At 34.0% G+C, this 69,278-nt stretch overlaps 6 protein-coding genes and 1 pseudogene across 23 annotated transcripts; 5 read left to right on the plus strand and 2 right to left on the minus strand.

Moving 5' to 3' along the window:
• The first annotated feature begins 5,277 nt into the window (after window positions 1–5,277).
• LOC114179400 (protein SWOLLEN 1-like) lies at window positions 5,278–18,896 on the plus strand. 9 transcript variants are annotated; one of them, XM_028065731.2, is made up of 17 exons: window positions 5,278–5,440; window positions 5,560–5,654; window positions 7,051–8,858; window positions 8,953–9,705; window positions 12,227–12,612; window positions 12,786–13,097; window positions 13,191–13,252; window positions 13,619–13,671; window positions 13,756–13,863; window positions 13,941–15,703; window positions 15,891–15,999; window positions 16,182–16,362; window positions 17,035–17,099; window positions 17,195–17,310; window positions 17,384–18,253; window positions 18,398–18,495; window positions 18,592–18,896. In XM_028065731.2, the coding sequence occupies exons 3-17, from the start codon at window positions 7,061–7,063 to the stop codon at window positions 18,593–18,595; spliced, it is 6,678 nt and encodes a 2,225-aa protein (XP_027921532.1). In that variant the 5' UTR covers window positions 5,278–5,440; window positions 5,560–5,654; window positions 7,051–7,060; the 3' UTR covers window positions 18,596–18,896. The 9 variants fall into 9 exon arrangements, with proteins under 9 accessions (XP_027921532.1, XP_027921536.1, XP_027921535.1 ...); XM_028065735.2 differs by having other exon boundaries at window positions 13,756–13,812; window positions 13,956–15,703; XM_028065734.2 differs by having other exon boundaries at window positions 12,786–13,070.
• A 212-nt stretch (window positions 18,897–19,108) lies between these two features.
• LOC114179402 (O-fucosyltransferase 29-like) lies at window positions 19,109–23,332 on the minus strand. Its single transcript, XM_028065737.2, has 9 exons — window positions 22,853–23,332; window positions 22,677–22,767; window positions 21,737–21,813; window positions 21,375–21,463; window positions 21,095–21,284; window positions 20,735–20,916; window positions 20,259–20,361; window positions 19,773–20,101; window positions 19,109–19,684 (listed from the first exon to the last, which is right to left on the minus strand). Exons 1-9 carry the CDS (start codon window positions 23,051–23,053, stop codon window positions 19,369–19,371), a joined length of 1,578 nt encoding a protein of 525 aa, XP_027921538.1. The 5' UTR covers window positions 23,054–23,332; the 3' UTR covers window positions 19,109–19,368.
• Window positions 23,333–28,993: 5,661 nt separating this feature from the next.
• On the plus strand, window positions 28,994–31,756 carry LOC114175815 (protein NONRESPONDING TO OXYLIPINS 2, mitochondrial). Of its 10 annotated transcripts, none has more exons than XR_003602925.1 (5): window positions 28,994–29,210; window positions 29,301–29,481; window positions 30,162–30,221; window positions 31,255–31,297; window positions 31,571–31,756. XR_003602925.1 is itself a non-coding variant. In XM_085671297.1 (4 exons), exons 1-3 carry the CDS (start codon window positions 29,077–29,079, stop codon window positions 31,272–31,274), a joined length of 273 nt encoding a protein of 90 aa, XP_085527423.1. In that variant the 5' UTR covers window positions 28,994–29,076; the 3' UTR covers window positions 31,275–31,297; window positions 31,571–31,756. The 10 variants fall into 10 exon arrangements, 5 of the variants coding, with proteins under 5 accessions (XP_085527423.1, XP_027916429.1, XP_027916431.1 ...); XR_014993867.1 differs by having other exon boundaries at window positions 29,301–29,419; XR_003602924.1 differs by lacking the exon at window positions 31,255–31,297.
• Window positions 31,757–32,563: 807 nt separating this feature from the next.
• Window positions 32,564–33,928, minus strand: LOC114175507 (UPF0481 protein At3g47200-like). The gene has a single exon (XM_028060264.1). It carries the CDS (start codon window positions 33,926–33,928, stop codon window positions 32,564–32,566), a length of 1,365 nt encoding a protein of 454 aa, XP_027916065.1.
• Window positions 33,929–44,688: 10,760 nt separating this feature from the next.
• On the plus strand, window positions 44,689–47,723 carry LOC114179511 (WAT1-related protein At5g47470-like). Its single transcript, XM_028065870.2, has 7 exons — window positions 44,689–45,141; window positions 45,211–45,276; window positions 45,982–46,098; window positions 46,243–46,489; window positions 46,586–46,747; window positions 47,265–47,416; window positions 47,520–47,723. Exons 1-7 carry the CDS (start codon window positions 44,951–44,953, stop codon window positions 47,629–47,631), a joined length of 1,047 nt encoding a protein of 348 aa, XP_027921671.2. The 5' UTR covers window positions 44,689–44,950; the 3' UTR covers window positions 47,632–47,723.
• An 8,540-nt stretch (window positions 47,724–56,263) lies between these two features.
• Window positions 56,264–57,561, plus strand: LOC114176802 (zinc finger protein ZAT9-like). Its single transcript, XM_028061965.2, has one exon. It carries the CDS (start codon window positions 56,534–56,536, stop codon window positions 57,392–57,394), a length of 861 nt encoding a protein of 286 aa, XP_027917766.1. The 5' UTR covers window positions 56,264–56,533; the 3' UTR covers window positions 57,395–57,561.
• Window positions 57,562–61,822: 4,261 nt separating this feature from the next.
• Window positions 61,823–66,404, plus strand: LOC146887951 (uncharacterized; annotated as a pseudogene).
• The last annotated feature ends 2,874 nt before the right edge of the window (window positions 66,405–69,278 follow it).

Below are 69,278 nucleotides of genomic sequence, written 5' to 3' on the forward strand. Positions count from 1 at the left end.
ATAAGATTTATAAAAAAAAGTAAAAATTTAGTGTCAATTTAAGAAAGGACAAATATTACTTCATATCTACAAAAATTGGGACTAAATTGAAACTAAAAACAAATACAGAGACCAAATTGAGTCACTTTGACACGTAACACAACTATGAAGTGACATGTGTAAAAAATTAAAAAAATAAAAAAATTCAAAAAAACCATAAATTTACACGTGGGGTTGACTTTAACACCGTTTGGTCAAACTAACAATAAGGACCAAATTGAATCATTTTTTAGAAAATGAGGACCAAATTGAAAGAGCGAAAAATTTAAGGATCAAACTGAAATTTCTTGACAAACAGAGGGACCAAAAGAGTAATTTAACCTAAAAATAAATATAAAAAAATAATTGTTAAGATTTACACCTTATTTTAATCTTTATATTTCAAGATCTAAAAAGATTAAGTCAAATATCGATCATCTCTCAGACTTTTACCATTGTGAATTGTAGGGGTGTCAAAACGGGCCAGCCCGACCCGTTTTGACCCAGCCCATTTTTGGCCCGTTATAAATGGGCCGAGCCGGGCTGGCGCGTAAATGGAAACAAGTTCGTTAATTCAACCCGACCTGCGGGCTGGCCTGCGGGCCAACTTTGACTTTTTTCTTTTTCAAAAAAAAAATTGGAGGTCTAAAAATCTTTGTCTTATTTTTTATCAAATCAATTTTTTTCATCAATTTTTTTTGTTAACAATGTTGATTTTAATTAATGTAATGACAAAATTTGAGATAGTAATAAAGATAGACCTACATGCTTTTACATATGGAAATGTTTACCGCAAAAACAAAAAAAAAAAGACTTGAAAATAGTTCTACCCAATATTTAATGTAGGAAAAATATTACAATCATTTAATAAATATGTAAAACTTAAGAAGATTCATACTTGCAAAACAAAAAGCAACGCAAAACAAAATTTTGTTATGATTGTTGGTTAGTGTAGATAAAATACTAAAAAACTTATAATTGAACTGAATGTTGTAGTTATGTACATATATAACTCTAAATGAAATGTGTTCCTTAATTTAATTGGCGTAAATGAATATTTATGACATTTTTTGCACTTTAGCAGAGGGTGTTATTTCTCAGTTTGAACCACATGTTGCATGTGAACTTTTTTTTTTTTTTAACTTAGAAGGCCTGTGGATTAGCTCATTTTGGCCCACGGGTTGGCCCACAAGTTGGCCCGTCAGGTTGACGGGCTAAACGGGCTGGGTTGGTACGAGTTGACAAGTTCTGTTTTCTAACCCGACCCGCTTTTTTTTACGGGCTAACGGGCTGACCCATCGGACCTGACCCGTTTTAACAACCCTAGTGAATTGTATATCTCCTCCACTGATATATTTTATTAGTAGCAATTATTTCATTTCCCACCTGATTAGTTAACTTCAATTAATTAATTAATCTATAATAATATATAAAGAAGATTCCTTCATTTTTGTCCACATTTTATAATACCAATTATATCCTTTACAATATAATTATTTATTAAATTTTTTAAAATTAATGGTTACTTTTACCTATTTTTTATAAAATTGTTTATTTTTTTTTCCTTTTTTTTATTCATAAACAATTATTCTCTCTATTCATTTCATTTTATTTTTAATAAATATACATTTATTTTACATATTAACTTAATAACATTACACTATTATCACCTACTACTATAGTATCGTTCATATTTAAAAAATGTATACACACAGGCGCGATAACGCATATATTTACGCTAGTTAATAATAATTAGACCACATATCAATGATTCTTTGCTTACTTATTTTATATATCGTTTAAATAGTATCTTTATTATAATTTTAATTATATCACACCTCTCACTAATTTATCTTTCTACTTTGTTAATTGTCTTGGCTTGTTGAATTTAATTTTGGAGGAGGGAATAAAAAGGAAGATTAAAGGTTGGATTGCAAGACTATAAAGATTTTTTTTTTCTCTTTTTGTTATTCATATTTTCTATATTTCGTAGACATATCCGCCAATAGTAACTGAATAAAATGTCTAAAATTATTTATTTATTTAAGAAAATTTTATTATAGTAAGCTTTATAAAGTTGAAAAAAAAAGTAAAATATTTTGTCTCTATTTAAATGAAAGTATATTTTTAAGCAGAAAATATACTGTAACTATTAATTAAAAGTAAGGGTTAATGTTATAATTTAAGGGTCACTTGAGATTAGTGTAAAGTTTGCATATTATTAAACCATAAAGTATTTTGTAATATGATTTTAAGATAAGTATTATCAAACTTAATAAATTTATTGAATACAATAGTTTTTGATTCTCCAATCACCAAAGATGATGACGATGGCGAATATTAAGGAAATAATGTGATTGGATGATAGATTTTTTATATTATCGGTCTAACCAAGTTAACTTTCGCTATATATATATATATATATATATATGTGTGTGTGTGTAATTTTTTTAATGGTTTGAAATTTTGTAATCTATAAACTTTTATATTAAATAATAATTGTGACAACCTAAAACATAATATTTTAGAATTGATAAAGGGTTTAAAATAATAAATACTTGATTATTTTAATATTAAAATGTTAACTTATAAGTAGAAATTTTATAATCAAGTTTTTAAAAAAAAAATTATCTATAACTCTTTCCATTCTCTCTATATTTCTCATTTTGGGTGTTCATCTGTTTAAAAATTAGAGACCGTTAGGGTAATTTTTGTGGCAAGTTCTCTAATTTTGTTCGATAATTTTTTTAAATTGAGTAAGTTGATTTTCTACCATTTTCTCTTGTTTGGTTTTGATTTATTTGCATGTGGGTAATCTTGAATCACATGTGTAATATGAGTTTCCTTGGTAAATTTCAACTTATCAGTGGTTTTGATGATGTTCACCGATCATGATTATGTTGTTCCTAAGGTGAGTTGTGACCTTTATACTTTGAAAGAGGTTTTGATACTCTTTTGAGTTTTTTGAGTTGTCTCACATGTAACAGAAGCTAATTTCATTGTTTTTAAGTTATAAATATGTTAGAATTATAGATTGTATAGTTGTATTGTGATTGGTTGTTGTACTTGAGATGTAGAATGATTTGTAATATGTGAAAGTTATGGAATCTAAGTGTTTAAAATTTGTTTGTATATAAATGTTGATGTTAGTACTCTAATCGAGGTTAATTGGTATTAATGTTTATGATGAACTTGAGTTTGAGACGTGCTTACCATCTGTAAAAGTTGTTGGGTTGTATAGACGGGCTTCGAGAATGCAAAATTATGTAGAAACCAGATTCTGTAGAATTATGCAAACTCGCTAAGTGAATTCTAAGTCAGGAACTACTATCTTGGAAGTCGCTGGGCAAGCAATTACTCAATTACTCGTTGGGCGAATTCTAAGTCAAGGGCTCAGTGACTTGTGGCTCGTTAGGCGAGCAATTACTCGTTGGACGAATTATTGAAGGATGTTTTTCCTCTTAAGTCCTAGTGATACACTCGCTGGACGAGTAATCTCACTCTTGAAAATGTATTTTTCGCCTAGCAAGATGACGTGCTAACTAAGCGAGTGAATCATAACTTGAGCAAATGTTGACTGATTTACTTTAATAACTTGGTAACTTTTATGAATGATTGATAAGTAATTGATGAATTATGACATGCTGATGCGAATTCAAGGAGAATTAGTATTGGATTAAGTAATGTATGCATTGATGTACGAGTCCAGTTGAAAGTTATCTTCACGCTCTAATAACCATGTATGTGGTGAAATGAGCATGAGATCCTAGCCTAAGGGTTTTACCTTGACTAAATGTATTAATGGACTAACCTTGTATGTGGTAGAGTATAAGTCTTTATCTGCCGCTTTATAGAGCATGAGATACCACTGCAAGTGCACAACTTACCAGGATCCAATATCAATGCAATAATCGGTCATCAAGTCATATATTTAAGTCTTTATATGAAATTGAATAATAGATTATGTATGACTTGTGTAACTTGATTTATAAATGATTAATCTTTTATTTACATTAGCTTACCCTTCTTTTCTGTATCTTTCTGGTGTTTGTTTTCTTTTGCAATGATCATCTGATTGGTATGACCATTTGAAATTTTTATGGTTGGATTAATGCAAAGAGGAACAAATGCAATTGTTTAGTTTGTTATTTAGAATTTCCGAAATATAAACTTTTCTTTTTGAAAAACTTCTAGTTGGTCATGTAATTTCAGTTTATTTTATTTTGGGATGAGTGCAATATGATATTCATATGTTAGAATTTATATGTTTTGATTTCATCAGAAATGTTGTTTTGTTGAATGGTTTAGACGGTTAAATAAGATGTTATAATATTTACTTGGTATATATTTACATGGTCTAAATTTAACATAAATAAACTTTTCAAAATATACGGAAATATAAATAATTTGAAATTTTAATTTTAGTACTATAGGATTATAATAAATTTAATATGAGAATAGTTGTAATAATATAAATTTTTAATTTATAAATTATGGTTAAATATGTTTTTGGTCTCTTAACTTTCAATGAATTTTAGAATAAGTCTATTTCGAAACTTTAGACCAATTTAGTTTTTTATCTTTTGAAATACATGGATTTAGTCATTTTAATCAAATTTTGTTAGGTTTATATTGAAATTTAACGCTTGAAATGTCAAATAAACTTAATAAAATTCGATTAAAATGATTAAATCCATGTATTTCGAAAAATAAATGACTAAATTGATTTAAAGTTTTGAAATAGACTAATTCTAAAATTCATTGAGAGTTAAGAGACCACAAACATATTTAATCCTATAAATTATTATTTAAATTATCATTATACTAATTAATTATTTTTATCACTACAATTAATTATTTTTTTTAAAAAATTTGTTGTAGTATCAATAACATCTGAAAATAATGTACCAGTAATTAAGATGAATATATTAATAATATGTGATAATTTTATTTTTAATTTTTTAATTAATATTCGTCTAGAGTCACACTAGTTAACATTTATAACTAAATAAATAAATAAAAGGCCGGGTCTGCTTTTGACTTTAACACGTGTATTAGTAACTTTCTAATCCTTTTTAAGTAATTTTAAATCAATATATCAACTTTATTTGCTAATTCATTTAATGAAAAATTTATATATTAAAGAAAATCTTAATCTTAAAAAAAAAGTCATAATAAAATTAGTATTCAATACTATACACAAAGACAAATTGACAATGCACACTTCCTCTGTAAAATTTAATGCTAATGGGAAAGAATATAAGAAAGGAAAAGAAAAGAAAAACAAAAATAAAAAATCTGCTGGGAAAGTGTCACACACTTCGCGTGTTGGTGTCGTTTCTGCTTTTTCTCTCACTACTCTCTCTATCTTTCCGTCGTTCGCCGGAACCCTAATTCGATCCGTCGGAACTCGCACTCACCGGTGAGTCTCTGACTTTCAGCGAGGCATCGTGGACCTTGTCTGTGTTCTTAGTCTTTCTATTTTCGAAGTTCGTTCATTTGATTAAGGTTATAGTGACATAGCGTGAATTGTTGATGCAGTAAATGATTGTACGATTGAGGAATAGGTGAGATCAGAGGGGCTGGATTTCCTCGCCGAATGGAGGGAGGTAGCGTCTTTAGACTTTCTTCTTCTGGTACTTTTCATGTCCTGCTTTTTTTGTTTTTTTCTTCTTGTGATGTAGGGTTCTAACTATTTCTTATTAGGCTTGGATGGTGTATATTGCTCTTTTTTTTTTTTTCCAGTAAAGATATAGGTTTGTTTTTGTTTGGATTTTCTTTATGGGGCGAAGTGGAATTTTTTAATTTCTGATTGGGTTTGACTAATTTAATTGACGTGGAGACTGACTGCTTTTAATTCCTCAAACAAGGTGGCCAATCTCAGTAAATTAATTGGGAAGGTTTTTAAGGATATATTGTTAAGAAGTACTGTTTGTCAGTTCGTTGGAACGGTTGCTGCTGTGTGTTAAAGTCTAAACTGATCACACAATTGGCAAAGTGGATGATATAGGCCATGAAACAATTTTTGTGAGAAAGCTAATTATACAAGCCATTCATGAATGATTTCACGTGAAAGTCTCACGACGTATAACGGTGCTATTTTTATTCAGTAGATTTATGAATAGAGGCTAACTTGAGTGTTACTACGGCACTACGAAGAAGAAGCTTCCTTAGTCTTACTGCGTGATGCTTGTGTTAACCAATTTCTGTGGTGAATGAATGGAAACCACATGGATGTCTTCAATTAGCTGTTTTTATCATCCACACCCTTTTGCCACATTTTATACTCTTAAACAACATTCCCGACCACTTGACAGTCATTAAGCCGTTTGCCACTGCTCCCCTACCCTCAATGTTCAGTGGCTTTCTAAGTGTATTAGTTGTGTGGAATATATATTCATAAATATTAATCATTTAATCCAGATTAGTGACTAGATAATTTTTTAGTAAGACTTTTTTTTTTCTTTAATTATGATATTTTAGGGAATTCTTGAATTGGCATGATATGTTAACTTATGAAATTGCCAAATGTTTCATGATGAAGTTGTTTTCTGCTGTTGGGTAAATTGAGGCTATATGATACCTGCTTCATGGGAGTGGTTGTTCCTAAGTAATCAATAGCAGCTGGAGTGGGGCTAGTTGGGCGGAGTTTGCAGCTCCCAGATGCATGTGTCTCTGTTTTTAGTATATTGATGTGGTGCATCTCAGTTTTGGCACCTCAGAAACATGGGTGGTGGACATAAGCAGTTACTTTTGGGGTTTCTGTATTAGATCTGGTTGGACAAAGTTCACTTTAGTTTCTAGATCTAGATCAGGGAACCCATTGAGCATCCATAACCAAAAGTCCCATTTCTAGTATTTAATGTTGTGCTAATCTGGCTGTTCTGCTCTATTTTAATGGAAGCTGCTTAGGGAAGCATTCTTTTGTCTGTATGTGCATATTTTTTTATGAATGTTAGTATATCAAATTTAAGCGTGTATTTATAGTTATTTGAATTATTTCTCTTATTCTAATATGCTTATTTGTTTCAGGGATACATCCATGGATTATGATGACAATGATTTTCAAAGCCAGAATCTCCATATACCTGGTGAAGGGAGCACAAAATTTCCTCCTGTTTTAAGGCCTTATGCTCTTCCTAAGTTTGATCTGGACGAAAGCCTTCAAGGGCATTTAAGATTTGACAGTTTGGTTGAAACTGAAGTTTTCCTTGGTATTGAAAGTAACGAAGATAACCAGTGGATTGACGCCTACTCTCGTGGGAGTAGTGGAATAGAGTTTGGTTCAACTGCTGCTGAATCTTGCTCTATTTCTAGGCACAATAATGTTTGGTCTGAGGCCACTTCTTCAGAATCTGTTGAAATGCTATTAAAATCTGTTGGACAGGAGGAATTTATCCCTAGAGAAACTGATATACAGGAGTCTGATGCCTTTGATGAACTGGCATGCTTAGCTAAGCAAATGGAGCCTGATCCAAAGCCTGACGATACAAATGAATATAAAGATAACGTTACTGATTTACAGCCACCAGGGTTTATACATGAAAACTTGGTTGGATTAAAGGAAGAAGAAAGAGAGCAGTCTCTGGCTGTAGTTTCCCAAGGTGAACTGTCCATTGATGGGGGTTTAGGTAATCTGCAACCACATGATTTACTGGGAAATGTTGACTTGCCTGTGGCTAGGGGGATTCCCATTACCGATGACAACAGTGATGATGCAAATCAACAAAAAGTTGAAATTGTGGCTGATGGTTCTCTTGAAGAAAAAACTCAAGAGGACTCAGCTGCGTCCTGGCCAAAGAATAGTATTACTGTAACTTCTATACAAAATATCTCTTCTACTTGTGACGTATTAAAGATTCAAAATGTGCAGAATCATGTAGTTGACATGGATCACGAGGATCAAAGTTCTTTACAGATGCAATCTAATGAACAAGATTTGGATTCTTTGGCGATTAACAAAGATTCTGATGTTGACATTCGAACTTCGAATTTAAATGCAGTTGGGGGTGAAAAACATCATTCTGATAAACCTCTTTGTTCAATTCCTATGGAAGAAGCATTGGAAAGTGGCAATGTAGTTGAAGGCCTCGACACTTCTGATAGTAGTTTAGGGGGCTCCTTGGGCATGGTATCTGATGATATTTCTCGCTTGCAGAACACAGGAAGTTGCAATGAAGATGCATGTTTCAGAGATTTGTCTCCAGCCAATGCAAACGAAGATACAATTGTGGATAATCTATCTGCTGTAAATACATGTGATTCACCAATTGTTGCAATTAAAGATGATTCCAGTTCTGAGGGGCAAATAATTGGGGTCAGCAAATCTGACCATAGTACTTATCCTAATTTTCAGAAGAATAATACTGTTGCCCCTACACATAGCAAAAGCAGTGATTCTAAGGAAAATGAGTTAGCAAACATTGGTAACCAGATGGACGTGGAGCTTTCATTCAGTAAGTCAGAGGCATCTATTTTTGCGGTTGGGAATGATAACACTTCTACTATTAATAAAAGTGATGATGATATCAAAGCAGGTGGTTTCGCAAGTTTAAGTTCAGTGAATTCTACAACATCATGTATTTTGGTTCAGGAAACACAAGTATGTGAAAACAATGAGCCTGACAAGCAGGGTGACCATGGAAACTTTTGTCGAGATATTTCTGGTGTTGACCTGGCAAATAAAAATGCCACTACTGATTCCAGCGTAATGAATTGCAATGTTGACCAACCGCATCATGTTGATTGTGGAGTTAGTTCATCATCTCTTAGTACAGATAACATGGAAACTAAGTTGACTACTGCCACAGTATCAGATGTTGAGCCTGTCAATAATTCAGGTATACTAATAAAATAGAGTTGATTAAACACAAGGATATGACCAAAGCCATTATATGGTTTAACTACATGTTTTTCTTTTGTCTTATTTTTCAGACTCACAATATATATTAGAAAATATTAGTTTAACATCCTGTGAAATGGCAGATGTTACACTACCTAACAGAGTTATATCCACACATGGAGTTACAGATCACTTTGAAGTTCAAGGAGGGATGCTTGTTGGGTCTGCTTCTATTAATGAAAAGGACTACACAGAAGCTACCATAGCCAATGAAGCAAGCGCTGAAACTACCTTAGCCAATGAAGCAAGCGCTGAAGCCACAGTAACCAATGAAGCAAGCACTGAAGCCACTGTAACCAATGAAGCAAGCGCTGAAGCTAAAATATGCATTGAATTATGCTCTGAAGGTAAAAGAGCCAATGAATGTAGCTCTGAAGCTAAAATAGTTAATGACGTAAGCTCTGAAGCTAAAATAGTTAATGACGTAAGCTCTGAAGCTAAAATAGCATATGAAGCAAGTTCAGCTCTTCCTGTTGGGTCTTCTGAACAGGAAACTGCTTCTTGTCTTGATACTGGAACTGAAAAATTACATTTTTCTGATACATCAAGACAACCGTTGAACGAGACAATAAGCAGTTGTGTGACAACTGCTTCTGGAAAGATGGATAAACCTCAAGAGGCGCCAAGTGATAAGGCTGATCAGGAATGCGCAAAAGAGGCTGGTGTGGGTCTAGTTCTCCATGAATCGATAGAGAAGCAGGGTGATGAAGTTTCCCTATCTTTTACCAAAGATGACAAGGAGGCAATACAAGAGTTCCATGACAAGTCATCCTCAAAAATAACAGGTATTCTTTAAAATCCTGTTGCATGAGATTCATGTGATCATCCTAATAGAACAATGGAAAAAATAATATAGCATACAACAACGATTATGATCATTTATCTACTTTTTTCTAATTGAATGATCTATGCTTATGTTCTCGCCGGTCTTGACTGTTGATTACATCATGTAACCTAAAGCAAAGCATTGTTATTATCTACATTCATGAAATATGATATCATGAGTATCTCATTATTCTTCAGTTTATTTATTATTTCACACAATGAGAAACGTTGTTCCTGCTGTATTTTTCCTCTTATTATTTTTTGGTGCACTTAATAAAGTTTTAGCCAAAAAAACTCAGTGTTGTGTTGTTGAAGAATGCTTGACAATTTTATTTTAAAATAGTCATTTTGTGGCTTCTTAGATGTCGAACTAATTCTAAACTACAAGTGATTCTTAATCATTTCATCTCTTTGGGAGAATTTTTCTGCACCAAATAAAAAAATATCTGGAGTAAGGGAAGCCTCTGCAGTATATCTAGAATTAAAGTTACAGTGTAGCCTTTTTTTGGCTTCATTGTGGATTGAATTTCTGGTTTGATAACTGATCTTAAATTCAACATTGGCTTATATGACTTGTCAGTTTTTTTCTCCCTAAGAAACTAGAAAGTAATACATTTACTCGTGATATACATGTGTGATTGATTGAGCAGAAATGATGAAGGCAAGGAAAAGTGAAAGTTAAATTAGTGGAGAAAAGCAAACAAGGACTGTTTTGCCACTAAAAGTGAAAATGGAAGACTTGTTGAAAATGGTTATATTATTACCACCCTAAAACATTTGTTAATTTATAGAAAATGCTTTTGATTGAACTAAGGACTGTTTTTCGACTAAAAGTGAAAACGAAATACTTGCCCTCTTGTTTCCACTTTTGAGGGGTGTTTGTGGTTCAATTTTAATATGTTAGTGAAAAAATAATTTGTTCCAATTATTAAAAAAGTTTGGTTTAGTGTATCAAATTCAAACCAAGTCAATCTAATTTTTTTTGGTTTGGATCAAATTATTTCATTTCAGTTTTTGTCTATTTTCGTAAGGTAATAACACACTCTCTTGATCAAATGGACAAATGAAACTTCATTAGTAAGAGTAAAGGCCTGAAATGATACATGCATCAATATTTCTTGCAGTTAATTTTTCATTTAGCGATTAGCTCTTATTCAATAACAAGTTGAATACATTGTAATTATTAAAGACTTATTCAAAGTATCAAGTTTCATCCTAAATCACAACTTAACCAAAAATTATAAATCACTTGTCGAAATAATCTCAAGTTTCTAAAGATAAAATTACATATTCATAATCGATTGTTCATAGACTTATTAGGTTTGGGTTTATTTAATATTAAGTCGGAAAGCTAATTTAATATAGTGTCCTTGTGGTTTGGTTTGATTCTGTTTAGTTTGAAGTTTGAACATGAGAAGTAAAAATTGAGCCGCACCAGATGAATTAATGCAGTTCTTTTTGGTTGTCTATTTCTTTGGATTGGTTTAGTTATTTGGATACATTCTTGAATACTCCTTTTTTCTTACTAATAGTAGGGAAACAAAAAAGTAAAAAAGGCCGTTGAGTTGTTTTACCCGCATATATAATTCTTCTATTACCTAAGCTTTCTTTTTTAATTTTTTTGGGGGAGAGTTGTTAATAGGAAAAATTAAGAATTGAAGTTTGAAACCTATACAATTTAGAATGTGCCGAGTGTAAAATATATGATCCTGATGCAACAAACAATAATGGCAATATTGATTAATGGGCAATCAAAAGGGCTCTGGCTAGGTTTCAAATACTTTTTAGACCAAGGTCATGGATGATGCCTGTTATGAACTGGGAGCTTGGGACCCTGTTCATATATGAGAAGAAGGGGTCACGAAAGAAGGTCCATAGTAAGACATCCTTCCAAAGCAAAATCAGGAGCAAATCTCCCATTTGAAAAGAATGAGATGAAAAAATGTACTAGAGAGGGTTGAACCTAAGAGATGACTGTTCTGGGACTCTCATGTCATTTCTATAGCATATACTCACGTTACAACAAGTCACAAGTATTTTTTTGTGTTGTCAAAATGTTGACTTACCATGCTTACAATGACCATATTTCTCTCCGCATCACCTCATCTCTTTATTTTGTCGTGTGTGCCTTTGAGAGTGATGGTCTCTGCTTGTTGCATATGGTGGCATTCTTATTCCTTGTTAGTTGTCTACCTTTAAAATGTTTATTGGGCCTGCCCTGTATTTCGTTTTTGCTCGCAGTTTCCTTGCACAGCAAAGCCAGTAGTGAACTTCTGGTGAACGTTGTAAATGTTTGGTAATTGTGTACCTGTTTCTCCTGTCCTGTTCTAAAGTTATCCAATCATATGATGATAGAATGTTGACTATAACATATGCAAATTATGTGTTAGTTGTTTTATAGTTGTAACATGCATCCCTTCCTGTTTAACATTTTACTGAAGTTCTTTTGGCTTCTGCACCTATGAATAATTAATTTTGTAGGTGAAGATTTATCTGGAAATGAAGGTTCCAAATCTTCTTCTTTGCCTGATTCTTGCACCAAATTGCATGAAACGGGAAGCAGTCCTGCCAACCATACTGATAATGCTCGTGGTACCTCTGTTACTTTTCGAAGCCAACCTGAAACTGAAAAAGATGTGAATCGAGTTAAGGCTTCCGGTCATCTAAACCCTTCAATTTCTGAATGCGTAAATAAGGATGCATTGAACACGTCGATGGGTCATGATCCTAAGGGGAATGATGCATCTAATGACGAGATAAGCTTAGCTCCTGTGGCAAATTTGCCCAAAAAAAGTGTTTCAGGAAAGACCTCCAAAGGAACAAATTCTGGCAAGAGGCAACGAGCTGCAGCCAACCAAGATTCGATGGTAATCCCTGTTGTGGTTCATGATCTAAGTCTAAAAGCTCTACTACCCGAAATCTATTCTCTGTAATATTTATATCTTGAAAAATTCATTATACAATAAATTCTTCGTTTTTTATTCCAAATTCCAATGCACTAATTTTTTTTTCCTTTTTTCTTCTGTTCTTATTATTGAAGGTTGGAGAGGAACTGGCTTCTGTAGTAGGTACTTCCAAAACCAAAGTGGCTGGAAATATGTCCCGTGGGAGTCCACAAATATCTGATGGTGTCATGGCACTCACTGTTTCTCAAGGAACACCTGAACGCAAACCTAGGCGATCCTCTAATAAGACAGCTGGAAAGGAAACTTCTAGGAAAGGAAATAAAGGAAAAAGTCCAGGAAAACATTCAGAAAGAGTGGATCGATCAACTAGCTTGTCTTTGAGCCCATCACCTGGTTTCCAAGTGATGCAATTGAATGAGGTGCAGCAGTACGGGCATGTTGATTATGTCAGTACAAAGCAATTTGCTATTTTAAATGCTTCCACTTCTAGCCTTCCAGATTTGAACTCTTCTGCTTCTCCACCTGTTCTGTTTCAACAGCCTTTCATGGATATTCAGCAAATACAATTGCGTGCACAGATCTTTGTCTATGGAGCGTTGATGTGAGTTTAAATCTTAGCTATATATATTTTAGTTTCTTCGTTGTCGTGGAGGCTACATGGAACGTGATGTGCATGCATGCCTATGAATTGTATTTCTTCATCCATTCCCCACAAGTATTCTGTACCTGTCTCTCCTAAACTCCCATGGTTAATTAAAAATGGGATCTGATTTTCTTTTAGGGATTTCAGATTTAATTGATTTGTTGAGCCTAACACCTATTTTATGCTCGTTCAAACAATATACTACATTAAAGCAAAGTAACTTCATGAGATAATAATCTGTTTAGGTGGCTTGATATGTCTGTACTCTCTTCTGTAATAGTCAACAATGCCTGTTATTTCTCATATTGATTGATGTTGCTGCAGTCAAGGCATGGTACCTGATGAGGCCTATATGATATCAGCTTTTGGGGGGCCAGGTCTTTTTCTAAATCATGTTCCTTTTTCATGCTCATTTCTCTTATTTGTTTGTACAAAGTATTGAGTATCATTGTGCTTTTTAGATGGTGGAAGGAGTATTTGGCAGAATGCCTGGTCTTCCTGCATGGAGAGGCAGCATGGTAAAAAATCTCATCCCATTAACCCGGAAACACCTCTGCAATCAAGATCCGGTATCCTATATGCATACATACATAAATACATTAACTTGTTTAATTTTTTTCTGTAATTTTATTGTATAACTATATAGATTTGAGATCTGCAGGTGCAAGAACCACTGATGTAGCGGTTAAGCAAAATGCACTTCAAGGTATCTCTTCACCTCTTGGCGTAACCGGCAACAAGGCTACTCCGACAATTGGCAACCCATTAGTACCCCTTTCATCGCCCCTTTGGAGTTTACAAACTCCTTCCTGTGATTCCCTTCAAAATGCCCTTGCAAGAGGTTCTGTTGTGGATTATTCACAGGCACTTGCTTCTTCGCAATACCAAACCCCACCTTTCAGAAACTTTCTCGGACACAACACATCTTGGTTATCCCAATCCCCCCTTCGTGGATCATGGACTCCAATTCCTGCCTCTGATAACAACACTTCACATATTTCTGCATTACCTCTCACAGATACAATTCAGTTCAATTCTGTCAAAGGATCTTCTGTTCCTCCAAGTATTAAAAATGCTCCTCTTGGTCTGCCAGCTTCTAGTGCAGGCGTACAAAGTCTCTTTATGGCAACTACCCCTTTGCATGATACAAACAACGTGATGGTATTGAATGCTCAGCATTCTTCAGATCCAAAACCCATAAAAAGAAAAAAAAGTATGGTGTCCGAGGATCTTGGGCTGAAAGCCATGCATTTGCAGTCTCAACTAGTACCAACTCCTGTTGTAAGCAGCCATATATCTACTTCTGTTGCCACTGCAACCCCTGTTGGGAGTGTGCCCATAACTACTGTTGAAAAATCAGTTGTATCTGTAACTCCTCTATCTCTTGCTGAACACCTCACAGGTGAGTGGAATGTTAAGATGAGGATTTTGTCAGATGAGTCTCTTACAAAAATTAAGGAGGCTAGAGAGAATGCTGAGGAAGCTTCTGCTCTTTCTGTGGCTGCTGTGAATCATAGCCTGGAGATATGGAAACAGTTGGATAAACAAAAAAATTCTGGACTGGTGTCAGATATTGAGGCCAAATTAGCATCTGCTGCAGTAGCAGTTGCTGCTGCTGCTGCTGTTGCAAAGGCAGCTGCTGCTGCCGCCAATGTTGCATCAAATGCTGCACTGCATGCAAAATTAATGGCTGATGAAGCATTAGTTTCATCTGGTTATGAGAGTTCTTGCCAAATTTCTTGTTCAGAGGGTATGAATAACGTAAAAGCAACCCCTGCGTCCATCTTGAAGGGTACTATTGGAACCAATAGCTCTAGTTCTATCATCGGAGCTGCGAAGGAGGCTGCAAGGAAGAGAGTGGAAGCTGCTTCAGCTGCTAGAATACGAGCTGAAAATATGGATGCTATTGTGAAGGCTGCTGAGCTGGCAGCAGAAGCTGTATCCCAGGCTGGAAAGATTGTAACTATGGGTGATCCTTTGGCATTAAATGACTTGATAGAAGCGGGTCCAGAGGGTTGTTGGAATGCAGCCCGAGAATCAAGTCAGCAAGTTGGCTTGTTAAAAGACATGACCAGTGGTCTGTTTAGCGCTGGCAATATTGGAGACAGACCTGAAGCTTCCCAGATACGTAATAGAGATATTTCATCTGATGAAAAGGGGAAGAAGACTGCTGCAAGAGAGAAGTCACCTTTTCATACAGCGCAGAGTGAGATATCTCAGGACCATATGAAAGGCATTGGTGGCATTTCTTCTATTAATGTCAATGAAAAGAGTTCAAAAGGACCAAACCTAGTCAATCCCATTGACGTGCTTCCTGAATCTGAGATTGAAATGCAGGTTGCTTCCACAGCTGGCAATAGACCAGAAGATGTGGAGGAAGATAGCATAAAGGAGGGCTCACTTGTAGAGGTTGATTTCATCAATAGTGAATTTGATTAGAGTAACTAGATAATAGCCATTTGATTTCATTGTGACCATAACATCTTTGGCGATTATTATGTCATAGTTAATTAAAATTAGATGCAACGTTTCCAATTTTGGGACTGGTTTTGAATTATATCTTTTCCTGGTTATCTGAAGCAATCATATGTTTCAGGTTTTCAAAGATGGAGAAGGATTTAAGGCAGCATGGTACAAAGCCAAAGTATTAAGTGTGAAGGATGGTAAAGCTTATGTAAGCTACGATTTTCCTGTAGATGATGAAGGTTAGTTTTTGAGAACAAAATACCTTAATTACTTGACATGTGAGACAAACTATAAGTTTCTTTTTCAACTTTTGTACTACTCGCAAGAGCCAATGGACCTTGATATTTTTGTGGTGTCTGCCATAGCTTTAATACACATTCTCAATTTAGGTCGGAAAATTGAGAAAAATATTGTTTTACAGGTGCAGGGCCTTTGAAGGAATGGGTTTCACTTGAAGGTGAAGAATACAAGCCTCCCAGAATACGCATTGCTAGTAATATAACTGGTTTGCGTAACGAAGGGACAAGGAAGAGACAGAGGGCAGCTATGGTAGATTATAATTGGTCTGTTGGGGATAGGGTTGATGCATGGGTAGAAGACAGGTATAGTTTTACACTTTCTAGTGCCTTTAAAGTTTATTTGTTTGACACTAATCAACAGAATTAGAGGAAGATTTAGTTCCTATTACTTTTTCAACATAAATGAAACATCACATTTTTTTAACTAATAATTCTGTCGACCATTGATTGTAATCTGATATGTTTGATTGTTGAGAATGTAAAGTTTCTATAACTTTATTAATTGTAGTTAAGATGCGATCAAGACATTTGCAAAAGAAAATGGATTTATTTCACAGAATAATCAGTATTGCACCATTCTAGCGAGTGCTTTTGGGATATAATACCAATAAATAGACTCATTGGGTTTTTTAAGGATTAAGTGTGCAGGAAAAGATCAGATTCAACTCATCCTGATATTAGCCTGTCTTGTAGAAGCTTCAAAGTTGCAAAGCCTTAGTGTTTTGAACGGAAGCATAATTTCTTTTATTGTTGCAATTTTGTAAAGCTGAAGCACTTTTAATTAATATTTCAGGCATAGGTTCTGGTTAGATAAACTTCGTTACACTTTTAGGCGAAGAAAATAAAATAAAACAAATTAAGCTTATTCCATAAGTTAAAATCAATGTATCATCTCAGCTTATCTAAACAGGGCCATAGTTCTATATATACTCCTATATTTTACTGTAGCTATCTCATTTTATTGTTTTTTATCAGCTGGCAGGAGGGTGTTATCACTGGTCAGAACAAGAACGATAAAACAATAACTGTTCACTTCCCAGGTATGTGCATTATTTGATTAAACTTTAATGGATATTGTGCTTACAATTGTGTATATTCGGCCCCTTTGAAACACTGTCTAATTGATTTGCTGCAGTTAGTGGAAAAACATCACTTTTCAGAGCTTGGCATCTACGTCAGTCTTTTATTTGGAAGGATGGGAAATGGGTTGAGGCTCCCAAAGCTGGTGCAAATGACAGTTCTACACATGAGGTACTTCGTTTGCAACCTTTCTGATGCTTTAATTTTATGCATGCCTGCACTGAGTTGTATGTTTGGTATGCAGGGTGATACACCTCATGAAAAACGAGTCAAGTTAGGTAGTCCTGCAGTAGAGGTAAAGGGTAAGGACAGGATTCTGAAAGGAACTACTGCCGTGGAGTCAGCAAATCCTGGCGAGTTGAGGTTACTGGACTTGACTGAAAACGAAAAAGTGTTCAATATTGGGAAGAACAGCAAGAATGAAAATAAATCTGATGCACACAGAATGGTAAGGACTGGTCTTCCGAAAGAAGGATCAAGAGGGATTTTTGGTATTCCTAAACCTGGGAAGAAAAGGAAATTTATGGAAGTAAGCAAGCATTACGTTGCTGATGGGACAAGTAAGATCAACGATGGAAATGATTCGGTTAAACTTTCAAATTTCCTGATACCTCAAGGTACCGGTGGATCACGTGGGTTGAAAAATACCTCAAAAAATGATACCAAGGAAAAACATGGAGCTGGCTCCAGGCCTGCTTTTAAGTCTGGAAAACAGCAGAGTGTTTCGGGTAGAGTGATCCCACCGAAAGAAAACACTTTATCAACCTCTCGTACTAATGATATGACAAATCGTGCAGAAAGGATCAAGGATTCTTCAAGTAATTTTAAGAATGTATCTCAGAGTGAAAATCAGGTGGAAAGAGCGTCCTATTCTGGGAACATTGGAGCTGGGGTTGGACCAATCTTGTATTCGTCCCTTGAATCTTTAACTGATTCTCATCCCACTAAAAAGACATCAACATCAAGGGCAAGTAAAGGAAAACTTGCACCTGCTGGTGGTGGAAGGTTGGCTAAGATTGATGAGGAAAAAGCCTTCAATGGAAATCCTGTGAAGTCAACATCTGATATCGCTGAGCCTCGTAGATCCAATCGCAGAATACAGCCAACTTCCAGAGTAAGATCATGCCTGACATTAACTGAAATTGGTTGTTCTATTATGCGTCTACAATAAAGCCATTTTTATTATCTGACCTGTAAAAAACTTTTTTTATATTGTTGTCTTTTGTTGAGTCTGATGGTTTTGACTTTGCGTTGGCAGCTATTAGAAGGATTGCAGAGCTCTTTGATTATCTCAAAGATTCCTTCTGCTTCACATGAAAAGGGTCACAAAAACCAGAATCGGAATGTTTCTAGGGGGTGAGAATTTGTGTACATGTATAATTCTTCAAGTGCGTCGACTGCTTTTGAGTACCTTATGAATATATTAACATTTCAACTTTTTTACTGCCACAGGTAACCAAGGTTAAACGAGAAGTTGCTATGTGCGGTTTAGTTGAAAGAACGATACACTCAGCATAGATGTGTATATTTATTTATAATAGGGAACATAGGATGGGAAATTCTTGTTTCCTTTGTTTTAGGCAGACTAGTCCAGTAGATGTTAATATTGATTTTATGTTGTTTACAGAATGATTTAATTTGATCCTGTAGGCTGTATATGGAATTTATCCATGTTGACTTGTTTATAGAAAGGTTTGTTGATATGATCAAATGGTAAAGTGATGTTCCTCTTTGAATATCAACTTGCGTTCGTCTCCTGTGGTAGTTTGTTATCTCTTTTTTCAATCTTATCTGCAAGAACGATAATTTGGAAAAATGAAACGGATAAATGAGTACTTATTCAGAGATGGTAGGCAGAATCATAGGTGAATCTATACAATAACATTGATCATAAGCTTACCAAAGAAAAATTTTCGAGAAATTTCAGAATGCCTGATGAGGGAAAAACTAATTATGTTGCAAAATAAAATTACCTATAAGACATCTATTATTAACATTTGCAACGCGTTAATGTCTCTTACGTTTAGCCCTATACATGAATCTGAATTGAGCCATTCACAATATAAATAAAGAGGAGATTTTGATCATGGCCAATGACTAAATAAATTACCACTAATTTGATAGTTGCCAAATCAGACTTCAAAATGGAGGAGTAGCCGAAGATAATTTCTTGCCATTAACGAGGTCTTCTCTATCCGATTAAGGAGGCTGTACCAAATTTACTCATGTTTATTTAACTCGTTCTTGGCCGGCAACCATTACATTGTCTGCTTTCATTGTAACGATGTTGGCTGCGAGTCTAGGCGGACGGGTTCCATCTTGGCTCAGATCATTCATAAACGGTTTCTCACACACACATGTGCTTGGGTATTCGTGAAACTCTCCTCGTCCAGCTCTCATCTCATCTGGCTCTCCCATGAATCCTCTTTGGCATGCTTTAACCTTACTCGCAAATGTATACCAGTCCATCTCGTGCCTTGATGTGAATAGTGCACTAAGCTTCTTTGCATTTGGTCTGATGGTTCTTTTGTGACCCATATACCTCCTGATTCGCACATATGCAACAAACATGTTCATCGTATTACTTTTGGAACATAAAGGAAGAACAAAAGGGTGACACCATGTGTTCTTACCTACGTCCAGCTAGGATTTTGGCCATGTTACCATTATTGTTAGTGACAAACACATTACTTTCATCACAAACGATGTAGTCAATAGCAGCAAGGCGGGAAGAGAATGGATGAAAAGGTTTCAGCTCTTCTTCAGCAAGCATATCCTTTGTATAAATGTTAGGGAAGAGATCTTTGAGAGGCTGCATGGTTTCATCGCCACCATATATCTCTCCTGATGCAACATATAGGTATGTGTCATTTGTAAAACCCAGCGCTCGCAGCATTAAACCTACTTCATGAGGAGTAAGAGGGCATTTCCCACGCTTTCTCTCTCCATCAGGGCTCAAATCCTGTAATACCACAAGGGGTTCATCAATATCAGCAAAGAAATAACTAGTTCTAAGTGCTTCGATACTTCAGCACAGGAGAGAAAAGAAAAATTGCCATTAACTTGTCATCTTGCCATTGTGATAAGATTTTGTTATTAGAAGTCAGGATTAGTCTTACAGGCAATGTTGTCCACCTTTTCCTGATTTCACCGAGCTCATGTCTTTCTCTCTCACCCCCACCAAAATAGCAACCTGAAAATGCTAGCATATCTGGCTCAAACCTGCAATGAATAATTATGAATGAGATCCTTAACCTTTTATGAAGGCAATGGCCACAGTTCAAACCTGCCACATTGCTATTATTAAACTGTGTTGGAGATTTGACAATTTAAAATTGTTCAGCGCAAACCAACCAATTTCAGAAAATCGTATAAGAATTGTGAAAAGGGGAAAGTTAAATCAACCAGATTAAAACAGCTCAAAATATTAAAAAAGATAAGAGTGGAAAATGAATGATTGGGAGAGCAAGAGATCAAAGAAAAGAAAACCGGTTCTAAGATCTACAAAATTTAAGTGATTGCATGCCAGAGCAAACAACGATGCTTTAGATGGAAGTTGAATTTGAAATTTACACATCAGTTTCATTGGGCAAACCTCAAATGGACTGCTACATAACGGCTTGCCATCTTACGCATTTTCATTACAACTCTTTGACCAAGTTGTCGTATAGGTTTTGTAAACCTCAAAGCATGATAATTAACACGGCAGCGTAATTTTTGCAGCTCATCATCAAGATTATTTGCAAGTCTATAGTCAAATTTAGTCAATTGTAGAACCTGAAAAAATCCAAGAAGTCAGTTACAACCACAGCCCAAGTTAAAGGGAATGATCAACACTGATATTAAGCAAAACTAACAATTCAGTATGCAAGTCGTTTACAGAATCAACACATTTTCAAGGGAGACAATTAAGAAACTTCAAACATATACAAATCATAATAAAAAGTGCCATTACCCGTCTTCTCAAGAGTATTGGCAAAACTTGATCAAGATAATATTCAGGTTCTGATTTCCTTGGGACACGCATTGTATAAGGGGGCTTTTCCATAGACCGCATGATCTTATCAGGAACTCTTTTAATAATTGTAATATCTTTTGCAAGATACGTAATGAACCAATTCACATCAAAAATATTGGCAAAGTCACTGTATTCAACCAAACATGTTGTTATTAAAAGAAAAAATTGTTTTTCACTGTAATCAGAATATTGAATGCTTGTTAGATGTGCAGTTTACCTGTCATCCTTCCAAAAAGATTGATGATCCAACTCAGGAATAACTAGTGTGGCATTAAGAATTCTTGCAACCACAACTGCGTCTGTTATCTGGAGGCAAGAATACCATTGTCATTTCCACAAGGGCTTACGAATCACTTTAATTGAGAAAAAAAAGAAAGACAAACTATGATCATGACAAAACAAAGAGAATCTGTGCCTCGTTTTCATGATTTAATGAATAGGAGAGACCACCAAATGGCCTAATATTTTCCATTCATACAGGTAGAGCTAATCACCACCAGTGAGCATCAGATCTTACAGAAAATTCTTCTGATGTTTCAACAAAGATATTCCATATCATAAAACTTAAGTCCTACTTACCCCAGTTCTTTGTTGGTTAAGTCCTCCACTTGTAGCAATCAGCAAGTAGCCATTGGACTTGCGCTCACGTACAGCAGCTATATTATCCAATAACCAAAAAAGATAGAAAGTGTCATGTAGAAAAATCAGATGGTTCAGCCAAATCACAAGGAATGCATAAGCATTTGCTTAAAAGAAAAACGAAAGCATAAGACAACAACCCTTAGATTTGTACCCAAAGCACATAAATGAAGACGATGACTTAGTAAACTGTTTTAAATAAAAAGGGGAAATCATTTAAAGTTTTGTAAACCATTCAGCTGTCATATGTAACATGGAAGTAAAACTATACCATATACAAAAGCAGTAAAACACCATGCTTAAAATGCTAGCCTAGAACTGTCAAACTAGAATCGCTTCTACTGGTACAAACCTATTATTCTAGAGTAAAAGAGGCTACTGAACACTAGAACAACACAAGGTAAACACCAGAAGCATACAAGACATTGGCTAGCGTGATGGAAATCCGTCAAATCACTGGAAAGCTCACACACTGCACCCAGTAAAATTCTCCTTCCTTCTTGGCCTAAAGTATCATGTACTGTCCTAATCTTGCTAAAATATCCCAAATGAAACATATTTCCTTCTTTTCTCCCGAGGTTTAGTGTCAGAGACAACAAGGTAAAAAAGGACTCTGAAGTTTGAAGATCACGTAAAAATTGCAACAATCTCTAATTAAGCTACGGATATCACATCATACAACCCAACAAAGCAGCAAAGACAAGGAGTATCTAATCCCCCACCTATCGAGAAGGAAAATCACGACAATCTCAAATCCAAAAATTCCAAAATTGCCGTTAGGCTTCATAAACCTTCATCCATAATAAGCAACCACCACATCAAAACAACAACAAGAAGACAACAGCAACATAACTCAAGAAAGCAAGAAGACTTCACTCACGACCAAAATGCCGCCCCCTCTCTTTGCATCCATAATAGTATTTAGAATACTGCGATTTCCAAATATCAATTGGCTCATCCTCGCCTCCATCCTACAAACATTCAATTAAAACACGGTTAGCATCATCACTATCAGTAGCATCATCAAACATGGAATTATGTAATGTTGTTACGAACCAGTGTGGAGAGAGTGCGGCGGTGGAGTCGGTGAGAGTACCATTCGAGATCAGAAGCGACGTGGCCCGTCAATAGGGAAATCAGGCCCAACCCGAATAGCATTACCCCACAAACCATCGACCAAGACACGTGCTTGCCATTACGGTGCAACAGAGCCAGGTTGGTCCAAAACCACCGACCCGTCCACACACCGTTTTCCATTTCCGTCACCAAAACCAACACCGGTTCCTCATTCCGAGTAATAGAAGAGCCGAGGCAACGAAAAACCCTGATTTAGGGTTTTGCAGAAATGTGAATGGGAGAGTGTGTATGGGAATAAGAAGATGAAGAAGAAGAAGATGAAGAAAAAAAGATGAAGAAAGATTCTTTCTTTGTTTGCTTTCCCAAAATGAAAATGTGTGTGATGTTTAGATTTTATGAGTGATTTAGTTTGGGTTGTGTTGGTTTACCTAGATTCGGTTATTATTAGAAAGATGAGGGGAGAAATAATGTCTGAAGTGGTTTTATTAGTTAAGACAGAGGAAAAAAAGGAAAACACCATTATAGATTCTAGTGTGTGTGTCTCCATGATGCATAGGTACAATTCGCATGTCAAAAACCAGGTAAATGTCAATAATTTGCATAATATATCATATGACACACTACACACTAAAGAAATGGCACATGCTATGTAGCTCATGCTTACATGATATAGTATTACTAAAACTGTTTTATACTATAAGTCTATGATATTTAAACCCTTCTTTTGTCGATGATTAAAAGTTAAAAGTGAAATTCCTAAAATTTTATGATCCTTCCTTAATTAATTTCACTGTATTAAATTTATAACAAATTTCAGTGTATTAAATAATACTTCCTGATTAATTTCGAACAGATTGAGCTTTAAACACAATTTAATATTGATTACCATTTTTAATTGTTTATAAATATTCAAATCTTCAATAAATACTATTATGTGAAAAACAAATGAGGATACTGAAAATGATGAATCTCCTTTCTTGATTTATATATATATAATGTTTTTTTAGAAATTATGTAAGTAATGTTTTATATTTGTTTGATCTGTCCTAATATCTTGAATTTGATCAGTTTAATGATTGCTACAATTTTCGCGCGTGCGACGTTTAAAAGAAATTAAATATTTAAATTATATTATAATTAAATTTGAGGGAGAAGAATTTTTTAAATAAATAAATAAATTACATAGATAATTTATATTGTGGCCTAAGACTACTTTTAATTATTCATATTTAAAAAAATTAATATAAATTTAATTACTTAATTGGTCATCGTTTTTCTCAAGTCAGATTTTTAAATTCAATGTGGTCATGACTTTTGTAATTTGATTCAATTTGAGTTGTTCAAATTTTTTAAAAGTGATTCAATTTTATCTTTTATCATTAGTTTTTTACAAAAGTATTAAAGTAAATAATAAGTTTAATTCGTGATTTTTTTATTTAAACTTTTTTTAATATTTTAATTTTAAAATTTATTTTGAATTTTTATATTTTTACACGTGTCACTTCTTAGTTGATGTGACCAAACAATAACATTGTGATGTGACAATGTCATATAGACAGTCTCAGCTTTTTAGATTTATTATCGTTCAATTTTTTTATAAAAGTTGAGCAATATTTTTTTTTGAGACAATTTATTTTTTGTATAAATCTTATGCGAGTGTTTTTATTAAAATTAACATTTTTATTAAATATTTATTTAAATATTTTTAAATTAACTTTAAAATTTATATGAAATATTTATGACAACTTACATAAGTGAATTGATATAGAGTTAATACTTGAATTTTAAAAAATTATACTATTCAACTTATTAATTTCAATTTGTTCATTTTTTTTCTGTTATATGATTTGTGCTCTCTTTCACATCAGATTTAATAATCACACTCAAATTCTAACTAACATTATTTAAATATATATATATATATATATATATATATATATATATATATATATTAATGTTAGTTTAAAAACATTTTGAAAATATTTAATAAAATGTCAATTTTAGTAAGAATATTGAAATTAAATTTATAAAAAAATAAATTAAGACTCAATTTAGAGATGAACAATATTGTTTCCTTTTTACATAAATTGGAAATAAATTGAATCTAAAAACGAAATGTAGAGACCAAATTGAGACTCTAACTATGTGACATTGTCACACCACACTGCTATTGTCATGTCATATTGACTGTGGCACATGGTATAAATGTGAAATGACACATGTAAAACAAAATGAAAATTTAAAAACAAAATTTATAAAAAGTAACAAATTGACACGTAACACTGAATTTAACAATGTTTGTGGAAAATCTAACACCAAGTCGAAGCACTTTTAAAAAAATCACGATCAAATTAAATCAGATTAATAAAATTAGGACCAAAATGAGACGAAAAAGTAAAATTGGAAGACTAATATATCACTTCTTGATAAAAAAATATATTCATTTCACATGCTAAGTCTCATACCAACCCATTCATCCACAATTCATGAATCATACCCAAAAATATACTTCATGCTCCGTTATATACAGGTTAATCATCATACAATCATACTCAACCAAAACAGATCATTCAGGGGCTGGTAGACATTCAAATACAGCACAGACTCGCCCAGAAGTTCGCTCGAGCTGAGGGGTCTCGCTCAGGCGAGCCACCCCCTCCGCCTAGGCGAGGGCACAAGAACAAGTGTGTGGGCAACGCGGGATCTCGCTTAAGCGAGATCCCTCTCGCCTGGGCGAGTTGCCTGCTCGCTCAAAAGCCACAGCAGGTCGCCTGGGCGACCATTCGTGGAGAAAAGGCTTAGGCGAGCCTCTGTTAATCTCGCTTAGGCGAGACTAGCTCGCTTGGGCGAGTTTATCAGAGCCCGCCATTGTTTTCCCTGCAACAGATGTGAATACATACCACAAACAATAATCCCATCGCATCATGCATCCATATTAACAGGCAACCACAAAGAAATCACCAACCACATAAAATAGCAACTCAGACCAAGCCAACAGGAGGGTTCTAGCTTCCCTTACCTGGGAATAAGCTAGCAAAAGACTCGACACGAGCTTGACCCTAAACAGCGGAACACAGTCCTCAAGAGGTGACTCCCAGAGCTGGAAACCATGACCAACAGCGAAAACATTAGCTACTAGAGTAACAGTGGGGAAAACAGACACTAACGGAAGGAGTACTTACGTAAGAAGGGGAAACGAGTTCGAACTGGCGTGCTCACGGTGGTCCCCAAACCCTAGCAGAGCTCTAGCGTGGAAGGGAAAGGTGACAGTTGCTGCGTTTCTGTGAGAGTGAGAGTGAGAGTGGAAATTAGGGCAGACCTAAGGATTTTATACGTTGGGTCGGCCTTAGGCCCACTTACAAGGGCAGCCCACTAAATTAGGGCAGAAAAGCTAAAAGATTTTTAATGGGCCTTACAGAGGATCAACATGATATTTTTAGATGAAAAAATGGACCAAACAGTAATTCAACCAACATGCACCCCTAAAATATTACCTAAAGATCTACCACTGTTCATAACACCCTTTTTATTATTGAATTTTCTGTTCAACTCATTTCTATTCCTAAATTGCTTAATTTTACTAATTGTTTTATGGTTTTCTCCCAAAATACTTGTCTTATTGTGAAGCCCAATACCTTCCAGACGATTGGAGCAGCGGTGAGGAAACATATCAAGGCCTATTTTATCTCTTAGATAATTCTCAAGACAATTGAGTATATATGACACAAATATTTTCTTACCACATTCTGCTCTTATTAATAATGCTAGTCCTTGTAACTTGTGACATATGAAATTGGTCATCCATCTAATAACATGCTTTTTTTTTTATCATAATGATATTTTTTGTCCTTCTATTATTGTTCGTGATGTTTGTGTTTTTGCCCAACAAAAACATCTGAAATATTCTTCAAGCACTAGTAAATCTCTTAAATTTTTTTAACTCATCCATGTTGATATTTGGGACCCGATTTTAGTCTCTTTCATTAATGGATACAAGTATTTCTTAACTTAACTATAGTTGATGACTACTGCATATTTACTTGGATTCTTTTTCTTAAAAATAGAATTGAAGTTAGACCTCTTCTTTCAAGATTTTATTACTTTAATAGAAAATTAGTTTTCTTGCAAGCTTAAGAAAATACTTTTAGATAATGGCAAAAAGTTTCTTCTTAGAAATAAAACTCAAGTCAAACCCTTTTTTTCAAGATTTATTACTCAAACAAAAAATCAGTTTTCTTGCAAACTTAAGAAAATATGTTCGGATAATGACAAATAGTTTCTTTTTAATGATTTCTATAATAGTAAGGGTATTTTCATGAAACTTTATGTGTCGCAACCCCTTAACAAAACGAAATTGTTGAGAGGAAGCATCAACATCTTCTCTTTTCAATGTGTGTCATGATCTTTTTTTTCAAGAAGAAACAACAAACATTTTCTGGTCCTATTCACTTAAACTGGTTGTTCATCTTCTTAATAGGTTACCCAGTCCTTTTCTTGATAATCAATCTCGTTATGAATTTGTCTATTCTATTAAACCCGATTTTTCTAATCTAAAAGTTTTTAGTTGTTTGGCTTATGCCAGCTCTACCAGTATTGGAAGAACTAAATTGGATTCCCGAAACTGAAAATGTGTTTTTCCTTGGTTATAAATCCAGAACAAAAGGATATATTTTGTATGATCTTCACTCCAAGCTTATTTTTGTGACTAAGAATGTTATCTTTCTTGAAAATATTTTTTCTTAAACATTTTCTTCGCCATCTGATAACTATATTGATTCAAATGATGATTCTCATTCCTATGATATTAACATGTATGATTTTCTAACTTTACCTGTTGAACATGTCATTGACCTTACTATAGACCCTGCTCCTAGTCTTGTTTTTGATAATGATGAAGTTATTGATCCTGATCTTAGAACTTCTCATACAGTGAAAACAAGACTAGGCTTTGATACTTAGATCAATATTATTGTAGTGTTGCTTTCACTTCATGCTCTACTTTTTCCACACCTTATCCAATGCATTTATTTGTTTCTCATGATAATTGTTCTCCAAACTATACTGCCTTTTGTCATAATATTTATGCCCAAAATGAACCTTTATCCTTCAAAGAAGTGTCTCAACATGACTCTTGGAAACACACTATGGGTATTGGATTAAATGCTTTTGACAAAAACCAGACTCGAACTTTAGTTTCTCCTTCTTTTGGCATCAAGCCAATTAGTTGTCGCTGGGTTTACAAACTCAAATGGCACTATTGATAGGTTTAAAGCACAGTTGGCATCTAAGATTTTTACTTAAAGAGGCTTGATTATTTCGAAACCTTCTCTCTTGTTGTCAAACCTACTATTGTATGCATTTTTTTAGCCTTGGCTACTTCTAGTGATTGGTTTATTCATCAGTTGGATGGTTGGATGTTGACAATGCTTTCCTCCATGGAGATTTACACAAAGAGATCTATATGAAGCCTCCATCCGGTCTTTCTCTTCCCTAGCCAAATCTTGTTTGTGAGCTTAACAAGTCTCTATATGATTTAAAACAAGCCAGTCGTAATTGAAGAAAAAAATTAACTTCAGATTTACTTCTTTTGGCTACACACAAAGCTTTGCAACTCATATTGCTTAAAAAAAATCCAACCTATTGTCAACATCTAAGTTAATTATTCTATTTCCATATCTATTTTTCTAGAATATAAGAAAGTTTAAAATGTAAACTTTTAAGTCATTTTTAACATTTTATCCTACAACATTTAATAAATTAGAAAATATTCTGTTAGTCATAACTAATTGAGAGCTATACTCAACCCTTATATTAATACAAATATTTAACTTTTTTTTAGCGTTTTTTTATACTTTATGTAAAAATATTTTTTACTAATTAATCAAGTAATGAAATGTATAGAATACAATAAAATAAAGATGCGTCTTGTTGTTAAAAATAAAAAAAAAATCTAAAAATAAACGATGAATTAACAACTAATCAATTATCTACATTTACAAAATCAATAATTCGCACACCGAAAATAAAATAAAAGGGAAATAAAGTGTGGGAGAGGTCAGGCCCAGCCTATCAAAAGGCCCAATACTTTTAATTTAGAAGAAAATAGAGAAAATTAAAATAATCTCGTAAAAAAAAAATAAGAAGCAAAACCCTAAACCCTTTTTGCGCTGTTCTGTGTCCTCTTCCGATCTGATCTATCGTCAATGGCTTCCGCTTGCAGCAGAATCGCGCAACGAACGTTAATTTCGTCTGCAAAATCCGTCATTAAGTCCAATGTTCGCGCTTCTTCCAAACCAACTTTAACCTCCGTTCCTCTTCGACAGTCCTTGTTGACCAGGTTTCCCTTCCATCTACGACTTTCGTTCTGTTCCTAATCACAAAAACCTCTGAAATAATTCGTGTCTTTTTTGTGGTTGGTCTGTGGCAGGATCTCGCCGGAACTGAGATGCGCACAGTCGCTGTTGCCGCTGCACAGTGCGGTGGCGGCGGCTAGAATGACTTCTTGCTTGAGCGTAACTTCCAGAAGCTGCCGAGCGCTTTCTCAGGGTACTCTCTGCTGCACCTCTCCCGGCCTCTAATACTTTCTTTTTCAAAATTATACGCAAAGTGTGAGTAGCTTCTTTGCTTCTCCGATTGTGTTATTCTTTGGATTTTCTTTCTCTTTCCGTTTCTGAATAAATCGTTTTGAGCAAACTACAACAAACATTACAAAACCTAATACGTTTATTCTGTTTCTTTGTTTAATTAGGACCCATGCTCTGGTATTTCTCTTATGTAATTGAAAGTATTTCATTGGAGTTTAATTGGAGAGTTTCAGTTTCCAAACTTAATCAAAAGGCTGTAGTCTTTTTGCTACTGCTTGTTAAATTTTAGCAACATTTGGCCTCTTCATGATACTGTTGCATCAAATGTGGATAGTTGATACTAAATGATGTATAGGGAATGAACCAAAAAAAAATGCAATATAGATATTTTAGCCAAAAAAGAGGGTGCAGGGAACCTTTAGAATTAGGAAGCTATAGATAATTAAGCCAGCCGTTATAGATACTAAGCTAGAAAATTTGTTCTGACGATAGCATAATTTCAACATGCCGTGTCTAATGAAGAATGTAAATTTTTTTAGTCCGTCAGACGGCGTTGTGTAGCTTAGTAACTTATAGTTTATAGAGTTGGGGTGTTACGGGTTAGTAGATGGGTTTATGGAAAACAATTGGAGGCTGAGTAAGAAGTAATAGTCCTTTAACCAGGAGTTTTGTCGTTAACTAACTGTAAAATTTGGTTCCTGCAGGCACATAGTAATTTGGATTTTGCGGGACAAGCCAATTATGGCGTACTGCTTCATTATCAAGTATGAAAAAATTAGTGTTTGTTTAACATAGTGTAATCTCTTCAACCAATATTAGAATAGAGCTTCGATTTCTGCTATTTTTAAAACAAAATATGTTGGCGGCTTCTGCACATATTTGAAGTTTGATAGTGCCCTCGTTTTCCTTTTTGTGTGGGAAATGAAAATGGGAGGGAGAAAGAAGTTAGTGGATGAAATTGGTGAACAGATCTTGTATAATACTATAAAGTCTATATTCATTGACCGTTTTCATTTCTCATACTCCTCCTCTCTCTTAATGTTTCCTTAGCAAAGGAAATAATGATGCCCACTTGTCTATATAATCAATCGATCATTTTTGTTTTATGGTGATTTCTTTTAGAAAATCCTAAAGAATTTCCCCCTCTATGCTAAAGCCGCAAATTGGATGAGCATTCTATTAATGATATATTTTGATTTGATGTCTCACTGCATTACATTTACATATAAAGCTTTTGTTAATGATTTCAATCACTACCTCGATCTGTTGTACTCTATGTAACCTTCATTGCTAGGGTGATGAGCGCGACGAATTTCAACAATTAAACATATGAGTACTCAAATGTTTCCTGTTGGGTGTTATTGAGATTCATGAAATTTTGGAAGAAAGTTACCCACAGCCAGGACTCCAGCGCATTAGCACTTGAGCTGGAAATACCACTCCCTAACTAATCTCGTTGTAATCAATGCATGTCCTAAAATTTAAGTATACAACAGTTGGTGAGAATGAGTAGACTTGTTTAACATGTTTTTGTGTTAACAATGAGTTGTTGGATTAAGTTTTCATCAGTGGTTGCAGTGGTGGGAGATATTTGAAAAACAAATGAAAGGCCTTATGATAGGGAAATTGAAATTAGGCAGTGAATTGGGCATGGTGCAATGGATAATTAAAGGACTGTTATGATAGCCAACCAGACTCTTGAATGCAAATATTTGTCTTAAAAAGCTTATGATATTTTGACTTTTCCCTTTATAGTAAATAAATATAACACGATAACATAACTGCTACTTTCATCAGATGGAATTGATGGGACGTGAGACATTCATGCTGTTTTTGTAAGGTGTGGTCTTTTGTCTTTGCTGTCCGAATTGTTTGGAGAACCATCTTCTCTATTAGCATGGCTAACAATTTGTGCTTAAAACTTATGTTTGTTTAGACATTGTCAAGACCAAAGCAAATTGTGTTAATGCCATATGAACAGCGCTTATTAATTTCATTAACGATTTTAGCCCTTATTGACCTTGACATCATTGCCACTGCTCTTATGGACCTTTGATTTATTTAGAGTTTTTTACTCAAGCATGTTACTAACCGTGTCTTTATTTTATTTTAGAGCTTGGTTTATCAGTGCCAAGGTGAGACCTGCTACAAGCGAGAATGAAGAAAGCCTTGTGTTTGTGAGGATATCTAGATGATTAACACTAATACGCAGTAAGCGGCTGTATACACTGTGATTCTTTCAGTCAGAGAAAATGGATATTTGCTGAATAAATGATTCTCGCGTTGATTTTTACATTCATTCACTTGCTTTCTCCACTCGTGTTATTAAGCCCGAGTTCTTCAGTTCTTACCATTATTGCAATTAATAAACCCCAAAACACATTCTAAGTATGATTTTTTATAAAGGATTTTTAAGAAAGAAAATTTGGAAAAAAAAGTTACTAGTTTTTTGTAAATTAGAATAAATGCCAATTTTTCATTTTCTATTTTGAAAGTCGGTGTTGACTTGTCCAAATAAACCCTTTTTATAAAATCATTGCCTACTGCCAGTAAAACCTCTTATCCACAGCCACAGTCACCCTGCATCCGTCAGTGTGGATCCGAATTCCAGTAGATCAAGATTGGGGCCAAGTTAAGAAGCTGTAGAAAAAAAACTCGTAATACTCCGGCCAATTTTATTAACAATAACCTCTATAATATCATTAGTTTAAGTTGTCTTTTAGAAACGAAACCAAACAAATGTCTTAAAAAAGTCATATTCCAAAAGAAAAGGTAAATTATATTTTGTAAAGAATGGTTACTGGACAGAGATTTGTTAGGCCACATTGGTAAGCCTCAGTCATGAATACCACAATGAATGAAGAGACAAAATGCGTATGGGTTTGAAAAACTTAAGTTGGCCAAAGCACTCAGAATTTTCAAAAAGACAATTTTTATTGAACGGATAAGATTGAATCTTAGAAATTTGGAAATTAGAAACTAAATAGCAAATAGCTAAGTTGGAAATAGCGGAATTAGAAACTATGTAGGATTTGAACATAAGTTTGGAAACGTATGAAATAGTTTGTAAATGAGTGATTTGGGTGGATAATAATAATATGGATGGTCAGGAACCTTTACAGCGGACAGCATAGAAGGTCTGGATTAAGGTGAGGGAAAGGCCTAGCATGGTAGCTAACAAGGCGGTGACGGTCCAGGGAGATCGGAAGTAGGTATGGTACGCCTCTCCCATCCAACGCAACACTCTGATCCTACCACGTTTGGCCTTAAGATGAACTTGAATCTGCTGTCTCAAATGAGCAAAGGCAGCAGTCTCCGGCAACTGCAACACATCCAACTTGTTGAAGACGTCCGCCACCTCTTTATCACTGGAAAGTCGGTTACGAAGCACTCCCATACGCCTTAGCTCCTTCACATCCTCTGGTTGTTGAATGAGAGAGCAGAGAAGGACAAGAAGTGAGGTGATCTCCAAATCGTTCCGAAACCCTAGGCACATCTCGTACGCTACAAGGTTCATGGAAATAAGAGCCATTGAACCATCCACCACTACAGGAGGAAGTTGTAGATCTCCATCCATGAAACTTGGGTAGAAAGAATTTGAAGATTTAGTTATTCGAATCCCTGCCACCTTTAGCTCCCGAACGCTCCCAATCCTATACTTTCTGAGGTGCAGGCATCTATTCGCCATCTTTATTTCCCTACAGCTTTGGACTCGCCCCCTTCCCAATACCGCCCTTCGCAAATAGTCTAGAAGATGAACCGGTTCCTCTTTGTCTTGCTCATCTTCTTCTATTGTTATGAAGTGCTCCTCTGACACTCTCCCGTCTGATTCCTGCCCGATACCATTCACTAATAGGAAATTGTGCATGCATCTCTTTAACCTCGCTTTGTCATTGCATAACAGCTTCAGCAATTGGTAAGGGATTTGGTTCTCCAAGAGGACCATATCGTGATGCGCCTGCGTCAGCTGCCCAATGCTAATCTTCAGGTCTTTTTCTGGATAATCCGAATCCACGGATTTCTCCAACACGTGAAGCACCGAACACCCATCCACCACTAACATTTCTTCCACTCGCATGGACCGTCGCAGATCCTGGCTCTCGTCGTATTTCCAGCACTCTTCTGCGAACATGCTCGCTAACTGTTGGTGAAATGAATTGCCAGTTTTTTCTAGTAAATCATGGTAGGTTTGGCCGGTGTTTTTGAGATACGTTGCCGTCCACACAACCTTGTGCAACTCTCCTTCCTCAACGTAGGGTTTTAAAAAATGTATTGGACCAATTGAGATAAGGTTGGGCAAGTATAGATTTTGGAACTCTAAACGTCCTCCCATGCAATCTGGAACCCTCTGTATCTTAGGCTTGGAGACTTCAGCAACCATCATGCTTATGTCTTCCGGACATTTTAGTGCATTAACTATCTTTTTCCAACGGCTCTGCGCTCTCCCAAAATCTGTTGTCTCAGGAATCATTTTCCAGGACCGGAGCCAACACAGAGTTACGATGCAATAATTCTTTGACTTTGAAATTACTGGAGTCCAGGAATGGAGATAAGGTAGCGGGAATTGCCTCACAAAGTTTTCTACCGTGTGTAAACACCTGCTCGAGGTAAGACTTTTTTCTTCATTTTTAAATTATTGATTGATTTTCGTTTTCTCCCTTCGCGTCATCTTTTCATAGCTGAGTTTATTGTTTTCAATGTTTCCTTTGTCATTAAAGATAGAAGTACATAATATATTATTTGTTTATGTGCAAGATGAAAGTGATATAATACTTATGTGAAGGAAATAAAAGCTCGTACTCATATTATCTTGTAGCATATGATAAATTAGGGAGGAGTATTTTAGTGTGTTGACTTAAATTCCCAAAATTTAGTAGTACCAATATAATGTCATGTGTTTGTTCAAATCTACTTCTCATTCGGCTTTTTTCTTTGGTTCAGTAATTTACTTATCCGTGTTTTTTTTTTTTATTTCGACAAAACTTTTAAATAATAATCAATTTTAGTAACAAAAAATGTTAGTCACTATGATTAATTTAGAAATTAATTTAAAAAATAAAAAATATTAGTTACTAAAACAATTAATATTTTGAATAAAAAAATATAATTGATCACTAAATTGGTCACTAATTAATTAGAATTTAATTTTGAAACTATTTTAGTCTAAATTTTACAAGCTAATATTTAGTGATGAATTTATAAATTAATTTTTTAGTTAAAATTTTAGTAGCTAAATTTTAAAGATTAATTATAATTTTTTATTACAATAGTGACTATTTTAGTAATCAATATTTTTATTTATTTTATAATGATTTACAATGTTTAGTCACTAAAGTCGGTTGCTAATAGGAAATTTTTTTTAGTAGTCCATTTAAAGTTAGTTCTATTTTTAAGAGACTTGTATTTAAAAATTAGAAATTATAAAATTGTGAATATTGTTTATTTTAAGGAATGAGTTTATAGAATTTATTATTTCAACTAATTTAATTAAATAAAAATAAAATTATTAAAATCCTACACCTTTTTATTATACAAATGAAAAAAAAATTATAAAGTAAATAATTTTTTGTGCGAGTCACAAACCGATTTTCAAACTTGTGGGTCAAAACTTTATACGAGACAAGTTAACAAAATTAGTTTGCAGAGTTGATCATATCCATTTTTTGCAAGCCTAATATAGGACAAAATAAAACGGGACACATTGACTTACTTTATCCTCCTGTGGCAAATGAATGTTAATTATTAAAAGTACTCTTAGTTTAAATATATTATTGTTAAAAATCTAAATATAAATTAAAAGTCTTACTGAGTAGAAATGAAAAAAATTGAGTGTTATATAAGAAAAACAATACCCACAAATATCTTAAAGTTTTATACCTGAAGTAGTGTAAGATCTCTTATGTGATCAATTCATGAATTATGATAAAACCATTATCCATAAAGAAAACTCAATTCACATTTATATAAATAAAAAAAGTTGAATAATATATAAAAAAATAAAATTTTAAAATTTAAAATTTAATGTTGAAAATATGTCAAGTCTCTTGTACGAGTCTTTCTTACTTAAATATATCGTGTTAAAATTCAATGTCTATATATAAACTGGTCCGTAAAATAATCAACAAACGACAATTTCTTAATGCACTTGTCACATTCAAGTGTGGGTGAATCTACCACCTACTTAATGGACTCAGCATCCATTTTGTACGGGAAGAAGGGTAATAAACTTCTGTGATCTGTTTGATAAAAGAAAAATGAGTAAAATAAGATTAAAAAACAAGTTGATAATGTTAAAATGAATAAGTAATAAAGTAAAACTTAAAATTATTTTATTAGAGATGAATACAGAAGAAACGAGATAAAAGTTAAAAAGATAAACATAAATATCATAATTCTTAATTTTTAAAATATTTTCTTTTTTCACTATATATATTATATTTTATTTATTTCTTACTATTTATATTACATTAATTATTTGGAAAATGTTACTATCTCCCACTTTTTAACTCTTATCTTTATTATCTCACGTAACTTAGTGTGGACCATCGATTATTCTTTCGAAGAAAAAAAACAGTAGTACATTAGTCAATGACACACTAAATTACATTAAGGAACAAGACCATCTATGATTCTTTCGAAGAAAAAAATAGTAGTACATTAATCAATGACACACAAAAAATCACATTAAAGAACAAAGGATGAGAGTTAAAAATTGAAAGTCATAATATCATTTTCCTAATTATTTTTCTTTAACAACATGATTTTATCATAAATGTTGTCGCAATTAATTTTCTAGTAAATAAGTATTTGAAATTATTATTTTTATATTTTAATTTAATCAAAATTAAATTATTAAAGCAAATATTTATGAGTTTAGAGTTTACTAGGAATGTATAAATAATTTTACGTTGCCAATCATTGAAATTTGATTCTTTATAACTTTAAAAAAATAATTATAAAAATAAAAAATGAATTTGAAATTAAGTTGTGACATAAAAAAATACATCAATTGATATTACAACATTTTCTCAGTTTCCCTTGTACCACTACATCAAAAGTAAAAGTAAAGTAATAAGGGTCAAAATTAGTTAATGTAATAGATGAGAGGATCAATAACATCTGAATTTAATTATTTTTGTAATTAAATTAGGCATAACTCTATGCTTCTTTACTTAAAGGAGGATCCAACCTTTTACTGTTTGAGTACATGCCAAATGATAATCTATTTCAAGCTCTCCATGGACGCATAAAAGATGAGAAACCAAACTTGGAGTGGAAATAGAGGTATAAAATTGCTAAATACATGTGTGTCTGATAAAATTGGTTAATACAGAGGTTATATTGCTCTAGGTAAGTTGCAAATGCTTCCTCCCGGGAGATTTCAGTATACCCTTTATGTTCCTAAGCATTTGATGTTCATGTTTGAAACTGTTGAGAGAAATCTCAGTACCCTTCTGAATGGTAAAATATATCAGATATAAGCATTTTCAGTATAACCTTTATATTTATGTTTCATAAGTACTACCCAGACCGTGGGTTATGCGAACTGGCTCGTATTATCATCTCTATAAGTAACACATTTTTTATGGGTTGTCTAATGAGGAGAATTTTATTATAGACAGCAACATTACTACATATGAACCATCTTTAGGAATTTTCATGTCTGCTCACACAAAGTCTTTAGTGATCATTGCAAAAAAAGTGTTAGAAATATATAAGTCATGAGAAAAAGAAAAAAAGATGCGTACAAAAAACGCATAAAAAAAGTTTGGACAAAAACCAACTCAAGAGAGTTTGCTATTTGATTTATTAGAACATTTGTTCAATATATAGAGTACAATGTTCCATCATATAGAGGGAAAAGTAAAAAACAAAATAAAATAGAATATTTTATAATAATAAAGAGAATCAAATATATGATATCTCTATCAATATAAATAAAAGCAGGAGATATATAATATCTTTATCACCCTTCTCAAGGTGGGCATGAAGATTGTAAAGGCCTAACTTTGAAGTAGCAACCCGGAAAGACCATCAACAAGCTTTCGTCGAATAATGTGGCAATCAAGTTCTATGTGCTTGGTTCTCTCATGAAAAGTGGGATTCTTGGCAATGTGAATAGCAGAATTGTTGTCACAAAAGGCAGTGTAGGGAGTGGGAATAGAAAAATGCAAATCCTGAAAAAGGTATTGAATCCATTGTAGTTCACATGCCAGGAATGCCAAGGTGCGATACTCAACCTCAGAAGAAGACCGTGAAGCAGTGGTTTGTTTCTTAGACTTCCAAGCAACTAAAGAGGTGCCTAAGAAAACACAATATCCAGAAATAAAGCGTCGGGTAGTGGCACATGTTGCCCAATCAGAATCAGAAAACGCCTGAATTTGAAAAGACGTGTTGGATTTATACAAAAGGCCATATCCAGGAGCATTTTTCAAGTACCGAATGATCCGTAAAGCCTGTTGCATATGTGGTTCACGCAGAGAAGAAACAAACTGGCTGAGTTGTTGGACAACAAAACTAATATCAGGCCTGGTGTTAGTCAAGTAAAGTAATCGTCCAATCAGACGCCGAAAGGAAGAAGGATTTGGTAGAAGAGCTCCCTCGTCGACATGAAGTTTGATAGAAGGATCAAATGGTGTTGGTGTAGGTTTACATCCAAGCATCCCTGTCTCTGAAATGAGGTCCAAACAATATTTTCTTTGATTCAAAACTAATCCATCAAGAGAACGAGAAACTTCAAGACCCAAAAAATACTTGATAGGGCCAAGATCTTTAATATGAAATCTAGAATGAAGATGAGCTTTTACAACAATAATTTCAGCAATGCTATTGCCAATGAGAACCACATCATCGACATAAACCAATAAAGCAGTAAAATCAGAGGCAAATTTCTTCTCTTCACAAAGAGAGAGTGATCAGCAGAGCTTTGTGTGTAACAAAAAAGAAGTAGCTTTGAAGTTAATTTTTGATTCCAATTACGACTGGCTTGTTTCAAACCATATAGAGACTTGTTAAGCTTACAAACAAGATTTGGTTGGGGAAGTGAAAGACCAAGTGGAGACTTCATATAGATCTCTTCACGTAAGTCTCCATGGAGGAAAGCATTGTCAATATCCAATTGATGAATAAACCAATCACTAGCAGAGGCCAAGGCTAAAAGGATGTAGACAGTAGTAAGTTTAACAATAGGAGAGAAAATTTCAAAATAATCAATCCCCTCAGTTTGAGTAAAACCCTTAGCCACCAATCGTGCTTTAAACCTATCGACTGTGCCATCTGGTTTATGTTTGAGTTTGTAAACCCAGCGGCAACCAATTGGCTTGATGTCAGAAGGATGAGGAACTAAAGTCCAAGTCTGGTTTCTGTCAAGAGCATATAACTCAGCATCCATAACATGTTTCTAGCAGTCATGTTGAACAACTTCTTTAAAGGAGAAAGGTTCAGCTTGGGCAGAAATATTATGACAAAAAGTAGTATAGTCAGAAGAACAATTATCATAAAAAACAAAAGAATGCATTGGATAAGGTGTGGAAAAAGTAGAGCATGAAGTGGAAGCAACACCACAATAATATTGATCTAAGTATCGATGCCTGTTCTTCACTCTATGAGATGTTATAAGATCAAGATCAGTAACTTCAGCATTATCAGAAACAATACTAGTATAGTAATAGGGTCCGTAGTAAGGTCAGTGGCATGTGAAACAGGTAAAGCTGGAAAATCATACATGCTAATATCACAATTATGAGAATCATCAATTGAAGCAATAGAGTTATCAGAAGGTAAAGAGAATGAGTAAGGAAAAATATTTTCATGAAAGATAACATTTCTAGTCAAAAAAATAGACTTGGAGTGAAGATCATACAAAACATATCCCTTTGTTCCAGATTTATAACCAAGGAAAACACATTTTAAGCTTCGAGAATCCAATTTAGTTCTTCCAGTATTGGTAGAACTAGTGTAAGCCAGACAACAAAAAACTTTTAGATTAGAAAAGTCGGGTTTAGTAGAATAGACCAATTCATAAGGAGATTGATTACTAAGAAAAGGAGTAGGTAACCTATTAATTAGATGAACAACCAATTCAAGGGAATAGGACCAGAAAATGTTGAGTATTTTTACTTGAAAAAGAAGAGCACGACACACATTAAGGAGATGTTGATGCTTCCTCTCAACAATCCCATTTTGTTGAGGAGTTGCAGCACGAGAAGTTTCATGAAAAATACCCTTGCTATTATAAAAATCATTAAGAAGAAACTCTTTGCCATTATCAAAACATATTTTCTTAAGCTTGCAGGAAAATTGATTTTCTGTCAAAATAATAAAGTCTTGAAGAAGAGATCTGACTTCTGTTTTATTTTTAAGAAAAAGAATCTAAGTAAATCTGTTATAATCATCAACTATAGTCAAAAAAAATACTTGTATCCATCAAAGAAAGAGATAGAAATCGGGCCCCAAATATCAACATGGATAAGTTCAAAAAATTGAAGAGATTTACTCGTGTTGGAAGAATATTTCAGACGTCTTTGTTTCGCAAAAGCACAAGCATCACAAGCAATAATAGAAGGAGAAAAAAATATCAGAATGATCGGAAATAAGAAACTGTAAAATTTTATCAAATGGATGACCAAGTTTCATATGCCACAAGTTACAAGGAGTAACATTATTAATGAGAGTAGAATGTGGTAAAGAAATATTTGTGTTAGATATACTCAAGTTACGTTTGTCTTGAGAACTATCTAAGAGATAAAACAGGCCTTGATGTTTTCTAGCTGCTCCAATTGTTTGGAAGGTATCTGTTTGCACAATAAGACAAGTATTTTGGGAGAAAACCATAAGACAATTAGTAGAATTAAGAAATTTTGGAATAGAGATGAGTTGAATAGAAAATTTAGGGACAAAAAGAAGGTTGTGAAGGATAAGATTGCCCAAGACAATGGTACTCGAGAATTTAGCAATGATAGAGTTTTGGTTGGGTAATTGTATAGAAATAGGAGAAATAGGTTTGAGATTTTGAAATAAAGATTTAAAAGGACAAATATGGTCAGTAGCACCACTATCTAAAATCCAAGAAGAAAAGGGAAAAACAAAACATGTGGATTTGGTAGTACATTGATGAACATCAGTAGCTGTGGAAGAAGAATCATTGGGAGACTGCTGAATCAAGGCGAGAAGAGCTTCATACTGCTCTCTAGAGAAATCAAACTGAGCTTCATCTTTGTCATCCTTTCCGACACGAAGATTGGCAGTAGAGGAGACAATATCAACCATACTAGCATGAGTAGATGGCTTCAAAGGAGGAGGTTGAACTTTAGTGTGGAGGTTAGAATCTTGAGGCACACCTAGCTTAATCCAACCAGAATCAGAGGTATGATTGGTTCGGTGACAATGGTCACAATATCTAGGATTGCAGCCACCAAACCGAGGAAAGCGGCCTCGTCCACGATTACTAGAGAAACCACTGCGAAAATTTTTACTATGAGTATTGGCCATGGCAGGAAATCAACAGCAAAGGAAAAAAAATGCGGAAGGCGATTTAAATCTGATACCATGTTAGAAATATATAAGCCATGAGAGAAAGAAGAAAGGATGCGTACAAAAAACGCACAAGAAAAGTTTAGGTAAAAACCAACTCAAGAGAGTTTGCTATTTGATTTATTAGAACCTTTGTTCAATATATAGAGTACAATGTCCCATCATATAGAGGGAAAAGTAAAAAACAAAATAAAATAGAATATTTTATAATAATAAAAGAGAATCAAATATATGATATCTCTATCAATATAAATAAAAGCAGAAGATATATAATATCTTTATCAAAAAGAAAAGTCAAACAGAGAACACAAACACAGAGAGAAAGTGTAAGCTAGAAATAAAAAAAAATTTCATCATATATGTATATAGACATATCTTTAAATAGACATTTTAGTAAGCACACAAGGCATGTGAAGACAAACAAAGCAAGACCCTCAAACTCAATTATCTGGATTATGCACTTGATATAGAATTCTAAAGCAAGTGTGCACATGTGCTGGTTTCTATATTCTGGAGAGTCTAGACACAAGGATTATCACCCAACCACACACAAGGTTAATCCCATTATGCATTGGGCTCAAACACTTCCCAAGACTAGGATCTCCTGCCACTCCACCACCACACAATTCATTCTACTCTATATGAGTGTGAATGATTATCAGAGTTCAGAATACCTTCCTTTATCTAGACATCTCCTATATCAAGGCATACACTACCCACACCATCACCAAGAATTTCCCTCAAAACTCTTTCATCATCAACATTCCACATGTTATCTCATAATAATTGTCATCTCATGTTACACACATCAAGTACAGGTATAAAAAAAATTTCACATCATTCATGCATAGCTTCATACATCATATTTTGAACATTAACTCAGTCAATCATAAGTTAAAATAAGGAATTAAAATTCTACAGCAATTCTCGCTTAAGCTAGACTGGTCTGGCTTAAGTTAGAAATTCTTACTTAAGCTAAAATTTGAACAGAGAGCAAAGTGGAATTCTCCTATTCTCGCTTAAGCTAGACTGATCTCGCTTAAGCTAGAAATTCTCGCTTAAACTAGAGTGTTTTCGCTTAAGCTAAAAATTCTAGTTTAAGCTAAAATAACATATTTCACTAGTTTCAACATGCAAAAACCAAAAATACCAAACAACAAAACTAAAAACACAACCACGAACATCAAACCAACATTTTAAGCATGATTAAAAACCAAAAACATGCAAGACACTTAAAAAAAAAGTTTTAAAGTCCTAGCTTGCCTTACCTTAAACAGAGATTAACTCTGCCAAACAAGCTTCAACAAGAGAGTAACACAACACTACTACTACTTAAGGAGCTGACAACCAAGATCAAGAAAGGAACAGTGAGGCCATGAGCACAAACATAATCAGGCCAAAACTTCGAAACAAAAACAAAACAGAAAATGGGACAGAGGTTTAGTTCGACTTACAAGGGAGATGAGCATTCAATAAGCTCGGAGGAGGTCATAGTTCAAGCCCTAACAAAACTTCTATTTTATGAGGGAGAAAATGAAAGTGAATTGTTTGGAAAAAGAATACAAAATAGGGAGTTAGTGGCTGAAAGGAGGTCTTGGGGATAATAAGTAGACTGACCCTAGATCTTTTAATAACACCAGGTCCAAAACATTTTTAAGACATAAAATGGGTCTTACAAATATGATGGTTATATGATGGTTATATGATTAAAATTTATAACTAAATTTTTTTAATTATATAATATATTAAAATAAAAAGTGTATGCACATGTCGTTATTATATTTTGTAATATAATTCTACATAAAATAAATATAACACAAAATTGATGTTGACATTAATGGATAGCTAAAAAAATGAATTATAGAAATTAATAATATAAATACTAATTACAATAATGAATTATACTAATAATAATAACAATATAAATAATAATAATAATAATAAGATTAAAAACTAATATTTGGATATGATTTTGTCTGTGTTAAATCATAAGATTTATATAATAATGGAATAATTACAACGAGTAATATCAATACTAATAACAACAAATGAATTATAATAATAATAAGAATATAAATATTATTAATAATAGTATAATAATAATAATATACAAATAATAATAATAAAAATAAAAAATAATATTGAAATATAAATTTGTTTGTATTAAATTATAAAATAATAATTGATTAATGATAAGTAATAAAATAATATAGTTATATAATTAAAATTTACAATTTAAGTTAGTTATATATTATATTAAAACGAAATAAATATATACATTGTTAAAGTAATGTATGTACACTATGAAATATATAATAGTAAACGATGTTAAAAGTTATCAATAAAATCACATGCGAATATAAATAAATAAATATATATTAAAATATATTTACCTATGAAATCATATATTATTATTTTTTAATAATAAATATTAATGTTAAAAAATAAGACTTGAATATGAATTTATTTGTACTAAACTATAAAATTAATATAATGAATGATTAGTGACGTTTAATGATAACATTAAATTTTTGAATTAAACTTTGTAATCAAGTATTATATTAAATAAAATATTTTAGCTTGTCTTTTTTTTTTTGGTATGGTTAGTAAATTTATGATATAAAAATTATATGTTTCTACTAATAATAATAATAATAACTAGTGGAAACACAGTCGCGATATCACGCTCGTGTGTAGGCATTTTTTAAATATACGTATTATTAAATTAATATATAAAATAAAATTATATTTATTAAAAATAAAGTAAACTATATCAGAAAAGATAAAAGAATAACAGTTAATAAATATAAAAAAAAGTGAAGAAACAGAAATAAATGATTTTATAAAAAACTTGTAAAAGTAACGGACAATTTTAAAAAAATTAATAAATAATTATATTTTAAAGGGTAAAAGCGAAATTTAGAAATGTGAACACAAGAGAGGGAATCATCTTTATATATTGTTATAGATAATAATAATAATAATTATTATTATTGTATGACTAATATTAATAAGAATTTTTAGAAAGCAATTTTTAGAGAGAAAAAATATTTTATTAAATTTCTATTTATAATTAAATATTTTATTATTAAAATAATTCGGTCTCATTATTTTAAAATAATATCACTTCTAAAATATAATTTTTTAGATTCACATAAATACGAAAGAGATGAGGTAAAAAAAAGAATAAATATCACAATTCTTTTTATTTTTTAAATTATTTTATTTTTTTATATATGTATAATGTCATTTTATTTTATTTTTAATATATATATATATATATATATATATATATATATATATATTAATTATTTTTCTCTTTTTTTTAGTGAAGGTAACATCGTGATTTTATGATAAAAAATAAACTTAAATAGACATTCTAAACTTTCTAGTTATAATTATAATATGCTGACATAAAATTTCAGTATGAAAAATATATACTTTTGCTAACAACTAAATGAAACATTGATTAAACAAAACAGTTGTCATGTAATAAAGTTATTTTCTCATAACATATTGTAAGAACAGAAAGGAACGGACAATCCCCCCTATATCCAAGGAAAACAAAATCTAGATTTAGATTTAGCAATCAACATTTGAACGTAAAACAACTCCCTCTATTTATGTCTGAAAAAAAAAAAAAAATCAACTGAAAATATCTTATCTGAGGGATGACAAAAGAAATTCTGGGAAGAAGGGTTGACAAGAGAGAAAGAAAGGTTGGTAGAAGAACGTGGAGGGTAGCCAGCTCAGTTCTATAATCTAACTCAGATTTCACATGCAACAAGTTTCCACAAAAAACAACATTTCTATTTTTGCTTCTGTCGTTGTCTGCAACCATAACCAACATGCAATAAAGGAAGTTGGAAAACGAGAATGAAGAGAGGATAGGTGGTAACGTACATGTCCTCTCTTGGTGTCAGTTTGAATTTGATTTGCAGAGAGGAAAGTTACGACGAGAATGGTGAATGGAGGGTTGGTGGAAGATGTTGCAGTGATCGGAGGGTTGATAGGGGTGCAATTTGTTTACGCAGGAAACGCTTTGTTGCTCAGTTATCTTATGTCTTTGGGCCTCGAATCTCTTACCATTGTCACTTTTACTTCCTTTGCTACGTTCCTTATTCTCTTACCCTTTGCCTTCTATTTCGAAAGGTTCATCTCCTTCTCTCTCTGCATTTTTCTTCTTTTGGGATGCAATTTCATCATAAACACCTTTTGCAGGTGTAAATGGCCCACCAAAGTTGGTTTCAAGTTGCTTGCACAGCTTTTCTTGCTTGCACTAGGAGGGTACGCAAATCTTATGACCAACTTCTCAATTTCTATATTAAATTTTCATCTCAATTTGAATTCATGTTTTCTTTTCTGGTGTAAAACTATACATTTTTTCTTAATTAATTCCATTTTCTTTTTAAATTCGGGGAGCGAAGTTGTTTTTGAATATTAATCCAACAAAAAAGTTGCATAGAGCATGCTGGGTTTTGACTTTTGAATCCCAGTTATGGGTAGAGATTTAATTGGAGGATAATTATTTTAGGGGATTGTTGAAGGGTGATAGAAACATCATCATGGATTTTTGGGAATATCTGATAATCTGAACCCTAGAATCTCTCTAACACAATCTTGCTTGTGTCATGCACCAGAATCTTTATTTTCCAACTATTAAGTGCAAAAACACCGTGGTTTGAGCTAATTAATCCCTTTATTTTAGGAACCCTTATCTTATAATTTTCCCTACGGATTGCAAAGGCTTACCTTTATAATGAAAGGTGGGTACTATTTTAAGGAATTTGATGACTGTAAAAGGACATAAATTGTTGTGTAGCTCATGAACCATTAGCGTTTTGGATTTAACAAAAAATGACAAATCAATATCATTACTCCATTTTCTAATTACCTTACCCAAAGGGCTATTATGTTATTTTTACCTTTTCCTTTATTCCTTTTTCTTTCTCTTGGTAGCTATTCATATAGGGTTGGTATCATGGTATGCAGGGTAACACTGTTCCAGTCTCTATTCCTTAAAGGAATCAATCTAACCTCACCAGCAATGGGAACAGCCATGCCAAATCTTGCACCAGGTCTCATCTTCATCATGGCATGGATTTTTCGGTAATATGATCTATTTTTCATGAACTTTATAATTTCAGTATTTCTCTTATATATGTATATGTTTAGTTAATTAAAAAGGTGTAGGATTTCGCTAGTATCTATATAATTTCAATGCTAATTAATGAAAATTTTGATGTTAGGCAGGTTGGAAAAAGTGAAGTTAAGCTGCACATACAGTAGAGTAAAAATAATTGGCACATTGCTTTGTGTCTTAGGAGCTCTCACACTGAGCATGATGCAAAGCATCTCTGCACCTCCTAAGTCCACTAAAGTGGGAACAATTCAATCACCATCTCCACCAACACATGTAACATTTGACAGACACAAGTTAATCGGTTGTCTCTATCTTTTGGTCGCAATCCTCATATTGTCAAGCAACATTGTCCTACAGGTAACATACATTGTGATGCTTTTACATCAAACAATTTTCATTTCTTATTTGTCATGTTTTCAAACATGCTATTACCGAAAATTGTGATTCTTGTAGGCCTTTACTCTAGAAGATTTTCCTGCACCGATGTCCTTGTGTTCAATAACTTGCTTTTTTGGGACATTCATGACTATCGCAGTTCAATTAATTGAAGATCACCAATTCAAAACTGGTTGGCCTGGTGTGAGTGTCTCAGACATGATTGGATATTCTCTTCTGGTAATTTCAATATACAGATAACATTGTTATATTTCGTTTTGACAATTTTAAAACCCCAACATGAAGAGACATTGAAAAAGAGGTAGCATGTGATTGTATAATGCAGCTTTTGGAGCCTTTCAACTAAGGTTTCTCTCAAAAACTGAAATTAAGCCTAATTCAATCTTACAAAAAAAATCGGCTAGGTAAAATTTACACCTACTTATATAAATTGGCCTAATCTCTAGTTAGTTTATCCTAGTGAAATTTGTTGTTTGCTGGATCTAGTTCATTCATTATCATCGAACTACACATTAATATCTAATCTCACACTTGAGATGTATATGTCTCGATATGAGGGGAGTGGGTTAAACATCTCACATCAAATAGAGATCAGGTCAATTTACAATGTACAAGTGAGTAAAAACCTCACTTTACAAGCCTGTTTTATAAAATTGAATTAGGTTTAAAGTTCATTTTTTAGTTTCGTATACAAATGTACTGTATAAGTAACATTTTGTTATATTGTAATGCCCAGGCAGGTGTAGTGAGTGGAATATGCCTGACTGTGAATTGTTGGGCACTTAAAAAAAAAGGTCCAGTGTTGGTGTCCATGTTCAGCCCTATTGGCACAGTCTGCTCAGTCATTTTCTCAGTTGTTACTCTAGGACACACCACCAACATTGGAAGGTACTTTCATAATATTCTAGCTACCTATGTACATTTTTTTTTTTCGATGTTTCATATGATTTCTCAAGTACAGTATCTTATTGTTGAGTACACTGTATTGCAGCTTAGCAGGTATGTTCCTGATGTTCACTGGGCTCTACTTTGTGCTTTGGGCCAAAGGGAAAGAAGGTTGCTTTGAGAGTGAATATGATGCAGAGAAGCCTCTTTTAAGTTAACATTCTTTTCATATGTCAAAAGTAGTATCATGTAGTATGTACTTATTTTATCCATAGAAACAGAGTAAATGAAATAGAACTTTATTCACAAATCTTACTTCTAAGTTCTAATCAAATACGCGATGCAATTAGATTAAAGCGTAATAATACATTTTGAAATATCAGAAGTGGTAAATAGTACTATGAAACAATACTCACACCAATGATCTTATGTCACATGACAAAGTAAGCTCTAACAAAGTGTTCTACCAGAATTTAACTTTTTGGCAGAACCAATGTTGGTGAAAAAACAGCTTTTTAAATTTCTCGAGTACTCTGAAAGAAGGTAGAAGCCTATTGACAACTAAGATTTTTCACCTCTTTTAACTGTTGAGCTAGCTAGACATGGCATAGGATGCAACTAAAGCAACTCGGTGTAGCAGCACAGGATCTTGTGATGCCATTTTTGGGACCACCATTTTGAAGAATTAACACTTTTTATTTAACATGATTTTGTTAAAGAAGTGTAGAAGAAAGAAAATGGACATGCAAAAAGATTGAGAACACAGTAAACGCCATGATGGTATCAATGAATACTAACGAGTTTATATATGGTGTATATTTTTTGTGGCCTTTGAGATATACATAAATAACATGAAGCTACTACTAAGGGAGGTTTCGAAAGTTCACTAAAATAACTTAAGTGGTGGATATCAAAAGTGGTAAAGCCACTTTTTTTGTGAAATGAAAGAGTCACAGAATATTAATCAAACAAGTAGCAAATTTTAATGGTGCAAGTTTCCTACTTTTTTGCCACCAATAAATGTTGAAGGTTTACTATTTTTGCGGCGAGACATTAGAGATTCTAGAGTCCGTTTTTAAGCTCAGCCAATAAATACAAGTATCTTCTTGTGTATTCCTTTTACTTTTCGAGAGTATCATTGCTTTCTCCTTCGTTCAAAGAGAAAACACAACTATCACCCACTTCATCAAATCTCTTATTCTCATCCCTAATTTTTTTTTTCCATATTTTATGATTTTTTTACTTAAATTACTTTACCTATTTCTGTTTTTTTTTTCAAGTTTATTTTAGTGTTGTGGTATTATATGGTTTTTTTTATTGTATAATTGGTAAGTTTTTAGAACGTAATTGTCTGGTTGATATAAGAGTTTCACATGCAAAATCCTTAACCTTTAAAACAATTGTTAATTTAGAGGATAAACCATGTGCAAATTTGATAAACAAAATACTCTATTTTTATTGGCTTTAAAAGAAACGTGAAATTCGAAACTTAATTCTGGTTAAAAATAGTTAAAAAATAATATACAAGGTATCCATTTCTTTACATGAAATGGATATATCTAAATTTTTAGCTTATCTTTATTTTTATAAATGATTATATATTATAGAGTTAAATATGTTTTTGTCCTTTAACTTTGAGTGAAAATTGAAATTAGTCTCTTTTAAAAACATTGAATCAATTTAGTCAATTATCTTTAGAAATACGTGAATTTATGTTAGGAATCCAAGTGTGATTCTAAGTCCCACATTGGCTAGAAATGAGAAAGTAGAGCACTATATAAGAATAAAGACCCATAAACCCATTGCCTTAATGTTTTGGGTTGAGAGTGGTGTCAATATCTTATGTGGTTAGGCTCAAGTCTTATTGGTGTTTGTTCTCCCTAGTGAAACCCCCTCCTTGTAAAACCTAACAAGTGGTATCAGAGTCGATGGTTAAAATCGGTTCAGACGAGAGTTCCAGGTAAGTCCTACATTGGGTTGAGAGTGGTGTCAAGGTTAGGCTCAAGTCTCAACTAACATTAAATTGAACATGGGTCAAACCGTATAAAAAAACTAATATACTATCATAAAATGTATCTGAAATGTCAAACTTAATAAAATTTTATTAAAAGAACTAAATTTACTTACATATTTATAAAGATTCAAGGTTTTCAATATGAACCAATTCCCTTTTTCATTAAAAGTTGAAAGAAAAAAAACATATTTAATCCTATATTATATATGACAAAACTTATATATGAAGTGATTCGCGTAAAAATTACATGTAAATCTGTGTAAATTTGTGTAAACATTCTCAAAAATATCGAAGAGAGTTATCCATTTTTAATCCCTCTATTGTTCAATTCTATTTGACATTAAAAATAGACATGTCAACTGTTTTTCCCACATATTTCTCAGTATTGAATTAACTTCTTCAAAACCAAACTTGTTATAGCATTGATTTTGACTCAGGTCAGAGTAGAGAGTATTAAATAATATTGAAATATAAATGAATATAATTTTGGATAAATTTGTACATATTCGATTGATATATTTTCTTTATTATTTTGAATGTAAGCAAGTTTACGATGTTAGATTAAAAAATGCTATATATTAAACTTACGCCTCTTTGATCTCCTAATAAATCTTTTTAAAAGACCCCCCAATAATATCATCATAAATGTTCAACAATTCTTATGAGAATCACTTTGGTTCCATTAAAAAGTACCCAAAACGGATCTGAGTTAATGGCCACAATGTGTCAACTTTCTCGCCAATTGATGTCATTTCTCATTTTTCTTTTTTTGGATTTCCAATATGACCTGGGCATTTAAACATGAATTTTGCTTTGCCCATTGTAATATACCTTTAAGACGTGCTTCTCTTTTGTAGTGTCTTCAATGTTCAATCACAAGTCACAAAAGTTAGGCTACGGAAAACACAATTTTCAGAATCGGACACTCCATGTGCTGTGTTACACAACATTAATCTATTCTCATTCCTCTTCAGAAGGCCACACAATCAAATTCTCACAAGGAACTTTCTAAACTCACATCATTTTCTACCATTATTACTATTTTTTTTTCTAGACAATATTTTGACATCTTTCTTTTACGACTTGAGATAACATTTTTTAATTGATTTTCAAATACAGTCAAAAAAAAAAAAAACGAAAAATCACTTTTAAAATTTGGATGATCATTTCCCTGTTCGTCAAAAAAGTTTCTTGAAAGTCTATTCTGAACTCTCGCATGGATGAAGTGTCCATGCCACTTACCTATCCAGAAAATTTGGATTTGACTTATCACCCCACTCTAAAAGTTTCATCATATTTTAATTTTGAATTTTTACAACAGCCGCAAGAGATAAGGTGCTGAGTTCTGCCTAACTTTTCAACTCAAAACCACCACCATTGGTTTATCGTTTTAGAAAAACCAAGAATTTTTTTACAGGTTGGATCTCTGTTGTGTTTAATGCAATTCAACAAACCCCATAGCTATTTCTTTTCTCCACCATTTATTTATTAATTGCATTTGCCGGCGTTGATCAAGCAATTACTCGGGATTCGGTAACATGGCATCAAATTAATAAATACTAATGCAAGTTGTGCATTCCATGCAACATCAATTTCCCATTCACCCACCAAAGCACCATCTTGGATACTCTTTTAACTCATAATCAATTTTTTTAATGCAATGAATCTGACGGTGATGATCAATGGTTGAATGGTGGAGCATATGAGAGGCTATTCCACCGTAGAATCCACCCTCTTATTATCTCAGCATCATCTGTGAACACCGATAAAAGTGCGAAACGGTAATTAGTCAGATGATAAATGATTAAAGTACATAACCAGGAATTTTTATCACTGTTTCTTCCTTTTTGCACTCTCACTCTATGCTTGTACTATATAGGTAAAGTGATTATCAACATAAGTATTGCATAGTTCAAATGTTTAATTCAAAAGTGTATATATTAAAGTTGAACCGAGCTTTCCGTTTAACTCAATTTTACTAAAATCGATTTTGTAAGTTGAATTAGGTTTAAAGTTTATGGTATCAGAATCATAGTTTAGAATCTCGGCGTGAGAGAAATGTGTTGGAGAACCTGCATTGATTAAAGATAAGTTTATAATAATACAAATATCACTTTACGAGTCAGTTTTGTAAAATTAAGTTAGAATTAAAATAATAATGTAATTTTTGAAGATGTTGTGGTTGTTGTTTTATTTTTGGGTTTTGTGTTTTGTAGGCATAGGAGTTTGTATAGGTTGGTTGCAGTTCCAGCAGACAAGGGGAACAAAAGGGAAGAAGAGGTCCAGTGTTGTAGGCCATTCCATAATCTTGACACATGTCTCTCATGTTTGGTCTATTCCTGTTGCACCGAAGTGTGGTCCCTCGTGATTCATCTCTTGTTCGAATGCAAAAGCAATGCCTCATCGTTGTCATCATGCCTGTCATAATATGCTTGACTTGGAAGCTAAAAACAAACATTTGATAGGTAAGACTTAAAGCTAGGTTGGTTCTTTTTTGGAGCAAACCAAGTCTCAAAGTGCACCACATTTTTCATTTTTCTAACCATGTCTTCCTCTTATGTGACCCGACCCTACATTCATTTCATTCCCTACTGAAGTCAAACTCCTCAAGGATCAAAATTTGCAAGAACTCAAGTGCAAGCAAATAGTTTTCTAACTAGACTCTACCCACTGCTGCTACCACCACTCTGCTTGCAAAAAGCAGAATCAACAAAAAGAGAAAAAGAAAAAAGATTTACCACTTTATGTTTGTTGTTCGGACAGCATTTACTATTTGGTGTTCAGTTTGAATGCAGTAGCAATTTCATCTAATTATTTATTTTCTGTCACAAGACATGAGTGATTTAAAGCAGTACCTTCTTGTAATTTGAAATCCCTGCATGTTAATTAATATGGTAAACACAAGGCTGGTATTTATCACTGTCACAGAATTTATACTGGGCTAAACCAACTACTACTCATGGATGCTAGCAGACTTTGATGTTCTCTCTTACCTATACCTTTTACTTTTTAGTGATTTTACGCAAATCATTTAATACGCACAATAATTACAACTTTTTTCTCATTTGTCAGATGCTTCTTTAAATTTTTCACAACATTTTTTTCCACATTGATTAATTAGTTATCTATTCACAATTTTCCGTAACTATCTTTATATAGCAGTTTCACTCATTCAAGCTCAGATTTGGTCTAAACGTCATCTTCATCAAGGTATGTGACATGACCTTCTGTAACAATTAAACTCAACTAGTTTTGTTCTATGGAAACTTTGAAAAAAAAAAAAGAAATTGCTTAGTTAGTGAGATTGCTTAAGTTAAAAGCCATGTTCTGTTTAAAATTTAAAATACGTTCCCTTTTCACTTTAGGCGTATGCAGAGTTCCAATTATATCTTTTCCAGTAGCAGTTGCATGCTTTGTTGAATGTTGAAGTAAGTAAAGAGAGTTAAAACGAGTGAACAGTGTAAAGAGGCAATTATAGCCACAGATTTTGAAGAATTTTGGTATAAGAATTTGTCTTTAGAACGTTATTTAGTCTTGGTTTCTATAAATGTGACATGTCTGGATTTGGAATGCTTCTAACTGTTTGTAGTGTCGTATTGACCTTGTTTGCATCATTGCGTGAGCAGTGAGCTTGATGCGTAGAACAAATTTGATGACTAAACTTTCCACGATTAAAATTTGTTTTAACTTTCTTTTACCATAACAACCATAAACTTGAGTATTAATGTGAAGAATCTAGGACAAGAAAAAGAACATCATAGAAAAATGAATTGAAGCATCCTTGACCGAAGCAAGGTACACTGAAACAAAATCAATGATGTGCGTGACCAGTAGCTTGAAGTTTTTTAATCTATTTTGACGAAGTAGATTCGAATAGTTGATGTTACAAGCAACTGCAATATCAACTTTTACTGTATCCAACTGCAAAGTAGGTGTAACTTGAAGTTAAATATGAGGACTTGATTTTAGAATTGGAAGCTTCTGTCATAAAGTGGTTGTAAATGCCTTAAACCTCACCAAATGATGGTTAATAAGGAAACTTCTGCGGTAGTTAAAATGGTTGAAAATGATTGAAATTTGACGATATTAAATGTTTTTCCCCTTTTTCTTATTAACTTTTTATTTATTATTTGACAAAAAGAATTGATTGATAATGTCACTGCTAAAAAAATCTATTTAATTGATGTTTAAAAATATTGTTAACATTGAAGTAGAAAATTAACTGGTGATATTTTTAGACTAAAATTTTAAATCAATGTATATGGATTGTAGCAGACGATCTATAACAATTAAACTCACCAACTAAACACTTAAATACATAATTTTATTATATTTTTGTTTATATAATTTATTATTATAATAATGTAACTACTCATGTTTGAAGAACTTAATGATTTTACAATTACATAAAAACCAAACAGTTACATGAAAGATGGTTTATGCAAGCACAGCTAATTATGTAGACTATTCTTTGCTGAAAAAGATTTTACAATGTAATGATAAGATATGAATGAAGAAAATATTCCATGTATATAGATTAATGGGAAGATTTGCAAAAGTAAATTCACATTAATAATCTTAGCATTAGAGTAATTTTTTGTACATATATAATGATAACATGATACCTATAAAATGAAAACAAACAAACACGTTAAACGTAATAGATGGGAAACTATCTTAGCTTGATATAAACGGAAGATAGAATATAAATTTTTTTTCAATACATGTATTAATCAATGTGATTTTTTACTACAAAATGTAGGACTAAGATGAACAAACCAGAAACCATGTTATTCCCTTCCATTTGAAGTGGGTTAAATTTCTCCCTCGTACATATTCATCAAAATGTACCCAAATTAGTTTGATTTCACTTATACATTGAAAATAAGAAAAAAAATTAAACGTGTATCATTTAGTTAATGTACTGTATGGCCCACCGCCGGACCATCAGTCGGGTGGCCACAACAAAACCTCGATCAATAAGTTCAGGGTGAATTAAGATAATACAAGTCAGTAATCAAGTTTAAAAAGCAATTGGGCCATGATTAAGAAACCCTAATCACAGGCCATACCGGAAACTATAAATAGAGGTTCAAGGTAGGTTGGTAAGGAAGGATCTTTAACTTGCATTTATTACAACATTTATTGCTACTAGCCGATCGACCTTGAACTAACTTAAGCATCGGAGCCTTTAGACAGGTATCTCGATCGCTCGACTGACTGAACGGAGCGAGAAAAGGACTGAACTAAACAGAGGATTGAATCAGGTAGCTAAGGAGAACACAGAGCGGAAGGACTTGGGGATAATTTGAGTGTTGATAGTAGGTGCTTAACCCCTACACCCGAGACCGTTAATAAGAAATATAAGAATGATTTAACGGTAAAGTTGAAGAAAGAAAGTGGAAGAAGATTGTTGATTCAACTTTCTCCATTATTAACTACTAGCGATCAACACTATGGATAAGAAAAATTAAAAAAAATAAAAGATATTTAGTTCTTTTTATATTTTATATGATAAATCGAGCAGCCATTATAACTTGTTTTATGAGTTCTCAGTTATTCGTTTAAAATGAAAATGGAGTTAGTGCATAGTCTATTTAGCCTCCAAGTTGTAACTATTGAGCAGCATGACATTTTCCAAATATGATTGCCACATGTTAGGTAACAACAAATTGCCAAGGCGCACCTGTCAATTTATTTTCAACATGCTAGTAATTGGTATTATTAACCTTTCAAAATCATGGCTTTATAAAAGAGATGAAAAAAATAAAAATATTAATAGAACAGTGCATTGTTGCTTTAGTTTGGCGAGGTTTGGAGTGGCATGAAGCATTTGTGCTTTGATGGTGATTCTTGGTACGAGTGGTGGCTGAAAGAAGTTAGTGGTATATATAGTGGAGGAGAAAATTTGGACCAAGTAGATACTTTATTTGTTTATTTTCGTAATGTGAAAGATTTTGTAAAATAAGAATTAGTAAGAGTTTGTTGCTCTCGCAATTAGTCTGGGTTTGTTGAGGAGCATCATCATCATCAGTGTCCTCACATTTCTTCTTCTTTCCAATTACCGGTTGTTGGATTTAAGTCTCAGACACAAGTTAACTTCACTTAACCTAAGCACATTCATCAAATTTCTCTTAACCAATGTTTATATATTTATATTCAAAAATTAAAATTAATTGTAATCATAGTAAGCGCATTTTATCCTTTAAAATACATATTAGTTCGGTTCTAAATAAACTAAATTAGAAAAAATTGGAGTTGAAGGAGTTTTTTTATTTTATTATTGTTATTATATAAGGGAGAATCCAATCTTATTTTTTACATGTAGAGAAGTTATATCACATGATAGGAAAATTTGGGAATTTGTTTCAGTAGCGTCATATTGTATTCAATGTTACATTTTGGTTACATCTTGCAATCAGAATTTAATAGAACCACCAATCATTCACATTAGTGAGTTGCACATCACAACCAAATAATGATCCATTATCACACCTTCCATTCCAATGAATAATGAATATATTTCAGGGTCCCATAGGTTTTTTTTTTTTTCCCATGTAAGATAAATTTATCTTATTTAATAATTTGGAAATAAAGTCTGAAATACACAGTTTTACTACATAGCAGTAGGATGAAATTAATGAAAATGATTAATAATGGTAATCTGTGGGTTTATTGAGTTAAGAGTTTGCGAAAGCAGTTTTAAAGTTGTGGTTTGGAGAGCCCTGGAAGCAATAAATGGAAAAAGGTTAATGGAATTGGGCAGCAAGGTTTGCATGTTACTTATGGCTCTTTCTCTGTTGAGGATCACACTTTCTTAATTTTGGGCGCTGGATAATTAATGCCACTGTTATAATGTGTTTTGACATTTTAGCTCGCACACACAAGTCATATTTTATGGTAGGCCAAAGAAAAAAAAAATCATAGTTTTGGGGTGTGTCTTTTGGTGGAGGAATGCTTGTCACCTACTCCTTTTAAGTTCCCAATTCCTCCAAAAACACTCTTGTGTGAGACACCACAACAAGAACAACAACCGATAACAATAACAACAACGTTAGAAGAAGAAGTAGAAGTAGTAGTAGAAGTAGCAGTGGTGGTTGCTCCTCATGGACAATAGACACAAATGCAAGCTTTGTTCAAGGTCTTTCAGCAATGGCAGAGCCCTCGGTGGTCACATGAAGGCTCATCTCGCTTCTCTCCCTCTTCCCCCAAAGCCTCAAACTTTAACTCACTCCTCCTTCACTTATTCCTCTTCCTCGGACTCTGAACAAGAACACCTCAAAGAACAAGATTCTCTTAGTTACGCGCTCAGGGAGAATCCTAAGAAGACCTTCAGAGTAACGGATCCTGAAGACAGAGAGAGCGAGACCGAGTCAAAGAACCCAACTCGCCAGCGATCCAAGAGGAACCGGAAATCCGCCATGCTCAAGCTCAGCTTCGTCGTCTCCACGCCTCTCATCACCGAACCCGAACCTGTCAGTTCAGTCTCCGACACCTCCCCAGAGGAAGACGTCGCCATGAGCCTCATGATGCTCTCCCGCGACACGTGGAACGTAGTCACCAATGCAGGTCCACCGCAGAGATCAAAGAGGCGCTGCACGGGATCAGAGTCCAAGCTCAAGAAACTCCGCGGCAAGTGTCTCTGTCACACTTGCGGCAAAGCCTTTCGATCCTCTCGAGCCCTGGGGAGTCACAGAACCATTTGTTGCCGTCAAGAGGAAGCTCAACCTCAAACTCAAACTCAGAATCAAAACAACAACAACAATAGTATTAAGGTTTTCGAATGTCCCTTTTGTTACAAGGTTTTCGGCTCTGGTCAAGCTCTGGGTGGACACAAGAGATCTCACCTAATCCCTTCATCATCTTCAACCGTTAACGATTCCCTTAAATTCAAACAGACTTTCATAGATCTCAACATGCCGGCGCAGCCGGAAGAGGATGACCTTAGTGTTGTCTCTGATGCCTGATTTTCATATCTTTAATTGTTTAATGTTTAGTTCCTGCTGCTAGAGTGATTTTTTTTGTTTTTTATATAAAAGTGGCTGAGAATATTTCCTTATGTTTATTCATAGATCAAATGCTTTTGATTCTACAATGGTGGCCTGAGTATAAGTTATGTGTTTGTTCTTCTTCCTTTTTTTTTTCACTTTTGTTTGTATGAACAGAGTTAGTTATAACTTACACATGGTGAATTACTAGTTAACAGGTGTATTTTATTGGATTGTACACAACTTGGTTCATGGTACTACTAATCTTAAACATAGTTTCAATGCAAATTTGTGATGTGGTTGTGGACCAATAACTCTGGCCTTTCAAGTACTAAAGCGCCGCAGCAGTTCTGTTTTAATGCTGTGGTTCTGTTCTGTCCTTCCAGCTTGCACTTTTGGTTGGAATAAATAAATAAATCGGTTCTTTTTCTTTCTTTTTAAATACGGGCTTCAATTTTGCATTCTTTTGTGCTTGTATTGAGGACTTGGCGTGAAACGTGAAAGCAATGATTCCAAAGAGGGAGTTAGAATATAATAGAACTGTAGAGTGCATTTGTTTATTTATTTCTGTGTGTTGTGGTGCTTTTGGGGTTTCAGAGATAACAGGGAAGATTTTTAAACTCCCTTGAATTTCTGAGGAATAGGGATAAGTATATTTTTGTTTTATTATGGGAAACTTAATCTTCTTTGAAAAGTCGGAAGTATGATGATGGGTAAAAGGAAGAGGCTCGTACTATTGCTGTGGAAGAATCAGTCAGATAAAATTATTAATAAACTAAATGCAAACAAGGAGGCACGAGAGTTTGCTTGAACAGTGAGAGTGAGAGTGATCTTTTTTTTTTTTGTTGGGTTTGGTCCCAAAGCAGTATAGGGAGGTGAAGGTAACATGAATCTGAGTTATGGATCATTGATTTGGATCCTTTAAGATAGAGATTGAATGAAGAAAAGCAAAGAAAGTGGGAAAAATAGGACAAATGAGAAGCCTGGCATGGTCCTAAGTAAGTGGCTTGCTTTGCACGATGCTGCAGAGGAATTGGGATTGGAGGTTGAAATCTGGCCATTAGATAAGATGAATAAAACGACAAGATTTACGTTACAAAATAATTGTCGTCTATTCCCAACCTTTCTGCTCCAATGTGATGCTAATTGTCATTTCTGTTCTCAAAGGTAACATATCTGTTTCCTAATCCATACGTTTTACGATTCATTTTGCATTTTGGCACAGGATTCCTATTTTACTTTTTTTCTCTTTCTGGTACAGGTCCCCACCTAGTTAAGCCAATGCGTGTGCTTAGTTTGATGTTAGAAGTTTCAAATCATGTTCTCAACATAATAATAGAATAATTCACAACCGTATTTGAGTGGTGAGAATCTTCAAGAGGGCCCTCACAAGTAATTAAGGAATATTGGATATCGAGAGTGAAAATGGTGAAAGGATTATAAGTGAGATAAATCTACCGATTTCTTTTATGAATTGTCGGTCTGATGAACGTTAAACACACACTGTTTTGATATTTTAAACATAATTTTATTATATTTTAAAATTTTAAAATTAATGATCATATTTTAAAAACACAACAGAGAAAAAGAATAAATGTTTGGTGTGCCAAACTCCCACGGGTTGGAAGAGAGTGGATTAGTAAAATCTCTTTTCCACTAACTAAAGCATAAAAATGTCATTTACTGCAAAGAGGGTTATGTGAAAAAGACATGTGGATCATTAAGAGTCACTTGTAGGAGCACACTTGGTCAATGTTCCTTAAAATAAAAGGATTCTCATCTATGACTCAAATCTACAGTGACCACTTATAAACCAAGGAGATAAGGGATGCCATTGTAATTTCTCCAATAACATTGAATGCTAAGTTATACAAATGGCCCAAGATACGAATAGAAATCCCTAAAATAGTTACTTAGAGGGGTAGTTTTGTCTTTAATTAATGTATCACATGATGTATGTAAGGCCCATTTAAAATATGTTAACTTTTCTGCCCTAAAGTTAGTGGGCCTAAGGCCGGCCCAACGTATAAGGTCCTAAGGTCTGCCCTAATCCCACTCTCACTTTCATTCTCCCAGAAACGCAGCAGCCGTCAACCCTTCCTCCCTTACACAAAGAGCTCTGCTAGGGTTAGGTCTTTCGCCACCTTCAAACTAGCTCGAAGTGGTGCTCTACTCCATGTAAGTACTGTGCTAGCCTTTTTCCGTCTCCATTGTTCCTTTCGTTCATTTCACAGCTAGGGTCCCAAGTAACCCATATCGTGCTTCTGTTTCGCTACCTTTTCAGTTCTGTCATTCGCTCCTTGAGCTGCTGTGCTCGTGCGTTCGGTGTTGGGGGCGTGTTGGGTCGTTTACTAGCTTATTCCAGGTACGGGAAGTTAGGGTTCTAGTTTCGACTCCTTTAGAACTGTTTTTGTGTTGGTTGTTACATTGTATGGTTGGAATCTGTCGTTTTGATGTGTGAAACGCTTTGTATGTGTTGTTTGGCCGGAAAACATGGCGGTACAGCGAAGAACAGTGGCGAGACCTGTTAATCTCGCCCAAGCGAGTCCATCTCGCCTAGGCGGGATGAAACAGGGAGCTCACCTAAGTTTTTTGCGCGAAAAGTCGCCCAGGCGGCTCGCTCAATTTTTGAGCGAGCAGGCAACTCGCCCAAGCGAGAGGGATCTCGCTTAAGCGAGATCCCGTGTTGCCCATGCCCTTGTTTTTGGCGCTCTCGCCTAGGCGAGGGGGGAGGCTCGCCTGAGCGAGCACGTCTCGCCTGAGCGAGACCCCTCAGCCTGAGCGAGATGCTGGGCGAGACAGTGCTGTGATTTGGATGTTTAATGCTTCCCGAGTGATCCATGTTGGTTGAGTATGATTGTATGATGATGAACATGTATGTAATGGAGCATGAAGTATATTTTTGGCATAATTCATGAATTGGGGATGAATGGGTGGTATGAGGCTTAGCGTGAGAAATGAATGTGTGGTTTGAAATTAAAGGAACATGATATTGACATGAGACTAGGCCCCAGACTCATTGGGGGTGGTGATGATCGGAGGTATGGATTTGAGATGTGATTGATATGAGGATTAAACTTCAAGGGTTGATATGGAATTGAAAAATATAATTCAATATTCTCTTATTGCTGATTTATGAACGTTGGTCTGTGTCAGCGTGTAATTCCTTGGGGTCTCTAGGTGAGACCTCCGGGGTCGTGCTTCAGTGGTCGGGACGTAATTCCATGGCCCCTGCTAGTGGGTGTTCATGGTGGTGCCCCATCTGTATAACTAGGTAAGGATTCAAGGTAAGGTTGCATCCTGACGCTCCGAGGAGCCAGTTAGTCTCACTTAGAGTGGACTGACTCTTGTGGTGGGAGTAGCAGGAGGCCTGAAACTCATCAAGGGCTAACCTTGTGGTGGGAGAGATTTTGATTCATCGTAACACTGGTAACACATAGCTCAGGATCGAGCAGCTCAGGGTCGAGCAGGGGTATCCACTACAAGTGCAAGCATCCGCTGAATCCGACCGAGTTATACGTATCCGGATGAGTCGAGTCGAGTCGTAGTGTATTGAATGAAGAGTCATAACATGTTTGGTTGCTATGTGGATGAGATGATGAGAATATATTTGATTGCATGTTGAATATGTTGATTGGCTCTAGCTTACCCGTTTTGTTGCATGGTTGTGATGTATGTGGCTGTTCTTTCTCGCGATGATCATCGACTTGGTTGATGGGAGCAGATGGGCGAAGTTCTCGTGGTCAGCAGGGAAACGGTGATCCAGCAGCTTAGCCTTCTGGGCTAGATCTCACGCTTCTTCTTTCCATGTTTTCTTTAGGGCTATGGCTCCCTGTATTCGTAGTTGTTAGATTGTAAACTCTTAAGTAAACGGTTATCCTACTTTTAGTTGGCATCGTGGTGTGCCCGGTTTTGTAGGGGTGACGTTATGAACCCCAGGACTGCATTGTTGATTTATCTCTGTGTGACGTTTCCTTTAATTTTTTTTGTATTAAATTAAATGGGGCGTTACAATGTATAGTCTTTAGTTTGGAACTTTTGAACAACACGGATTGTGTCATTAATTTAAGAACTATATATGCTTAGTTTTTGTTACAATAATAAAAGAGAAGAAGTCCAATGCTTTCTTAGCCCAATCCATTTCTTGAATCACCTCAGTATATCCTTAGCATCTTTTTCTATTATATTTACTGTAAATATCAGTAGCTTCTAGATGGTCTACGGATTGTAACAATATTCTGTTATTTGCTTTATCTTTGCTTCCACGTTGTATATATTATGCCCACATTGGGATAATGAATACAGACTTTTTCATCCTTCTATATTGTCTTTACATCTTTGTCTTTTTCCCTTTTATGGTATCAGAGCTCCCTCCTGGAGCTCTGCTGATATCATTTTTCTGCTACCATGGCCGCTTCTGTTTCTGCACCTGGGTCCCCTCACAGTGATAACGTTTCAAATCCACCACATTTTAGTGACCCTAGCCAAAATCCATCAAGTCCTTTCTACATACACCCGAGTGAGAATCTCTCCTCTGTCTTAGTTTCTCCTGTCCTCTCCGGTGGAAACTACCACTCTTGGTCTCGTTTCTTTCGCTTGGCTCTCACTTTCAAAAACAAAATGGGGTTCCTTATTGGGTCTATTCCTCTTCCAAGTCTTAATGATCCTACCTATCCTCCATGGGAGCATTGCAACATGCCGCTCATATCATGGCTCATCCATTCTGTCTCTCCTTCGATTGCACAAAGCATCATTTATTTAGATTATGTTGTTGATGTCTGGAATGACTTACGAGAACGGTTTTCTCAAAGTGACCTTTTGCGTATTGCAGAGCTCCAGGAGGAAATTTATGCCTTGAAGCAAGGCTCCCTCACTGTCACAGATTTTTTTACTTCTCTTAAGGCATCTTGGGAAGAGCTTGATAATTTTCGACCTCTTCCACCATGTGCTTGTCAAACCCGTGTTTACCATCAAGAGGACTTTATCATTCGGTTTCTCAAGGGCCTTGATGACAGATTCAGTGTCATTCGTTCCCAAATTTTATTAATGGATCCTCTACCTTCCGTTAACAGAGTATTTTCCATGGTCATTCAAAATGAACGCCAACATGCTATTGTTGTTTATCCTCTCGATGCGCCCAATGATTTTGCTAATAATGTTGTTTCCTCTTCTGCAAATGCCACTGATGCATGTTCTTTTCATGGTACACCTCGCAATAATGGAGGTGGTGGACCAAGCAGAGGAGGCGGTGGTGGCCAAACCCCGCAAGCCAAATCTTCAAAAGTGTGTGTTTACTGTAAGAGAACAGGACACACCGTTGACGTTTGTTATAGCAAACACGGATACCCTTCCGGTCATCCACGATATCCGGGTCGACCACGTTTCTATAGTCCCAACAGTGGTTCTTCTTCTGTTAACAACACTGTCACTGATGACCGCCCTTTTGTGCCGCACCACCTTCTTGAGCAACAACATGGATCAAGTCTTCAATTTACTCAGGCCCAATACCAGCATTTGATGTCTCTACTCCAACAAGCCACTATTGGTGTCAATAGTGATGAGCCTCATTCTTCCACTCGTGCTAATCTCATTCAGAAAAGCCCAACTACCTTTTCTGGTCCCAGTGGTAACACGTCTTTTACTTTTTGCAGTGTTACATCACAAACATCTCATATCCTCTCTTCTAACTCATTATATCATTCTTCATCTTGGATTGTGGACTCTGGAGCAACTGATCACATTAGTTGTTCTCTCAAAAATTTTCAAGTTTTTTCCAAAATAAAACCCATTCATATCCATCTCCCCAATGGGTCCACAGTCACTTCACATTATGCTGGAACGGTTCGTTTTGCTCCAAATTTCATAATTTACAATGTGCTTTATGTTCCAGATTTTAACTTTAATCTTTTTTCCATTTCAAAATTTCTTTCCGGTCTCAATTACAAATTAACCTTTTCGGGTCTTTTATGCCAGATACAGGAACTGAGCACAATGAAGATGGTTGATTTGGCTAAGCTTCAACAAGGTCTTTATCATCTAGTCACTCAAGCAAATTCAAGTCTCCCACCTTATGTCCCTTCTGTCAACCACCTTTCCGTCTCTCCCATCAACACAAACAACATATGGCATTTTCGTTTAGGACATTTGTCAAACAAAAAACTCAATGTTTTACATGATCAATATCCTTTTATCTCAAAGCATGTTCATGGACCTTGTGATATTTGCCACTTAGCTAAACAAAAACAATTATCATACTCTGTTAGTACTCATAGAGCCTCAAAAATTTTTGATCTTATTCATATGGATATATGGGGCCCATTCTCTCAAGTTTCTATCCATGGTCACAAATATTTTCTTACCATTGTTGATGATTTCAATCGTTTTACTTGGGTTGTCTTACTAAAAGCAAAATCAGAGGTCCAAAGTAATATTCAAAATTTTATTGCCTTAATTGAAAGACAATTTGATTCTAAGATAAAACTCATTCGTTCTGATAATGGCCCCGAGTTTTCCCTAAAGGACTTTTATGCCTCTAAAGGGATTATTCACCAAACCAGTTGTCCTTACACCCCCTCAACAAAATGCTAGAGTAGAACGCAAACACCAATATATTCTCAATGTTGCCCGAGCTCTTTTGTTTCAATCTGAAATTCCAAATAAATTTTGGTCATATGCTATTAAACATGCTATTTTTCTCATAAATCGTGTTCCCTCACCTGTCATACAGAATAAAACTCCTTTTGAATTACTTCTCAATAACAAACCTGATTTTTCTAGTTTCAAGGTTTTTGGATCCCTTTGTTATGCTTCCACCCATATTCCCCGACAAAAATTGGACCCACGTTCTAGACGTGGTGTTTTTCTTGGTTTTCAAAATGGAACAAAAGGGTACATCATTTTAGATTTAGATTCCAGAGAAATTTTTTTGTCCCGAAATGTCAAATTTCATGAAACCCATCTTCCTTTCAAAAGGCCCAAGCCCAATGATATTGCTTTTAACCCTAACACACAGCTTCCGCCACTGCCACCCATACCTTTTCCCAACAATACTTACACTCATGTGGACCCCATTTTACCCTTTCCCTCTCCCAATACTTCAACACCGAACACCTCACCTTCTTCCATTGCTTCAACACCCAACACGTCCCCTTCCTTGCCTTCACCTAACCCATCACTATCAACCACCCATCTCAACTCACCATCGTCCTCACCACCCACATCTAATTCGCCTACGACCACCACACAACCCACTTTCAATCCACGTCGTTCAACTCGCATCTCTCAGCCATCAACTCGGCTTCGTGACTTTATTTGTAGTACCTTTACAGCTTCGTCAGACCAACCATCCTTAAAGTGTGAATATCCTCTTCAAAAGGTATTTTCTTACTCTCAGCTTTCCCCTTCTGATCACAAATTTGTCATGTCTCTTTTCTCTGAAATTGAACCTTCTACATACAAAGAGGCGATTCACAACCCTTGTTGGATTGAGGCAATGAATGCTGAGATTGATGCTCTGAATCTAAATCAGACCTGGGATATTGTTGTGTCTCCTCCTAATGTTAAACCCATAGGATGTAAATGGGTCTACAAGATCAAGCGCAAAGCTGACGGTGGTATCGAGCGCTACAAAGCACGTCTTGTTGCCAAAGGGTTCTCCCAAATTGAGGGGATTAATTACATGGAGACCTTCTCCCCCGTGGTAAAAATGACTACAATTTGTGTTGTTTTGGCCTTAGCATCAGTCAATCGTTGGCACTTGCAGCAATTAGATGTCAGTAACGCATTCTTGCACGGAGATTTGACTGAAGATGTTTATATGACTATTCCTCCTGGTATTCAGGGCTACCCTCGTTCTCATTGTTGCAAACTTCGCAAATCTTTGTATGGGCTAAAGCAAGCTAGTCGTCGTTGGTATGAGAAACTTCATCTTCTTCTTCTATCTTATGGATATCAGCAAGCCCAGGCAGATCATAGCCTCTTTATTAAAAATCACGGAACTAATTTCACGGCCTTGATAATTTATGTTGATGATGTAGTTTTGGCAGGCAATTGTCTACATGAAATAGATACAGTCAAGCAGATTCTAAATTCCAATTTTCACATAAAGGATTTGGGAAATCTTAAATATTTCTTGGGTTTAGAAGTAAATGTTTCAGATACTGGCATTTCAATTTGTCAACAGAAATATTGCTTGGAATTGTTATCAGATTCTGGTATGTTGGCATGCAAACCATCCACCACACCAATGGATTGTTTATTACGCCTTCATAAAGATTCAAGTGCGCCATTGTCCGATCCCCTCTCTTATCGACGTTTAATTGGTAGATTGCTTTATCTTACAAGCACGCGTCCTGACATTACTTTTCCTGTCCAGCAACTGAGCCAATTTATGTCTAATCCTACTCAAACTCACTTCCAGGCTGCCATGCGAGTTCTTAAATATCTTAAAGGCAGCCCCAGCAAAGGCCTTCTGTTTAGGCGTGATTCACCAGTTCATATTGCAGGTTTCAGCGACGCAGATTGGGCAACCTGCATTGATTCTCGTCGGTCTGTTACATGATATTGCATCTTCATTGGCAGTTCTTTGGTTTCTTGGAAAACCAAGAAACAAAACACAGTATCCAGATCTTCTTCTGAAGCTAAATACAGGGCACTTGCTTCCACCACATGTGAATTGCAATGGCTCATTTATTTATTATCTGATTTGGGAATTTCATGTTCAAAGCAACCTGTCCTGTGTTGTGATAATCAAAGCGCCCTCCACATTGCTGCCAATCCTGTTTTTCATGAACGCACAAAGCATCTGGATATTGATTGTCATCTCGTTCGTGAGAAATCTAAGTCAGGTCTCATGCGATTGCTACCCGTTTCATCCTCCAACCAACTTGCTGACATATTTATGAAAGCCCTTCCTCCTCGCTTATTCACTATTAATTTATCCAAGCTGGAGTTGTTTGAAATTCATTCACCTCCAGTTTGTAGGAGGTAAAAGAGAAGAAGCTCAATGCTTTCTTAGCCCAATCCATTTCTTGAATCACCTCAGTATATCCTTAGCATCTTTTTCTGTTATATTTACTGTAAATATCAGTAGCTTCTAGATGGTCTACGGATTGTAACAATATTCTGTTATTTGCTTTATCTTTGCTTCCACGTTGTATATATTTTGCCCACATTGACATAATGAATACAGACTTTTTCATCATTCTATATTTTCTTTACATCTTTGTCTTTTTCCCTTTTAAATAACATGCTAATTTTATGTATGAAAAAAATTAATGAACTTTCACGGAAGAAAAATATAAACTTGAAATTGTTTTAGATAAAAATTGGTAATCCAAAACAGTATTTATTTACATGATAAATAAATTAATTAAGCTTTGTGGAGTTTTGTTTATACACTCACAGTACTTAAAGGTTTCCATTTAAACACAGTAAAGTGACTTGAACCTTAAAGAAAAATAAATTTATAATACCACCGGATTTTGATACGAATATTTTTATAAAATGTATTTGATATTTAAAATGATTAATAGAGAATTTTGTTGTGCTTTTCATTTCGGTATTTTTGTGTATAATGAATTTTTTAATGAAACTTCTTTTTTCATTAATATATTAATTCTTTATTGCTGATTAAAAAAAGTATTGGAACATTTTACTTGTGCACATTTTTTCAATTATAATTTAATTAAGTTTTAAGTATATATTTATGTATTTTAATTACTGTTTTTAATTTTTTATTTCATTTAAAATGTTTATACTTTTTAATTATTTCTTATTTAACATTTTCTAAATAAATTGAATTATTCTCTTAATCATAATTTTGATAGAATATATAGATTATTATTTGAGATGAATAAAATAGTTTTGAGCAAATAATCCATATCCAACTCATGTAACAATGTTATATAAATAAAATTAATATGTAGTAATGTTATATAAATAAAATCGAGTAAAATTGATAATTATGATTAGATTTAAATAATAGATTAAAATGTTATGAATACTTGACTTAATCTGAATTTATATTTTAATATTTATAAATTCATAAATATATTGGAAAGTTAAAATTTTATTTTTGATATGATTTTTTTTTAATTTAATAGTAACCTATATAAAACTGTAGTCCATAACGGTAATCATTATTAAAATCACATATGTTATTCTTTAGGTTAAAAAAATATTATATTTATTTCATTTATTTTAAACAAAAATAATTTTCATATCTTAAAAAGGTTTATTTAATATGAGTTTGTAATTCAAATAGTTTAACCAAATTAGTCCACAACCCGTATCTAACTAGTTCGATAAATCAAATGATCAAGTATAAATTTTAAAATATTAAATTCAAATTATAATGAATTAATTTAGATCTGAATTCGATTTAATCCGAACAATGCCGAAACTTAAAATAAAGTATCACCGCAATATACACAATGATAAAATTTGCATATCATCATATGGTTAAATAGTTAGACATTATTTAAACAATTTTGTCATCAAATGTTTCAAGTTACTAAAGTGTTCAAATATGAAAATAACTAAATAACCTTTTATATACAAAACAATAAAAATTTTAATCTCATAATACATATAGCAAAACACATCCTTTATCCATATCTTACCAGAAATATGATAAGAGTACTTCAAACAAACATATTTTTCTAGATTTCTTAACTACAAAAGTTAAAACTTTGTGTATCCAACTTGGTTTGATAGTTTTATATATAAAATGTTGATTAAATTAACATAATATCGATTTGGTTTCTCTATTTTTATTTATCTCAATTTAGTCTCTATTTTGACGAATTTGATGCAATCAAGTCATTTTCGTTATTGATGTAGTAACAACGTCAAAGAGGTATCACGTAGAGATGACAAATAAACCTGCTCTCGTGGATGTTACCTGAACCCGTCTTCGTTTTGACATATTTTTCACATTGATTAGGTATGGGTATGAGTAGTAGACATGTCAAAGTGAGCCAACCCGGTTCACACGGGTTGATTCACCACGAGCCGGGTTGAAAATGAATGAACCCAACCCGACTCACTTTCTAGTGAGCCAGAAATTTTGTAACCTGGCTCAACCCATCACGGGTTGGTGGGTTAAGTGGGTTGGCTCACCAATCCACCTAAAAAAATTTTTTTTTTTTAGTATTCAAATATTTAAATAAATTTTTAAGTAACCCATGAGATTACAATCATAGTAAACTCAAGAACCAATGTTTTGATCATGCTCACCACCAATATATAAAGAATTATTTCCAAGAAAGTATCCATTAGTCTAAGAAAGCATGGCTAATATTAATGTATCCACATGATGTATAGTCTTTAGTTTGGAGTTTTTGAACAACACAGATGGTGTCATTAATTTAAGAACTATATATGCTTAGTTTTTGTTACAATAACATGCTAATTTTATGTATGAAAAAATTTAATGAACTTTCACTGAAGAAAAATATAAACTTGAAATTGTTTTAGATAAAAATTGGTAATCCAAAACAGTATTTATTTACATGATAAATAAATAAATTAAGCTTCGTGGAGTTTTGTTTATACACTAACAATACTTAAAGGTTTCCATTTAAACATAGTAAAGTGACTTGAACCTTAAAGAAAAATAAATTTATAATACCACCGGATTTTGATACGAATATTTTTATAAAATGTATTTGATATTTAAAATGATTAGTAGAGATTTTTGTTTTGCTTTTTATTTTGGTATTTTTGTGTATACTGACTTTTTTAATGAAATATTTTTTTTCACTGATATATTAATTCTTTATTGTTGATAAAAAAAAGTATTGGAACATTTTACTTGTGCACATTTCTTCAATTATAATTTAATTAAGTTTTAAGTATATAT

The sequence above is a fragment of the Vigna unguiculata genome, chromosome 3 (genome assembly GCF_037176805.1).
Source record: "Vigna unguiculata cultivar grain cowpea cultivar isolate G323 ecotype 2 chromosome 3, ASM3717680v1, whole genome shotgun sequence".
NCBI lineage: Eukaryota > Viridiplantae > Streptophyta > Magnoliopsida > Fabales > Fabaceae > Vigna > Vigna unguiculata.

Bases quoted from the DNA above. Each gene is read 5' to 3' on its own strand.
- LOC114175507 (XM_028060264.1), bottom strand. From the start codon at position 33,928: ATGATTCCTGAGACAACAGATTTTGGGAGAGCGCAGAGCCGTTGGAAA.
- LOC114175815 (XM_028060628.1), top strand. From the start codon at position 29,077: ATGGCTTCCGCTTGCAGCAGAATCGCGCAACGAACGTTAATTTCGTCT. The intron at 29,211-29,300 runs GTTTCCCTTCCA...GGTCTGTGGCAG, and splicing joins CGACAGTCCTTGTTGACCAG to GATCTCGCCGGAACTGAGAT.
- LOC114179402 (XM_028065737.2), bottom strand. From the start codon at position 23,053: ATGGAAAACGGTGTGTGGACGGGTCGGTGGTTTTGGACCAACCTGGCT. The intron at 22,768-22,852 runs GTTCGTAACAAC...GAATGTTTGTAG, and splicing joins GCCGCACTCTCTCCACACTG to GATGGAGGCGAGGATGAGCC. The intron at 19,685-19,772 runs GTAAGAACACAT...TGTGCGAATCAG, and splicing joins AAAATCCTAGCTGGACGTAG to GAGGTATATGGGTCACAAAA.
- LOC114179511 (XM_028065870.2), top strand. From the start codon at position 44,951: ATGGTGAATGGAGGGTTGGTGGAAGATGTTGCAGTGATCGGAGGGTTG. The intron at 45,277-45,981 runs GTACGCAAATCT...CATGGTATGCAG, and splicing joins TTCTTGCTTGCACTAGGAGG to GGTAACACTGTTCCAGTCTC. The intron at 46,490-46,585 runs GTAACATACATT...TGATTCTTGTAG, and splicing joins CAAGCAACATTGTCCTACAG to GCCTTTACTCTAGAAGATTT.
- LOC114179400 (XM_028065727.2), top strand. From the start codon at position 7,061: ATGGATTATGATGACAATGATTTTCAAAGCCAGAATCTCCATATACCT. The intron at 13,864-13,940 runs GTATCCTATATG...ATAACTATATAG, and splicing joins ACCTCTGCAATCAAGATCCG to ATTTGAGATCTGCAGGTGCA. The intron at 16,363-17,034 runs GTATAGTTTTAC...GTTTTTTATCAG, and splicing joins GATGCATGGGTAGAAGACAG to CTGGCAGGAGGGTGTTATCA.
- LOC114176802 (XM_028061965.2), top strand. From the start codon at position 56,534: ATGGACAATAGACACAAATGCAAGCTTTGTTCAAGGTCTTTCAGCAAT.